This window comes from Ornithorhynchus anatinus, chromosome 6 (genome assembly GCF_004115215.2).
Source record: "Ornithorhynchus anatinus isolate Pmale09 chromosome 6, mOrnAna1.pri.v4, whole genome shotgun sequence".
Lineage (NCBI taxonomy): Eukaryota > Metazoa > Chordata > Mammalia > Monotremata > Ornithorhynchidae > Ornithorhynchus > Ornithorhynchus anatinus.
Genome location: NC_041733.1, coordinates 11,588,453 through 11,658,839, shown reverse-complemented (window position 1 = coordinate 11,658,839; position 70,387 = coordinate 11,588,453). Strand labels below are relative to the sequence as shown.

Here is a 70,387-nt window from a genome sequence, read left to right as displayed (position 1 = left end):
ACCTTGGCCAAGTCACTTAACTTCTCTGTGCCTCAGTTACCTCATCTGTAAAATGGGGATTAAGACTGTGAGCCAAATGTGGGATGTGGACTGTGTTCAAACTGATTAGCTTCTATCTCTCCCAGTACTTAGTACAGTGCCTGACACACAGTAAGCACTTAACAAATACTATAAAAAATTAACTAGCGATAACATAAAAAGGTAGTCACTCTGCTGTGATTGACTAATGGCCAGTTCCTTTGGCACTGAATTAATCCCAGAGATGGGGCCAGTGCTGTTTCAACCTCAAACAAAGCAAATAGCCCGAATTTTAGGGAGTTGAGAGCCCCACAGGATATCCCAAGATCGGCTAACCATTAAACGCCAAGGCTCCCTTCCCCTCAGAGGCCAAGCACGGTGGCACCTTTCTTCTCTGACGGGGACTCCTGCCAATGTGGCTTCACCTGCTTGGGCGGACATAGCCTGTCACCTGCTGTCTTTCAGCCTGAGCACCTCCAACTGGGAGATGGATCTGTGTGGGAACTTCGTAGGCAAATATCCTGGATATCAGATTCAATAGTGACAGGTCAAATTAGGGCTGATTTGCATAGGCTTATCAAGCTAATTACTCCTACAGCTCCAAGAACTTGGAAATCATCAAATTCTAATGCAGCTGGAATACTAACAGTCTGTTGCTATGAAACTCAGTGTATAATTTAGCCTGAATGTCATTAATCGATTGACTAGGAGGTTAATTTTCAGTTAGTCAACCGAGGCATGCGGTTTTCATCGCAGGCGCTGGGGTGGCCTCCGAGCACAGGTGTGTGGACAATGCGTGTGTGGATATAGGGAGACCGAGGGAGTGGCCCTGACCAAGTTATCTCCATATTTACATTTTCCAGATACCACTGGGATCTCTTCCACTTCTTCTGTCACGTCAGGCAGAGATGGGTTTCCTGGGTTCTCAGCATTGGCAGGAGGCTGCAAGTAGCACGTGGACTGTGTTCCAGGCTCCTGGTGACAGGAGGCCCAGAAGTGTCCCTGTTAATGCTTCTGAATCTAGGGCTCCTTCTAAAGTTGCACTTAGGTGTTAAAGGCTCTTAACCCACTTTGGTGATAATGACTCTGGGGAGGGTTCCCGGCTGACCGCCTGGGTCAGTTCTTTCCAGACAAAGGAAGACAAGTCTTCTTCCTTTGAACTGGTAGGGCTCTACCAACACCCCATACTAAGTGGAAGGAACTGGGGGATTTGGGGTGGAGTGGGGGCGGGGGGGTTCCTCCAGTATCCACTTTTCCAGTTTCCCATATGAGCCATGTGTCAGGCTAACCCTTCAGCAAAGGAGGTGGCCCTGCACTCAAATGGATGAGATCAGCTTGCCTTGCATCAGTGAATGCTCACACCAGGTGAAAAATGACTGCCTATTTCCAAAATGGGGATGAGGATGCAGTGGGAAATTGCATGGGGGTGAGAGAATGGTGGTTGATACAAGGAGGATGAGGGGCTTAGGAAAAGAAAGGAAAATAGTGGAGACAAAGAAATCACTGGTTTTCCAATCTCTGGGTGTCCTTAGCTCCTCAGATCACTCAGGGTGAGAATCAAATCTAGTATACCCCCAGCATCTAGGGGCTCTCCTTGGGGGACAGGGGAGAGTCACTCAGTCAATCTATCATGTTCATTGAGTGCTCACTCTGTGCAGAGCACTGCACTAAGCACTTGAGCAATTGATTGATTGAACACAAGGAAGGGGCTAAGTCCCTTAGTGCTTAGGTGACTCAGATATGTTGAAGTGGCTGTGGGTGGGGATAGGAAGATGACTGATAAATCGGGAAGGCTTCCTGGAGGAAATATGATGATGTGGGATAATGGCGAAGGGGGAGATGTTGAAGAATATGAAAGCTTGGGTTTGCTGTCAGTATGCAACTTCCTTCCCCCTGCCCTACCCGCCCCCCCACCCCCAGACATACCCAGTTCCCTATATTCATCCCTGGCTTCTGGATGGAAGTTTAAGCAAAAGGAGAGCAATGGGAGACATCACAATTCAAGATCTTTTGACCCTAGATGCAGATTTCAGCCTGAGCCCCTTCCACTCCACCTGGGTGATCTGGTTCCAGGGAAAACCCTGGGACCAGATGGGTGGGGGTTGTCTCTTCCCATCTTCAAAGTCCTACTGAGAGCTCACCGCCTCCAGGAGACCTTCTCAGACTGAGCCCTCTCTTTCCCTCTGCCCCTCCTTCCCTCACCATTTCCCCTACTCCCTCCTTCTGCTCTACCCCCTTCCCCACCACACAGCTCTCGTGTATATTTGTATATATTATTTATTACTCTATTAATGATGTGTATATATCTATGATTCTATTTAATTATTTTGATGGTATTGATGCCTGACTACTTGTTTTGTTTTGCTGTCTGTTTCCCCTTTTTAGACTGTGAGCCCATTGTTAGGCAGGGATTGTCTCTGTTGCCGAATTGTACATTCCAAGCACTCAGTACAGTGCTCTGTACACAGTAAGTGCTCAATAAATACAATTGAATGAATGAATGGACAGGGAACTGGGAAAATACACCTCCCCCAAAACTTTGCTGTCACTCATAGGTTGCAGATTCAAGTCCAACTCTGATCACTCATCTGTACAGCAGTAAGCCCCATGGGGACCGCCTTTCCCTAGCCATCTGGACACCTGGGTGGCCATGCGTTCTGAGCAGGGAGCTCTGGGGCTTCTGGTATGGCACAGCTTGGGGCTCTGGGCCTGGGGCTTCTGCCTCTTGCAGAGGAGGTCTCCTTCAAGCCTGGTTGGGAGGGGTAGGCAATGCTTGGAGTTGTCCTGGCTGCAGAGCCAGGGAGCTTGTTGCCCTGGCTGCCAATGTTTCTCCTCCCCAACAGGCAGCCTAGAGAAATCTAAAACCTCCATCTGTACGTTGGCAATGACATCTGCCCCCATGGTACTTGAATAAAGGTGGCACCTGCAGCTGCTGCTGCCCTGAGGTCCAGAGCCAAGTAGTGTGGGGGAAGGGGGGACCAGAACTATTCCCCAGGAGCCAGGGCCGGATCTCTTCATTATCACCGTGTTCTGGCCCAGCTGGAACAGCTGGGTAGGGATAGAGGGGCAGGATGGATCTTGGGGCCAGTGGCTCTGTAAAGACAGAGTATTGACCTCTGGCCCCCACCCTCTTTTTCCAAAGCCACTGCCTTCCCCTCCCAGGTCCCTATAAAGACAAATGTCACTTCCAAGCCACAGAACTCGGAGGCAGGAGCTGAGGTGGAGGGAGCCTGGCCTGGGAAAATATAAATGCCTGTTGCCGTACATAGACCAGACAGGGGCAGACCAGCTGAAAATCAGGCCTTTCGATATAAAGCCAAATGAATGGGCAGCCTATGCCTCAGCTTCTGACCCGGGGAAAGGGTTGGGGGGGACGGGATGACGAGTTCAGATCCTCAGGGTGAGAGAAAGTAGTTCTGGGTTCATAAAACTGAACAAGGGTGGGTGGGCGATACTCCACTGGGGAACTAGCAGGGGGTATCAGGTGGGATCCCGGACAATGCCTCAGTCACTGAAATATTGCAACTCCTCAAATCGAGGGAGCTACCAAGGCCATCTCTAGCCAGGTGACACAAAGTGAGTCACTTTTCAGCAGAGCCATACCTTAATGGGTTCACAGCTGAAACAAATTACCACCATAATAACCTCTTTGGTTTCTGGTAGTTCTGCCAATAATATTTTTAAAGCACTATGCTCAGTAGGGAAAGCGCCACAGAGTTATTAGACATGATCCCTGCCCACGAGTGATTTACAGTCTAGTAGGAAAGATAGACACTATTGTCAAGCACTGTTCTAAGCACTGGGATAGATACAAGTTAAGCAGGTTGGACACAGTCTCTGTCTCACAGTCTGATTTAGGAGGGAGTAGGGTTTAATCCCCATTTTTCAGTTGTGGAAACTGAGGCACAGAGAAGTTAATGACCTGCCCAAGCTCATACAGCAGACACATGTCAGATTTAGGATTAGAACCCAGGTCTTCTACCTCCAAGTCCATGCTCTTTGCATTCGACCGCACTGCTTTTCCACCCTCCCTGTTCATAGAGCCCCATAAATTCACCAAATCCTGTCCCCACCACTCCCAAGTCCCGGTGAGAGCCTATCCCAAGGGTTCTCATCACGTGACACTTCAGAGGACTCTGGATGGACCTCTGCCTCCCCGACCCTTGCCCTAAGGAGAAAGGATGGGGGAATTCCTTGCTTACTAATTTGGTTGTTGTATTTCTTGACTGTAAAGGGTTTTTTGCTTCCACTCCAGCATACAGTCTCACAAGGAAAAGAGCAGATACAATAGTTCCCTAAACTCTAAGCTCGTTGTCGGCAGGGAACATGTCTACCAAATGTTATCTTGTACTCTCCCAAAGGCTTAGAACAGTGCTCTGCACACAGTAAATGCTCAATAAATACAGTCGATGGGTTGTGGGTAGAGAAAGTACCTACCAACTCTATTAGTATGTGCTCTCCCCAGTGCACAGTGTAGGACTCTGCACACAGTAAGCACTCAATGAAAGTGATTGATTGATTGATGGGGTACCTGTAAACCCAAGAAACCAAACCTGTCAGATTGAACAGCCATTCCAGCTGTGCAGAATCAACCCCTAAATGCTAATCCTAGGCAGTTACTAGGTAACTGGAGCCAAGCTGGGGAACCGGTTGCCTTCCTGAAGGAGTGGGTTGGGCTTGGTTGTGAGGACGGGGAGAAGAACTGGGCCGGGGGCTAGAGAGGGGTGGAGGTGGGAGGCGGAGCAGGTGCCGAAACTCGGAGGCAGGAGACAATAAAACCCAAGGGATGGAGGGTGTGTTTGTTGGAGGAGAAAGGGTAAGTGGGTTGTAGAAGCAGAGAGGGCCTGATTCCCAACTAGATGAGCTGGGAAACAACGCTTAGCTTTCTCTCTTTCTTCAATCTCATTCCGCTAAGGGTACAGACCTCCCCAGCTGTACCTGGAAGCACGGAGGTCAGACAGACGGGTGGGTCGGTTGGGGGACTGACTGCAAACCTGTCCGTTCATCCGGGAAGCTTGGTCTGGGCAACTCATACCATTTTAGGCAAAGGGAGGCTCGGACAGGACTCTGGAGGGGAAGGTTGGGTGGCCTTGTTTCCCAGCTCAGCTAGGCTGGGCTGGCCGGTCTGAGGCTGAGCCAGGTGGCTTTATCTTTAAGATTCCAGTCACAGTGGGCACTGGGCTGCCGAGGCTCCAGTGTGCGCTCTCTCTCCCTCTTCCAGACGCCGCCATCCACCCTGGGCTCCGCTAGAGCCAGAGAGGGTCCGGGCAGCCCCTCTGTCAGGCCCAGCCACCCCAAAGTCGCTCGTAAGTAGCCAGTGGCTTCGGGTCCCATTCGGCCCCTCCTTTCCAGTCGATTGATTGATCAGCCGGTGGGGAGGAGGTGGGAGAGGGGTCGATCGTCTATGGCCCAGGGAGATGAGGCCCCAAGACTCAGGGCGAGGCCGGAGGGGGCGGTGAATTTTCGGGCCAGGTCGGGGTTGTGGAGGGTGTCCTACCCGGGGCATTGTACTCTCCCAAGCACTTGGTATAGTGCTCTGCACATAGTAAGTGCTCAGTAAATATCACTGATTCGCCAGGATCAGTGGCGAAGCAGCACGGCCTAGTGGATAGAGCATGGACCTGGGAGTCAGAAGGACCTGGGTTCTAGTCCCGGCTTTGCCACTTGTCCACTGTGTGACCTTGGGTAAGTCACTTCACTTCTCCTGTGCCTCCATTATCTCGTCTGTAAAGTGGGGATTAAGATTGTGAGCCCCATATGGGATAGGGACTGTATCCAACTTGATTATTTTGTACCTACCCCGATGCTTAGAACAATGCCTAGCGCATACTAAGCACCTAACGAATGCTATAAAAAGCAGGGGTTTAGGGGTGAAAGTTTTGTAAGGCCTCTTTGTTCACAAAACTAGGGTGCAAATCCTGTTATTTCTCTCCCACTTCCTGAGTTCATCTCCCCTGCAGTGCTGCCTAATGAAAGAGCTTGGTCCTGGGAGTTGGGAGACCTAGGTTCTTCTAATCCTGACTCTGCCACTTGTCTGCTGTGTGATTTTGGGCAAGTCACTTCACTCCTCTGAGTCTCAGTTCCCTCATCTGCAAAATGGGGATTTAATGCCCATTCTCCCTCCTACTCTGAGGCCCACGTGGGACCTGATTACTTTGTATCTACCCCAGCACTTAGTACAGTGCTTGGAAGATAGTAATCCCAGCTCTGCCATGTGCTGTGTGTCCGTGGGCAAGTCATTTCACTTCTCTGTGCCCCAGTTGCCTCATCTGTAAAATGGGGATTGAGATTGTGAGCAACACATAGGACAGAGACTGTGTCCAACCTGAATTGCTTGTATCAACCCCAGTGCTTAGTACAGTGCCTGGCGCATAGTAAGTGCTTAATGATTACCACAGTAATAATAATTATTATCCTCATAACAAATACGTTGTTACGACGATGACAATGAAAACAGAGATTCTGTGTTCCTAGAAACTTGGCTTCCCATTGGGTTGACTCTGCGGCGCCCCGCTCCCCTCTTTCGTCTTCGGGCACTGACCCCAGTCTTGTAGGCCATCGTGAACAGGCCACGTCCAAGGGTTCCCAGCTCCGGGCCCCGGGCTCCCGCCCCCTCACCAGGTTTGTGCGGGGGCTACCTTTCACTCCTGTCTGAGAGCTTAGAAAGCCTTGACCACGGGACACCTGACTGAGAGGAGATTAAGTGCCAGCGCCTGCCCAGGAAAATGAATTTGCATGAATGAGAAAATATTGCCAGGGAATATGCAAACACATGCAAATAGACTCCTTTTCTTAGAGATGCTACCAAATGAATCAGCCTGGATGCCATCCAGCTCCAGCACACACAGCCAGGCAAGCGCACCCACAAACACACCTGCACCGTCCTGGATGCACATGACCCATCCTTTTACCTATGAGCCCCTGCCCTGGCCACAGGATTGGGGGAACATAATTGTGAGGACCCCCAATTGTGAGGACCCACAGGGACCTCTGACCTCGCTTGTGACTAAGGTTGTGTCCTGAGTCCTTACTTCTGCTCCCCATTTGGTTTAGTGCCTCCCTCTAGGTCTCTAACCTACAGGGCAGGTTGCGCTTGGGATGGGAGGGATGGGGAGAAGCGGGAGAAATTACCTTGACAGAAATACAGCCAGATTGTCTCTCTCCTCCAAAAGGCCCCAGAAAAATAACTTCAATTATAAGAAACCCCTGCATCCTCCATCTCTTGCCCCCCCCACCCCCGGCCCCACCTCACCCTCGCTTCTCTCCTTCTACAACCCAGCCATCATACTTCTTTTCTCTAGTGCTAACCTTCTCACTGTGCTCCAATTTTGCCCGTCTCCCCGCCGACTTCTGGCCCACATCCTGCCTCTGGCCTGGAGCACCCTAACTCCTCACATCCGACTATTACTCTCCCCCGCCCTTCAAAGCCTTATTGAAGGCACATCGCCTCCAAGAGGGCTTCCCAGACTGTCCCACTTTTCCTCATCTCCCACTCCCTTCTGCATCACCCTGACTTGCTCCCTTTGCTCTTCTCCCCACCTCCCAGCCCCACAGCACTTATGTATTTATCTGTAACTTTATTTATTTGTATTGATGCCTGTCTTCCCCGTTTCTAGACTGTGAGCTCATTGTGGGCAGGGAATGTCACTGTTTATTATTGTATCGTATTTTCCCGAGCACTTAGTACAGTGCTCTGCCCACAGTAAGTGCTTAAAAAATATGATTGAATGTATGAATCCTCACACTTTTGTTCCTCCTTCAGCTCATAGGGGTGGGGTCACCAAATAAACTCCCTGGGTTACATAGTGGGTCCAATCAGTGGTATTTACTGAGTGCTAACTGTGTGCAGAGCACCGTACTAAGTGACTGAGAGTCTTGATAAATGCATTCTATCTCTTCTTTGTAGCTGCAGCCAGGCTTAATGCTTATTTATTTATATTGATGCTATTGATGCCTGTCTACTTGCTGTCTGTCTCCCCCCTTCTAGATTGTGAGCCGGTAGTTGGGTAGGGATTGTCTCTATTTGTACTTTCTAAGTGTACTTTCTAAGTACTTTCTAAGTACAGTGTTCTGCACACAGTAAGTGCTTAAATATGATCGAATGAATGGAAAAAGCACATGACTGAGAATCAGGAGACCTCGTTCTAATCCCAGCTCTACCAAGTGCCTGCTGTGTAAACTTGAGGGGGTCACAAACCAGTGTCTGGCCTCCAAGGGGCACAATGGGATGCTTGGAGGAACCATGTGGATGCTGTCTCCTTTATTATCAATTAATCCATGGTATTTTTTTGATAAATTGAATGAATTTATTGAGCCTTTACTGTATGCTGAGCACTCTATTGGGAGCTTGAGAGAGTACAATACAGTAGAGTTGGTAGACCCGTTCCCTGGGACCATCGAACATTAAGGATCTATCTCCTGTCCTCCCTCCCTCATAAAACTGTAAGGTCCTTTTGGGACAGGGATTGGGCCAGATCTGATTATCTTGTACTTAGGTCACTATTCTTATACTCTACTATACTTAGTCTATTATTTCCCCTATTCCTAATCTATTTTCACATCTGTCTCCCCTTAGAGATGGTAAATTCCTTATAGGCAGGGATTACATCTACCAACTCTGTTTTGTTGAACTTTCTGTACTTGCTGTTCAAGCACTTAGTACAATCCTCTGTAAAAAGGGAGTGCTCATAAAAACCACTGATTGATTGAATTCCTCTACCTCAGTACTTGGTACAATGCTTGGTGCCTAATAAGCACTTAACCAATACCACAATTATTATTATTATACCTACGGTGTCATTTACCCTCTTGTGTCCATCACACCTGGATTCTCCAACTCCCCAACCCCTCACCCTGCAACTGCTTCTGGAAACACATCGCGCCTCATGCCCCAGGCACAGAGAGAGAGAAGGAGAGCAGCCACCAGATGGGATGGTGGGAGGAAAGATGGCTGGGGTGATCTTGCCGGAAGGGTCAGAAGAGAGATGGGCACGATGCCCACAGATGACACAGGCGGAAAAGAGGGTGTCTCTTCTGTGGCCATCGCTGCTCCTTTCAAGCTGCCTGTTTTGGGATGGGCATGACCCCAGCTTCAGACAGAATGGTCAAGTCTGTGTGTAACAGGGAAGGGGATGGGCAGCTCAACAGTGAAATCCATCTCTCCTGCTCGGGGGCAGGGAGGTGGGGAGCCAGAGGAATGTCCTCGCAGGGCCTTCCCAGCCCAGGAGGAAGTGCTATGAGGCAGGGAGGGTGGGTGCCCACTGAGGAGGTTGCAAGGAGGATCTGTGGAGGCACCGGGTGGGTGGGGAAAGGGGCTGGGAAGAAGGGGCTGTGTTGGACTAGCTAGTGAATTGAAGAAAGGATGGACAGGGTCATCGCAAGGCCCTGGAAAGGAAGGATTTAAGCTCTGGGGAAGAGTGGTTACCCCAGCTTAGTGCCAGCTTCTCTGAAGACCCCAGCTGCCTCCATGGTTGGCTGCTGGCAGTCAGGGCTGGGTGCCTGGGGCCCCAGGGAGCCCGTCACTGAGCATCATACAGTAGGGCAGGGATCAGAGGAAACCTAGGGAAGCTTCCCTGGGGTCTGGAGGAGAGAAGAGGAAGCTGTTGGCAAGGGCTGTGGTTCAGACCGAACCAGCAGTACAGCATCCAAATGTCACCTCTGATTTGAGGTGGGCTGCCTCCTCTTGGGGCTTAGGGGTCCCACTCGGGCGGAAAAGGGAGGCTAGTCACCGGAGGGGCAGGGCTTCCTCCTGGCAGCAGGCCCTGCTGAGAGCCGATGGCCAATATGGCTGGCAAAATGGCTATCTGGGCTGCTTGCAGGTCTTGCCCTCTCCCTTCCTCCTGCTCTCCTCACCCCCGCCCAGGATAGGGGTGAGTGAGGGACTTCTCTCACACCCAAAGTACAGTGGGTGTAGAAACACTCTGATTTCTGGGACATCCTAAACTTTCTGGGTAATTTTGCCACAGCTTCTCTGAAAACCTGCTCTCTTAATGAAGAAATTGAGAGCTGACAGGAGGCAGGGTCTCCCAGATCTCTCGGGAGCTTCCAGATGCTCCCCAGCTCAAGATGCCAAGACCCTAGAACTCTCCCTCGGGTTTCAAGCAACCCCTGCTCTGCCCGCTGCTGGCAAAGACGCCGGGGAACTGGGACTGACTGGCTGTGGCTGACTGTGGCCGGGGTGAGTGTCTATCCATCACTGATATTTATTAAGTTCTTACTCTGTGCAGACCACTGTACTAAGCACTTAGGAGAGTCCTCTTCACCCATAGCAGTGGCTTTCCCCTCCATCATGACCCCCACTAGAGCCAGGTGTTGCAGTTGGGGCTGATGCCCTCTGTCCCCCCACCCCATGATTGACAGCTGGCCTGTCTACCCAGCGATTTGCCTTCTGTTCTCTTCTGCACCAGAAGGCCAGTTCACTTCTACTTCTTAATGGCCACCATCTGTGCGGCTCCCCAGTGTCCTCATCTGCCTTCTCACAGGGTGTAGGAAAAGGGAGCTAGATAACACCACTCTGGCAGATCACCTTCCACCCAACTCCTAAGATCCCACCTCATCCAAAAGTCTTTCCCGGTCAACTCTGCACCCAGCAACAAAACAACACAATAACTGCTCCTCATCCTTATACATCTTCTTAGATATACAAGTACATTTATACTTGTGTGTGTTTCAACTGAATGTTCAATTTATTTATTTTGATTTCAGTATGTTGGAATATTTCTATGTTTGTCTTCCTCATTAGAATGTAGGTGCCTTGGGCGCAGGGGGATGGGTTTTGTTCTTCTGTTATACTTCCCAAATGCTTAGATCAGTGCATTGTATCCAGTAGGTGATAATCATAGTAAGATACAGCACAATCCCTGTTCCACATGGGGATGATGATGACGATGATAATAATAATAATAGTATTTGTTAATAATATTGGTATTTGTTAAGCGCTTATTATGTGCCAAGCAGTTATCTAAGCGCTGGGGTAGATACAAGGTAATCAGGTTGTCCCACGTGGGCCTCAGTCTTCATCTCCATTTTAAAGATGAGGTAACTGAGACACAGAGAAGTTAAGTGACTTGCCTAAGGTTGCCCAAGGTCACCCAGCTGACAAGTGGCAGAGCCGGGGTTAGAACCCATGACCTCCGACTCCCAAGCCCGTGCTCTTTCCGCTTAGCCACGCTGCTTCTCTAAGTGCTTAGAGCATAATAATACCAGCATTATTATTATTAGAATGGGCTGAGCACTGTACTAAGTGCTTGGGTATCTAGATCTTAGGTTAGACACAATCTCTGTCTCTTGTGGGGTTCACAGTCTAAGGGACAGAGAAAAGAGGTATCGAATCCCCATTTTACAATTGAGGAACCTGAGGCGTAGAGAAGTGCAGTGGATTCCTGGTGCTTGCATTGAAGACGTGAGCTGTGGTGGCTGAAGGGGAGAAATAGACCCCTCCCATCAGAGGTTCCATCTCTTCTCCCCAAACGTGCGTGGTGTAACTAAATCATTCGGTCAAGGGTATTTATTGAGCACTTACTATATGCAGAGCACTGAACTAAGCACTTGGGAGAGTACAATACAACAGAGTTAGCAGGCAGGTGCCCTCCCCATAACTAGCTTACAGTCTAGAGGGAGCTTGAAGCAGGATGGAGAAAATTCATCCCATCAGGAAGGGGGATCTGTAAAGATTTTTTTCCCCCTTCCCTGAAGAGCTCTGGGCTGCAACCCCGCCTGACGGGCTTTGACACTCTCCGGCCTGGACCCCCAGCAGGTCTGGGCCACAGACCTGCTCTTCCCCCCGGCAAGGGCTGGGGATACTGAGCCAGGAGCAGAGAAGACTGTAGGCTCCTGGTGGGCAGAGAACACCTATGTTGTACTCTCCTAATTGCTTAGTGCAATACCTGCACATAGTAAGCACTCAGTAAATAAAAATGATAATAGTGGTATTTCTTAAGCACAGTGACTGACTGGCCAGATGTCTTCGGATAGTCAGAACTGCCCTCCCTTCTTCTCCCTCAGCCCCACTTATTTTTGGCGAAGAACTTACTCTGTGAGCCTAGCGGGACCGGGATGAACTCCACCTGATTCTGTGGGGCGTAGGGCTCGACACATAGTAAGCACTTAATAAATGCCTTCATTATTATGTGCCAAGCACTGAGCTGAGCGCCGGGCTCATTTCAAAATAATCAGACCAAAGTCCATGTTCCACCCAGAACTCACAGTCTAAGAAGTAGAGAGCGCTAGGATCTCATCCCCATTTTATAGACGAGGAACCGGAGGCCCCGAGAGGTTAAGTGACTTGCCCTAGGTCACACCGCAGGCAAGTGGCAGAGCTGGGATCAGAATTTGGGACTCCTGACTGCTGGATCATGCTCTGTTAACTAGGCAGTGTAGCCTCCCAAACCCGTGCCAAGAGTCTGCCCTGCAGAACTGTGTTTGGCAAAGGCCGGCAGGGGAGGCGGGCTGGCAGATCTCCAGGGCCGCAGTCCTGGCCGGGGTCATGACTGCAACTGCCCAAGACAGATCTTTGCCTTGTGGATTTTTCTTGTCTTCCTCCTGAATTCTTTCCACTGTGGACAGGTTCCATTTCTCCAGCTTCCCCGACCCTCCCAGCCCCACCCCGACTTTTCTTCCCCTGCTGTGAAAAGCAATGTAGCCTAAGTGGAAAGGGCTCAGGTCGGGAGTCAGAGGACTTGGGTTTTAATCCCGATTCCACCATTTGTCTGCTGTGTGACCTTGAGCAAGTCACTCAATTTATTGGTGTCTCTGCTTCCTCATCTGAAAAATGAAACTCACTATGTGTTCTCCCTCTTACCTAGACTCTGAGCCCCATGTGGACAGGGATTGGGTCTGACCCGATGAACTTGTATCTGCGCCAGTGCTTAGTACAGTTCTTGGCACATAGCAAGCACTTACCATGTACCACAATTATTATTATTCCATGAGGGTTGAGGCACCTATGGCTAGAGACTTGTTTTGGACTCACCAAGCAGCATGGCTTAGTGGCAAGAACCTGGGCTTGCGAGTCGGAGGTCGTGGGTTCTAATCCCGGCTCCGTGACTTGTCTGCTGTGTGACCTTGGGCAAGTCACTTAACATCTCTGAGCCTCAGCTACCTCATCTGTAAAATGGGGATGAAGACTGTGAGCCCCACCTGGGACAACCTGATTACCTTGCATCAATAGTGCTTGGCACAAAGTAAATGCTTAACAAATACCATTATTATTATGTAATCATGCCTCAGTTTCCCCACCTGAAAAATGGGCAAAATCATTGCTTTTGACCCACCACTTCCCTGATTCTTTCCTTTGTCTCATTAGTCTCTTATCCCACCCCCACCCTGTTCCCCTGCTCTCCCTATACTCCCCTTTGAGTCTCTACCATCCCGCCCCATCTGGCAGACCTGCCATCTTTTCTCACTCTCTTCCCAACTGGCCCTTTGGGGTCCTGCTCTGTGTTGGCCCCTCTTGGCCTTCTGTCAACTTCCAGCCTCCATCTGCCTCTGCCTCCGCAGCACCACCCGGGGGTGGGAGTATAGCTGTCCCCATGAGTTGATTTGAATGACCTGTGGGCTCCTCTGAGCTCCCGTGAACATTTCATAGTTGCTGCCACCAGGTACAGCGGGCAGCCTGGAATCGCCCCTGTTCTGACACCCCACGTGGCAGCATCTCCCGATGGCATCGGCCCCCGTTTCCAGGGTTCAGGCTCCAGCAACAAGTCGGCTGGCAGGATGCCCATGTCTGATAGACAGGACGATGTGCTTCCCCAGGGGTGTTGGCACTGACTGCCCTCTTGGGTGCCCAGGGGTGGCGTTGGCTTTGAACTCTCCCAGGGCAGGTAGAGTTGGACGCAGGACTGGGGGAAGAGTGGCCCTCCTCCCCTCTGCTCACGTGTCCCAGCCCTGCCCCGGCTCCCCTGGTCCCGCTGTCTGGGTTCTGCCATCTGTGCCGATCGTTCAGACAACAGGAAGCACAGAATCCAGACAGTGTCTGCGCCTAAGGACATTTCTCTCCCGATCTGACAGAGGAGAACGGAAAGGGCCCAGAGTAGTGAGCCGGGAGGGCAGGTCCTGAAGATGGAGGAAACATAGAACCATAGGCTCTTATGAGCCTCCAGAGGTCATTTAGTCCATCCTCCTGCCTCAAGGAAGAGTGGTAAATTCCCTTCTTCTAGGGAGCAGAATGTTGGCATGGCTCCATAGCAACCCATTCATTCTGGGGCTCCCATTCCATGGTCCCACATGTGGTCCCCCACCCCCAACCTCTGCAGAATTCTTCGAGTGGACCCAGATGCCCACAGAAATCCAGAGCACAGCAGGATAGGCAGCCATACCAGACGAAGCCCTTCTCCAACCACGCCAAGGCCCCAGGCTGCAGCTGAGATGGAAATAATCCTCAGGATAGAGGCAAACTGGTGCTCCAGGCTGAGCTTGGGACAAGCTCTTCTCTCCCTCTCTTGCTTCCAGGAATTGTCTCTACAGAGGCCTCTTTTTTTAAAAAAAAAAGGATATTTGTTAAGTGCTTACTAGGTGTCAAGCACTGGTCTAAGCATTGGGATAGATACAAAACAATCAGGTAGAACTCAGTCCCTGTTCCCTAGGGGGCTCATTGTCTAAGAAGTAGGGAGAACAGGTATTGACTCCCCATTTAACAGTAGATGAAACTGAGTCACAGAGAAGTTAAGTGATCTGCCCAAGGTCACCCAGCAGGGAAGTGGCAGAGCTGGGATTACAAACCAGGTCCTCTGACTCCTGCGTCCATACTCTTTCTAGTAGGCCACACTGCCTCTGGGAGTGAGGGGAGCCTTCTCCCTTATCTTTGAATCCAGACCGCTCCCCTACGTCAAGTAAGAGCTTGAGAGAAGTGGGTCGGATGGGGTACCAACCAATCAATTAATGGCACTTATTGAACATATTTTCTTTTTTCCTTTTTTCTTTTGTAGTATTCGCTAAGCGCTTACCATGTGTCACAAACCAGGCTAGGCCCTGGGGTAGATACAAGGTAATGAGATTGGTCTCTGTTCCCCATGGGACCCACCCCCATTTTACAGATGAAGAAACTGAGGCGAAGAGAAGTTGAATGGCTTGCCCAAGGTCACGCACACCAGACAAGTGGCCGAGACAAGATTAGAACCCAGGTCTCCTGATCCCCAGTTATGTGCTCTTTCTACTGGACCGCAGTATTAAGTGCTTGGGAGAGTAGCCCATCTCAGCACCTGGTCCCGCTGTCTTCCTCTACGTTCGTTCTGGCTGTGTCTGCCCCAAACCCCAATCCCACCACATATCCCCCACCCCTGTGCAGTGTTCACAGACCCACAGCCCTGTGGAGCGGGGCCCAGGGGAGACCCGGACACATATGGGTGCTGACCCAACTCCAGGAACTTGGGAGGGCCCTGGTCCAGCCTCAGTCCCGTGAGCAGGAGAGCGGAGAAGCGACAGCTGGATGGCTCCCATACTGTGCCCCCGCCAGCTGGTGAGTCCCCGGCTCCCAGCATCCTTCTGCGGCAAACAGCGGGCCGCCCAAAACCGATGATGCCCGGTCACCAGTCCCAGCCTCCTGTGGGCCAGCGCAGCCCAGCCGACCCCGAGGCCGCGTCTCAATCAGGAGACTAAAATCCAGAGCGGTGTGGTCTGGCCCCTTGGCAAGCAAGGAAGCCTGAACACAGAGAGAGACTCTGCAAGATGTTGAGCGCAGGCTGGGGCCACCGAGACAGCCACCCCTCGGACCTGAGGAGAATATTTCCAACTTTCTGGCAGGTCTGTCTCATCCTTCCAGACGGCCCCACGCCATGATTTAGGCCTTGTCCCCGGGCTCTGGTGACATTCATCTCTGACAAGGAGAGGCAGAGACAGTTTAGGAACAACAGGTGTGCTTTCCATGCTCTCTCTCTTCCTGCTAACGACGGCAGTAGGGCTTCTCTCCAGCCAAAAGGGAAACAACTGAGAAGGAGAAATCCCAAGCTGCTTTCTGGGACATCCCGGGAGGAGGAAAGGGGTGGGTCCCTCCGATTCAGTTCTGCTCTTTCCCTCTGAAAGCCTGGAGGCCGGGAAGGAGTGAAGGGGGATGTGGGACGGGGTTCAGCTGAGGGGCTGCATGGGACAGGGACAGACAGCAGCCTCAGGAAGTCAGTTGGAGCCTTCTGCACTTCCAAGTCATTCTCTACATCTTGAAGTACTTATGTCATAGTTTATCAGCCGATCCATCCAATAATGATATTTATTGAGCTCTTATTGTGTGTACAGCATTGTACTGAGCGCAATTCAATTACTCAAAGACTAACTCTGGTCCATCTCCCTTTTCCCTCCTTCTTCCTTCCTGTTAGAACAGTGTCCGGCGCTTAGAACAGTGCACTTAACAAATCCCATCATTATTATGATTTGACTGTCCCCCTCCATTTCTACCCACATTAGACTGTAAAGTTCTTGAAGGCCAAGATCTCGTCTGCTACTCTGATGTCCGTAGACACAAGAAGAGGCATGGCTTAGTGGAAAGAGCATGGGCCTAGCAGTCAGAGGACTTGAATTCTAATCCCAGCCCCATCATCTGGTTGCAGTGTGACCCGGGACAAGTTAGTTAACTTCTCGGGGCCTCAGTTTCCTTATCTGTTAAACAGGAATTCAATACCTGTTCTCCCTCCTTCTTATACCGGGAACCTTGTATGTTAGGCACTGTGGCTAACCTGATTATCTTATATGTCCCCAGGGCTTGGACATATAATAAGCACTTGAGAGATGCCATAATTATTATTATTGTTCTTTCCCAAGCACTCAGTACAGTGCTCTGCACAGAATACTCAGTCATTACTGTTGATTAATTATTGATTGTCTCCTAGAGTATAAGATTATAATAATAATAATTATGGCAATTGTTAGGTGCTTACTGTGTGCCAGGCACTGTACTAAGCGCTGAGGTGGATACAAGCAAATTGGGTTGGACACAGTCCCTGTCCCACGTGGGGGCTCAAAGTCGCTCAAGGTCGCTGAGGCACAGAGAAATTAAGTGACTTGCCCTAGGTCACACAGGATTGTGAGCAGGGAACATATCGGCCAACATTATTGTATTGTACTTTCCCAGTGCTTCGTACAGTGGTCTGCACATAGTAAGTGCTCAATAAATACCACTGATTGATTGGAGGATCATATGATTAGAGAAGCAGTGTGGCCTAGTGGATAGAGCACGGGCCTGGGAGTCACAAGGACTTGGGTTCTAATCCTAGCTCTGCCACTTGTCTGCAGTGTGACCTCGGCCAAGTCACTTGACTTCTCTGTGCCTCAGTTCCCTCATATGTAAAATGGGGATTAAGATTGTGAGCCTCATGTGGGGCAGAGACTGTGTCCAACTCGATTAGCTTATATCTACCCCAGAGCTCGGTACAGTGCCTGGGAATCAATCAGCGGTATTGTACTAAGCACCTGGGAGAGTACAATACAACAGAATTAGAAGACCACTTTCCTTGCCCATAATGAGCTTACAGTCTAGAGACGAGCTTACAGATTGGGACATAGTAAGCCCTTAATAAATACCCCCCTACACACATACAAAAAAAAAGATCCTGCAAAGACAGGGTCATTCCCATTTCCCCTTTTACCTACTGGAGTCTGGGTCCAGTTTGAGGCTCGGGGAGTTCCTGCAGCCAAGCAGCAAGCCTCCGGCTCCAGGGAGCCAGATCCCAACAGTGAGGAGCGGGGTCCGGGAGGCCCAAAGGAGCCTCGGTTATTCAATCAATTGTACTTATTGAGCACTTACTGTGTACAGAGAACTAACGCTTGGGAGAATACAATATAACAGGGTTGGTAAATACATTCCCTGCCCACACTGAGTTTACGGTCTAGAGGGGGAGAGATGTTTTACCCGAGTAGCAGCTGTTTGCTAGCTCCTCCCCCGCCCCACCTCCTGGCTGCATTATGGACTTCTGAGAAACTCCACTCACTCCTCAGTCGAGTCCAGGGGCTCCAATTTGGAGGTCCGCAGAGAGATGGGTCCTTACTTAACGTTGGGGGTCTGCAGGAAGGAGGGGGCTGGGAAAGGATGGGGAAGGAGAGATGGAAGAGGAAAGGCCAAAGGCAAGACTAGATGTGCATCCAACACACTGTCTCTGAAAGATTCCGTCTACATTTTCGTTTTCCTGCCTGTGAGCACCAGAGGGAAAAACATCTCTTCTGAAGCAATCTGTCCTCCATTCAACTCGACTGGCCTCTCGCCACATCCTGCCTAGCAACAGTTGTGAGGCAAGATGGACTCCGCTGTCTCCGGCTCTGGCGGTGACCTTTGGGCAAGTCAGCCTGGCGAGGAAGGGAACCTGCAGGGAGAGGGGGAGGGGGCAAAGGTTTCAGGGTCGGGGCCTGGGGGTCCGGCCAGGTGAAGCTGGAAAGCAGGAGGGCTGGGCTGCCATTGGCTGCGGCTGGAGAACCTAGGTTGGGGTCGACAGCTAAGTCGAGGCCCGCCATCTTTGTCTGGGACTTGGAATTCTACACTTTCAGGTGCCAATCGTGTCTCCTAATTCTCTTGTATTCCCCCAGATGCTCGACACATAGTAGTAGATAATAAATAAATATGGTTAATGGATTGATTGATTGAGCTAATTGGTCAACAGGTATTTTCCGTCTGCCCCGTGGGGCCTGGCATTATACTAGCCCGGGCAGCTCTGCACACTGGTCTCATGGGCATGCCTGTCTCACCCACTAACCCCTGTTCTCCAGTGCAGTTCCCTCCTTCATCTCACCCATCCCACAACCCTTCCCTCTATCCCATGGGGGGAACAGAGACTCTCAAGACAGAGGGAGGCAGGACTAATGCCCAAAATGCCCATCGCCTCTCCTTTCTCACCTCCCAACCAAGTCTGTCCCTTACTTTGTAGCTTGTTCTGGTGGACAAGCTTAAGGGCTCTGCCCTAGACCTCCCCGGGCCTCAGTTTCCTCCTCTGTAAAATGGGGATAATAACATCTACCCCTCCCTACTGCACAGGATGGGTTCTCAGGAGGATAAATGTGATCATGGAGGAGAAAGCATTTTGGAACAATAATGGAGCTATGGAAATTCCCGCCAATATGACCCTGCTCGCCCTCAGCCACCTCCTCCTCCCCTCTTTAGGTCATCTTCACCTTCTACCCACCCTCTTTCTCCACGACTCGTGGATCCCTTGCTCTCCAGCCAGAGCTCCAGGAGTGTTTCTGGGATGGCATCTACCAGGGACCCACAGCATCATCTTTCTTTGTCCTTTCCTTTCTCTCCTTTCCTCTTAGTGTTGGAAGTGAGGAAGAGCCAGATGAAATGCTTCCCAACAGTCTCTGCTCTATCTCACCAGTGGCTGCTTGCCTGGCAATTGGTCTTTGCTTCTTAGGCACGGGCCAGTTCCATATTTGGGGCAAATGTCAACCAAATGTTCAGGCTGCAAGATCAGCACCCATCTCGGAGCCACACAAAAAGCTGTCTGGGGTCAGGAGAGCCGCGTTCTAATCCCAGCTCTGCCACGGGCCAGCTGTGTGACCTTGGGCAAGGCGCTGCACTTGTGTGAGCCTCAATTTCCTCATCTAAAAATGGAGATTCAATAGACTGTGAACCCCAGGTGGGACCGTTTCTGATCTGAAGTGCTTTGGCACTTAGTAAGGACTTCCTAAATATCGTCACTATAATCAATTAAATGAAGCCCTGAACCTTCCCAAACAGTTATTCTTCCTCTCTCCTTCCCCCTCTCTCCCAACCCCACTGCACCCACCCCTAGGGGCCTCCCCAACCCCTAAGGCTCTTCTTGCTGTTTACAGTCCTGGTCTGGAAGGCCTCTGTGGGCAAATAGCAGCACTGCCCTGGGAACCAAACCTCAGGGAGAGTCCTGAGAAGGCCTCTCTCAATTGAGATATCATGTGTGAGTTGCGCACACACACAGAAATGTGCACCGAGACATACAGAGACACGTACTCGAACACGCGTACGCAAAAAGATGCACGGGACCACATGTATTCAAACATGCACAGATACATGCACAGAGATGCATGTGTGTGCGGACGCAGACACACACACACACATACACACACTGATTGGCAGCAGATTCAGGTATTATCTTCCTCCCTGGCTCCTGCCCCTGCCTAGTGGCCTCTGATCAATCGCTCTCTGGCACAGACCCCCGAGGCCAGAAATTCACAGCCACCGAGGCCCAGATTGAGGAATCGATCCATCTTTAAAGGGAACGAAAGCCCGCTCTCACCCCAGGAGAGAAGACGTAATAAGCCACGGAAGCTGAGTTGCCATCATCCATCCCTCCACTTTCCTTCGGCATCATTCACAGGTCTCGAGACGCTTTTCAAATTTAGTGTGAACCAAATCACAGACAAGGGAGGCCACAGCTCCCGGGAGGATAGAGGTGCCGTCCCACTGGGCTCGAAAGGAGCCCCGGAGGCCACTGGAGGATGGAAACCCACCCAGAATAGGCTTAAGCGGATGGGCACAGGGCCTGCCGGGAGAGGGGAGGCCAGAGAGAGGGGGGTGAGTTGTGAGCAAAACCTTGACCTAGGGCCCTGTACCCTGACTCCCTTAGGGCTTAAGGCATTAAGGTCTGAAAAATGCAATGTGGCCTTGGGGGAAGACGGTGCACCATCCAAGGGGAAGAGTCATATCCAGCCAGTGACCTCCTCCGGTGTTCCACTCTTTGTCAATCGTCCTACCTCTGGAACTCCCATTAGAATAGAAGCACCTTGTGGGTAGGCAACAGATCTCAGACTTCTGGTTTATTTTCCCACGCACTTAGAAAAGCATATTGCACCCAGTGGGCCTCTGAACTCTTCCCGGAGCCCACAGGGTTTCGATGGGAAAGCCATCCCTTTGTCCGGGAGACTGCAGGCAGCGGTCTGAGCCCGGGTGCACCACAAAGGGAACTCCGGAACAGGGTCAGGAAGAAGGTTGCTCAATATCCAGTAGGGACAGTCTATCAATCAATCAGTCATCGGTATTTATTGAGCATTTATGATGTGCAGAGCACTACTAAGTGCTTGGAAGAGTATAACGCAACAGAGTTGGAAGACGCTTTCCCTGCCCACAGTGAGCTTATAGTCTAGGCAGAAGCAGAAAGTCCATCATGCTGCACTCTCCCCTACTCCAGGTGAGGAGGGAATCCTGGCAAAAACCCCAGCCCTTTTTCCCTTTTGGGGACTTCCAGTTGAGAAACCATCTGACTTCCAGCCTCACCTGTAGTGGACAGGGCACGGGCCTGGGAGTCAAAGCGCCTGGGTTGTAATCCCGACTCCATCACTTGTCTGCTGTGTGACCTTGGGCAAGTCATTTAACTTCTCTGTGCTGTTACCTCAACTGTAAAATGAGGATTAATACTGTGAGTCCGATGTGGGAACATGGACTGTATCCAACTTGATTAGCTTACTGTATCTAACCCAATGCTTAACCGAGTGCCTGGCACAGAGTAAGCGCTTAACAGATACCTTTAAAAAAAACCTGTCCTGCCAATGACAGTGGCTTATTTCTATCCCGTTGCTTTGTGGGGAGAGCTCTCGTGCCCAGAAATGAATAATGTACACTAGAGGTGGGGCACGAGGGCCTCTTGTACCCTCTAGGGAGGGTTCTGCCGGGGAGGGTGGCACAGAAGCCCAGATACCAACTCCCTCTGATCTCTGGATTCAGGGGAACTCCCTCCACAGAATGGCTTCTCTCTGGCCTGAAGATGGTGAGAGAGAAGGAACTTGATTTAGGAAGACCCATGAGACAACCTGCAAGGACCCCATAAGGTAGATCCCCACAGGGCCTCGGTTTTCCCCATCGGTCAAGTGGGGCTGTAACATTGAGTCACTGGAGGGCAAAAGAGGTTGAGCAAGGGAAACAGCAGGGCAAGGACCAAAGTCGTCTTCTGCTATTCATTTCCCAAGACCCAGTCGGTCCCCTCTACTCCTTCTTTCCTTCCTCTGCCGCTCCACCGGGGACAGCCATGTGATGCAGGAGGAGCGCGGGGATGATATGGAATGTGGCCAGCTGCCGTCCGACCTTCTGCGACAGGTGACGATCGAGCGCGACCCTTTCCACGGCTTTGGCTTTGTGGCTGGCAGCGAGAGGCCAGTCGTGGTGCGATCTGTGACCCCAGGTAGGCGCTCCCTGATGCCCCTTGGGGCCGGGGTCAGAGCCGGGGCTCCCGAGGGTCCTCGGGGGCGGTCAACCAGGACAGTCCCACGGAGCCTGGCCTTCTGCCAACTCTACATGGGAGAAGAGATGACTGGTCCCCCTGGAGCTCTCAGGGTCCCCGGCTAGGAGTACTGGGTCAGAATTCCCCCAACACCCACCTCCCTCCCAGGAGTATCTGGGATGATCTTAGCCAATGGGACAGGAGGGCAGGGACCGTGGAGGTCATCTAGTCCTTTCTGCTGCCCCCTCCCCAAGGCTGCATAGCCTGTACCACCAAACCTGCCAGATCCTCTTTTCATCACCTGTTCCAGCCCCGCTTGGCCCGACGACTGACTGCTGCGTTAAGATGATCGTGGAAGGGATGGGGAAGGAGCTGTTTAACTCAGATCCTCTGGGTTCTTTCCCAAGGGGAAGGAGTCAGATTAGGGTTCCGGTAGCTTGGGCTCATGGAAGGCTGGTGTCACTCCCTAGAAGAAAGTGCAGCCTCTCCTGTTCACCCTGGGCATGTACATGCCTGTCTCCCCCTAAAACACACACACACACACGCAAAACACACACCCTCCTCACCCATCTCAGCCAGAGCTGTACCCCATGATGACCAGGACTAAGGTGTGAAGGCCAGCTGGTGAAGGGGCTGCTGGTGAGCCCCACCCCATCCTCTGTCCAGTTCCCGGGCCTGTTTCCTTTGGATTGGAAGGTTAAAGAAGTTCTGGCTCTCCCTACACCCCCTCTTCGGGTCCATCTCTCCTCCCCATTGTTCCTGGTGCCTGACCTTGGCTTACTCTCCTTCACCCCCTTAATATGGGGTAGGAGGCGGAGGGTTGGGAGGAGCTGAACACTGCTCTCAACCCTCCCTTCAGCCCTCGCCCCATCCTGAGAAGAGCCCACGCCAGCCCCCAGCCCCAGCCCCAGCCCCAGCCCCAGCCCCTCAATCCTTGGCAGGAGGCCCCTCTGAAGACAAGCTCCTGCCTGGGGACCAGATTGTTGCCATCAACGAGGAGGACGTGAGCGAAGCACCAAGGGAGAGGTTCATCGAGCTGGTCAGGTAATGGGACCCCCCCCGGCCTCAGGGTCCCCAGATGTAAACTCCCCAGGTCCCCCAGGCCCAGACCCCCTCAAGCTCAGGCTGCCACCTGTGGCAGCAGGGGCAGGCACTGGGAGGAATGGGGAGCACTTAGTCCCAGACAGCCCCCGCTGCTTCACATTTTTCAGCCAGTCGGACAGAGGTCTGACCAGTCAGCAGAATGTACTGAGCGCCTACTCTGGGCAGAGTACTCAATCAGTGGATCGATCAGTGGTGTTTATTGAGCGCTTTCTGCGTGCAGAGCCATTAGTCTATCAGTGGTGTTTTCGGAGCATTTAATGTGTGCAGAACACTGTACTAAGCACTTGGGAGAGTACAATACAACAGAGTTTGTAGACATCGCCTGCTCCCAAGGAGCTGACAGTCTAGTGGGGAGACTGGCATTAAAAGAAATGAAAGAAAGTGGAAAACTACGAGTATAAAGCTTGGTACATAAGCCCTGTGGGGAGAAGGTGAGTGGGGTGAGCCCCCCACATGCCCAGAGGGTACAGGCTCAAATGTACAGGTGACAGAGTAGGGAGGAAAATGGAGATGGAGGGTGAGGACGGGATGTCTCTGGTTCAGCTCTGCAACTCAGCTGAGTGAGTTGCCAGTGAAACGCCAACAAGGCAGAGAGGAAAAGGGCCCAGGGGAAGTTCAATGTTTGCCAATTGGCCTGGAACGGGCACACAGGAAACTTTGGCGCGAGGCGAGTCCGAGCCTCTGGCCGGTGGAGCCAGGGAGGGAGCTGGCCAGCTGGCCCCTGCCAAAGGCTCCTTCTCCTTTCCCGCAACAGCCTAGAGGGCGGGGGACAACCTCGGAGGCACCACCCTGCTCTCAGCACGCAACGGGAGCCACCGGGGCCTGCTGCTTGGCGGAGCCCCGGAAGACAAATCATCATGATAATAATAATAATGTTGGTATTTGTTAAGCGCTTACTATGTGCAGAGCACTGTTCTAAGCGCTGGGGTAGACAAATCAGGATGGTCAGTCGAGTGCCTCTGATCCCAGGGTTCTCAGAACAATCCCTCTGACGGACCCAAACAACGCCCCCTCTCAACGACAACCCATTCCTCTCCACCCCCAAATAAAAGAAGGAATCTTGGGAGCTGGATTTTCATCACCTCTCTGTTACGATCACGACGATGAGTATGGTACTTGTTAAGCGCTTACTATGTGTCAGGCACTGTTCTAAACTCTGGGGTAGATACAAGTTAATCAGGTTGGACAGTCGCCGTCCCACATGGGGTTCACCGTCTATGTAGGAGGGAGGACAGGTTTCGAAGCCCCATTTTACAGCTGAGGAAACTGAGGCACAGAGAAGTTAAGTGACTTGCCCAAGGTCACACAGCAGGCAATTGGCAGAGCCGAGATTAGAACCCAGTCCCTCTGACTCCCTGGCCCAAGATCTTTCCACTAGGCCAAACTGTGTCTTACAATCTGTGCTTTGATTTTCCCCACTTAACTAACAGGAGAGGGAGAGGATGAATACAACTGAGAGGGGAACGAATATCACCAGCAGCCGCCCCTTGGCAGGATTTTCTGGATGATCAGTCAATCAATCACACTTAACCGCTTGGTAGGGTGCGTCACACCCAGTAAACGCTCAGTAAATATGATTGATTGATTGATTAAGTGCATACGGTGGGCAGAGTATTGTACCGAGAGCCTGAGAGAGTACAGTAGATTTAGTAAATATGAACCCTGCCCTGAAGGAGTTTACAATCTAGTGGGGGAGACGGACACTAAAATAAATGACCAGTAAGGGAAGTGCAGAGAAGAATGCTAGGTACCTAAGTGCACTGGGCGTGGAGGTAGGGTGACGAATGAGATCGTGGCTATGAAGAATACTAAACTCCTTGGAAGGAAGTTGCTGGAATGCTAGGCAAGTAGGAGTCTCTGGGTATTCACCTTTTCCCCCAAACCTCAAGGAGTTGGGGTGCCTCTGAGTCTGACCGCCATCACCCCTTCTCCTTCCAAGGTTTCTTCCCTACGCTTTTTCAAGGGACTCCCCTGCGGTGGGGTCTGGGTCAATGGAGAAGAGAAATAGTGGAGGAAAGAGTCGGGAAATGGCTGCCTCAGGCGTAAGCTACTGTGGAGCTCCCAGAAAGTGCTAATGACTACCCCCATTAAGGGCGGCAGGGATGCATTTTTAACCTTGAAATACCTCCCCCCACCCGCCCCGGCTCCTGGAAAGCAGAGTCAATTTATATGCAAATACTCTAGATCCTTCTCACTACCTCTTACCTGGAGGAGAGGGCAGGGCCAGGGGCAGGGCCAGGGCCAGGGCCAGGGCCAGGGTCAGGGTCAGGGTCAGGGTGCCCTGTGTGCGGTGTGACTGTCTCCTCCGCTTCTCTTCTCCGTAGGAACGCTCCGGAATACATTGTCCTCACTGTCCTGCAAACCCACCAGGTGAGCTGCTTACTCGGCCTTCTGCTCGCTCATCCGCCCACCCGCCCGCTTCTCCCTTGACTTCCTGAGCCGTGGCATGCGGGGAGGGAACTCGGTAGAAGTGGACAGTGGAAGCGAGGGATGACCCAGGTCTGGAAATCGAGGTAAAGATCACCCTCTGCCTCTCCTACTCCGTTCAAGCTTTCAGGCGGAGATGTGATCATGTAGCCAGAATGGAAAAGCGACCGGTCCATCAATCAGTCAATCGCTGGTATTTATTGAGTACTGACTGCGTGCAGAGCACTTTACTGAGAGCTCAGGAGAGTACAAGACGATAGAGCTGGTAGACACAATCCCCGTCCTCGAGGAACTGGCAATCTAGAAGTAGAGACAGGTGCTGAAATTCATTCCGGGTAGGGGAAGGGAGAGGACTTTGGAAAGTGAGAAGAGAAGAAGCAGGATATAGGGATAGAGCAGTCAGAAGGACATGGGTTCTAACCCCGGCTCCACCACTTGTCTGCTGTTTGACTCTGGGCAAGTCACTTTACTTCTCTGTGCCTCGGTGACTTCATCTGTAAAATGGGGATCGAGAGTGTGAGCCCCACTTGGGACAGGGACTGTGTCCAACCCACTTCGACTGTATCCTCCCCAGTGCTCGGGACAGTTCCTGGCACATAGTAAGCACTTTTTAAATGCCATTATTATTACGGTGTTTTATTATTATTAAAGCGTGGAAGGGAGGATGGGGGATGATGAAGAGGGTTAGGAGGGATCTGGAAAGACATCATCAGCCTGAATTTTGAGCTCTGCAGGGGTTCTGAGAAGGGAGAAATAGGTCTGGAGTCTGCCCAGAGGCAAGGTGAAGATTAGGTGTGAAAGAGCGAATCAGGGGTTTGACACCCTCCTATCAACCAATCGGTGGTATTTATTGATCAGTAACTCAGGTGTAGAGAGCGCTGTCCTAAACTCTTAGAAGAGTGAAATGCAAGTGTTTGGTAGACATATTCCTGGCCCAAATAGAATTTACAGTCTAGAGGGAGAGGCAGACATTAATATAAATGAATAAATTTCAAATTTGTATGTAAGTGCTGTGGGGCTGAGGGTATTATCAATCAATCAAGGGTATTTACTGAGTGCTTGTTATGTACAGAGCCTTGTTCTAAGCACTTGGGAGAGTACCATACAACAGAAGTAGCAGACCTGTTCTCTGCCCATAATGAGTTTACAGTTTAGAGGGGGAAATGGACATTAATATGAATAAATATGTAATTTATCATAAATAATTTAAATAGCTATATATAAGTGCTGTGGGGTTGATGGTGGGGAGAATATCCAATGTCAAATATCAAACGCTTAAAGAAGCAGCATGGCTTAGAAGAAGCATGGCTTGGAGCCCGAGGAGGTGGGTTCTAATCCCGGCTCTGCCATTTTCTGCTGTGTGACCTCGGGCAAGTCGCTTCACTTCTCTGTGCCTCAGTTCCCTCGTCTGTAAAATGGGGATTAGAAACTGAGTCCCACGTGGGACAACCTGATTATTTTGTATCATCCCCAGTGCTTAGAACAGTGCTTGGCACATAGTAAGCACTTAACAATTACCGTCATCATTATTATTACGGATCCAAGTGCATAGGTGATGCAGAAGGGAAAGAGAGTCGTGGAAGGCCTCTTTGAGATGTGGTTTTAATAGGACTTTAAAGGTGGGGAAAGTGGTGATCTTACATGGGGGGAGGAGGGAAGTCTAGGCAAGCGAGACGGGGTGGGAAAGGGATCTGTGGCAAGGTAGATGAGAACAAGACACAGTCAGCAAGCCGGCATTAAAGAAGTGTAGTGTGTGGGCTGGGCTGTAGTAGATCAGAGAGGTAAAATAGGAGGGGGCGAGCTGATTGAGCGCTTTAAAGCCAATGGTAAGGAGTTTCTGTTCCATGTGGAGGTGGATGAGCAATCACTGGAGGTTCTTGAGGAGTGGGGAAAAATGGACTGAACTTTTTTTTTTAGAAAAATGGTCCGGCCAGCAGAATAAAGTTTGGACTGGAGTGGGAAGAGACGAAGAGGCAGGAGGCTGAGAAGTCAGCGAGGATGCAGGTGCAACAGTCGAGGCAGGATAAAGACAGGGTCCTGTGATCCCGAAGCTCTGAGAGGTGAATCTGCTGTGGCTGATTGGTGGAAGCAGATTTAAATGGGCTGCTCAGGTCCTCCTTCCCATTTTATAGATGGGAGGATTAATCATAATAAAAGCGGCACATCCTGTGCTCAGATGTGGGTAGGGCTCGTCCTGGGGTGAGCTCAAGGAGTGTTCGGTGCAAGCAAGGTACACTCTGAGAAACAAGGGGCAGAAAGACATTGTCCCAAGCCTCCCAGCCTAACCACACTTATGAACAAATCGGTAATTTATTTATATTAATGTGTGTCTCCCCCTCTAATAATAATAATAATGCTGGTATTTGTTAAGCGCTATGTGCCGAGCACTGTTCTAAGTGCTGGGGTAGATACAGGGCCATCAGGTTGTCCCACGTGAGGCTCACAGTTAATCCCCATTTTACAGACGAGGTCACTGAGGCACAGAGAAGTGAAGTGACTTGCCCACAGTCAAACAGCTGACAAGTGGCAGAGCCGAAATTCAAACCCATGACCTCTGACTCCCAAGCTCAGGCTCTTTCCACTGAGCCACGCTGCTTCTCTGAACCTCACTGGGCAGGGAATGTGTCTGTTTATTATTGTATTTTGCCCTCCCAAGTGCTTAGTACAGTGCTTTGCACACAATAAGTGTTCAATAAATGTGATCGACTGAATGACAAGTTCAGAGCCCTAGCCAGCTGAGAGTTATCTTACTGGAGCTGGAGGATGAGAGATTCCCAAACAAACCAAGGGAAACCCTTCTTCCTCACCCAGCAGGGGCTAGCATATGGAATCTGTCAGCCAGGAAATTAGAAGGTAATAGGTTCAGAAGTGCTCTGAATCAGTTGATTCAATCATTCGTTCAATCATATTTTTCGAGCGCTTACCATGTGCATAGCACTGTACTAAGGTGTTTGGAAAGTACAATTCAGCAACAAATAAAGACAGTCCCTGTCCACAGCGGGCTAGTGATCCAAAATGGGTCAGTAGAAGAGAAAGTCACGGATGGAGAGGGAAAATGGTTAGGCAGGTCCAAGTGTTTGGAAAGAGTTAACTAGGTTCGGGGACCCGGGCAAATAGTGTGGCCTAGCAGACAGAGCACGGTCCTGGGAATTAGAATCTGTCCTAGTTCTAATAATAATAATAAGACTGTGACACTGGAGCTCGGATATCTCCAGCAGGACGTAACTGGGAGAAGCATGGCGTAGTGGATAGAGCACAGGCCTGAGAGTCAGAAGGACGTGGGTTCTAATCCCAGCTCTGGACTTGTCTGCTGTATGCCCCTGGGCAAGTCACTTCACTTCTCTGGGCCTCAGTTACCTCATCTGTAAAATGGGGATTCAGACTGTGAGCTTCATGTGGGACAGAGACTGTGTCCAACCTGATTAGCTTGTATCTACCCCAGTGCTTAGAACAGTGCCTAGAACATCGTAAGCGCTTAACAAATAATAATGATGGTATTTGTTCAGTGCTTACTATGTGCCAAGCACTGTTTCAGTTGCTAGGGTAGATCCAAGGTAATCAGGTTGTCCCACCTGGAGCTCACTGTCTGAATCCCCATTTAACAGTTGAGGTAACTGAGGCACAGAGAAGTGAAGTGACTTGCCCAAAGTCACACAGCTGACCAGTGACAGAGCGGGGATTAGAGCCCGTGACCTCTGACTCCCAAGCCCATGCTCTTTCCACTAAGCCACGCCGCTTTTATTATGATTAATCCTCCCATCTATAAAATGGGAATGAGATGAAGTTCTCTTAGACGATGAACCCGGTGTGGGACAGGGGCTTTGTCCCTGATTACATTTTATCTTCCTCCAGAGCTTAGCACGGTGCTTAGCACGCTGCTTGGCGCAGAGTAAATGCTTAACAAATACCTTGATTGTTATGATTACTGTTATTACTGCTACTATTTAGGGGGATTGTGAGATCAATGAGATGCTGACCAAGAGGATTTTGAGATTCCCTTTGAACCATCTGTGGGGCTGGAAGGTCTTGTGTTTAGTCTCTGTTTATTCTCTTGGAGGTATTAGTGTCTATCCCCCGTTCTAGACTGTATGTTCATTGTGGGCAGGGAGCATGTCTACCAATACTGTTGTATCTTGCTTTCCCAAACACCTAGCACAGTGCTCTGCGCCTAATAAGAACTCATGGCCTATGAGAAGCTGCATGACCTAGTGGATAGAGCATGGGCCTGAGAGTCAGAAGAACCTGGGTTCTAATCCTGTTTCTACCTCTTGTCTTCTGTGTGGCCTTGGACAAGTCACTTAACTTCTCTGTGCCTCAGTCACCGCATCTGTAAAATGGGGATTAAGACTGTGAGTCCCATATGGGGCACGGACTACGTCCAACCTGACTAGCATGCGTCTACTCCGATGCTTATTGCAGTGCCTGGTACATAGAAAGCGCTTAACAAATACCATTAAAAATAAATAAGTAAATACCTTGGATGATGATGATGAGTTTCTTCACGAGGGGTCACCGGGGGACTGACTCTAGGGCAGGGACTTTGGAAACACTGAGCTGGAGTCGTGACAGTGTTTAGCAGGCATTTACCGAGAGCAGAGCACTAAATTCAGCTCTTGGGAAAAAGCAACAAAAACAAAAGGGAAGCAGCGTGGCTTAGTGGAAAGAGCCTGGGCTCGGGAGTCAGAGGACATGGGTTCTAATCCCGGCTCCGCCACCTGTCTGCCGTGTGACCTTGGGCGAGCCACTTAACTTCTCTGGGCCTCAGTTACTCATCTGGAAAATGGGGATTAAGACTGTGAGCCCTACGTGGGACAACCTGATTACCTTGTATCTCCCCCAGCGCTTAGAACAGTGCTTGGCACATAGTAAGCGCTTAACAAATACCATCATCATCATCATCATCAACATCAAAAGGAACCGCCCTCATTGGCTCTGGCCCACATCCTGCCTCTAGCCCGGAATTCCCTCCCTCCTCATATCCAACAGACAGCGACTCTCCCCTCCTCCAAAGCCTTGTTGAAGGTACATCTCCTCCAAGAGGCCTTCCCTGACTAAGCCCTCCTTTCCTCTTCTCCCACTCCCTTCTGCATCACCCTGACTCGCTCCCTTTTTTCATTACCCCCTCCCAGCCCCACAGCACTTCATATTATTCATATTAATGTCTGTATCCCCCTCTAGACTGTGAGCTTGTTGTGGTCAGGGAATGTTCATTCAATAGTATTTATTGAGCGCTTACTATGTGCAGAGCACTGTACTAAGCGCTTGGGATGAACAAGTCGGCAACAGATAGAGACAGTCCCTGCCGTTTGACGGGCTTACAGTCTAATCGGGGGAGACGGACAGACAAGAACAATGGCACTAAACAGCGTCAAGGGGAAGAACATCTCGTAAAAACAATGGCAACTAAATAGAATCAAGGCGATGTACAATTCATTAACAAAATAAATAGGGTAACGAAGATATATACAGTTGAGCGGACGGGTACAGTGCTGTGGGGATGGGAAGGGAGAGGTGGAGGAGCAGAGGGAAAAGGGGAAAATGAGGCTTTAGCTGCGGAGAGGTAAAGGGGGGATGGCAGAGGGAGTAGAGGGGGAAGAGGAGCTCAGTCTGGGAAGGCCTCTTGGAGGAGGTGATTTTTAAGTAAGGTTTTGAAGAGGGAAAGAGAATCAGTTTGGCGGAGGTGAGGAGGGAGGGCGTTCCAGGACCGCGGGAGGACGTGACCCAGGGGTCGACGGCGGGATAGGCGAGACCGAGGGACGGCGAGGAGGTGGGCGGCAGAGGAGCGGAGCGTGCGGGGTGGGCGGTAGAAAGAGAGAAGGGAGGAGAGGTAGGAAGGGGCAAGGTGATGGAGAGCCTTGAAGCCTAGAGTGAGGAGTTTTTGTTTGGAGCGGAGGTCGATAGGCAACCACTGGAGTTGTTTAAGAAGGGGAGTGACATGCCCAGATCGTTTCTGCAGGAAGATGAGCCGGGCAGCGGAGTGAAGAATAGACCGGAGCGGGGCGAGAGAGGAGGAAGGGAGGTCAGAGAGAAGTGTCTGTTGATTGTTATATTGTACTTCTCCAAGTGCTTGGTACAGTGCTCTGCACACAGTAAACGCTCAATAACTACGACTGACTGACTGACTGACTGAATGAATGAATGAATGAAAGGGGCGGTTGAACTGTTAAAGTTTGCCAGGCCACTGTTAGTACTGTTTTAGTTCTCCATTCTAAGTTTCTCTCCATCCCTCCGGGGGCACAGCGCAGAGACCAAGTACCGCACCAAAGCTCCAAAATGCATTGTTTGGGAACCCCAGAGTGGCGGCCAAAGAGCACAGCCACTGCCTCCGTCCCCCAGGGGCTGGAGTTAGTTAATGAATCAATCGATCGGTCATATTTATTGAGCACTTACTGTGTGTTATAAGTGCTTATAACAGACACCTTCCCTTCCCACAGTGAGCTTCCAGTCTGGAGGGGGAAGCAGACATTAATATGAATAAATTAATTACAGATATGTACATAAGTGCTGTGGGGCTGGGTGGGGGGGATGAATAAAGGGCGCAAGTCAGGGCGACGCAGAAGGGAGTGGGAGAAGAGGAAAGGGAGGCTTAGTCAGGAAAGACCTCTTGGTGGAGATGTGCCTTCAGTAAGACTTTGCAGGTGGGGAGAGTAGTTGTCTGTCAGCTATGAAGAGGGAGGGCGTTCCAGGTCAGAGACAGGATGTGGATGAGAGATCAATGCCAAGATAGACAAGATCGAGTTTCTCTGATTAGGTTGGCATAAGAGGAGCCAAGCGTGGGGGCTGGGTTGTAGAAGGGGAGTAGCAAGGTAAGATAGGAAGGGGCAAGGTGATTGAGTGCTTTAAAGCTGATGGTAAGGGGTTTCTGTGCAGTGCAGAGGTGGATGGGCCACCACTGGAGGTTCTCGCAGAGTGGGGAAACATGGCCTGAATGTTTTTGTAGAAAAATAATCCGGGCAGCATATTGAAGTGTAGACTGGGGTGGGGAAAGACAGGAGGCAGGGAGGTCAGCAAGGAGGTTGATAGAGTAATCAAGGCGGGATAGGATAAGTGCTTGGGTTAACGTGGCAGCAGTTTGGATGGATGGAATCTGGTTTGGGTATTCCCTCCAGCTGTAATTTCCCTCTTCTGTGCCCGGTGAGAATTCCCCTGCCCTGCCGCTCTGTCCCCCCAGCACCAGCCAACCTGAGTGAGTGGGGCAGAGATGGGCAGACAACCTGTGCCACAAGGAGAATTCTAACCAATCTCTGTGTTGTTTTTCAGTCACCCAAATCTGCCTTCATCAGCGCTGCCAAGAAGGCCAAGCTGAGGTCCAATCCCGTCAAAGTCCGGTTTTCCGAGCAGGTCACCGTGGGCCGGACAGACCCAGTAAGTCCCGCCTTTGCCCTGGCCCTCGAGGGCATTCCCTCCGTGCCTTCAACCTGTTCCTTCTGAGTTGTCTCTGCTCCTTCCGAAGGAGATGGGAAGCTTGGGGTTCTCAGGGAGAGTTTGGTCTTCGTGGGTTTCAGGGGGACCGTTTCCTCAGTCTGGGGACATCTTGGGTTTTGTTCTGGCAAGTGAGAACCCCTCCCCAACTTCCAGGTCTGCAAACCTGTGGCTTGGGAGAGGCAGACCACGACCATTATGTCTGCTTGGGGGCCTGCCAGGCCCCGTAGCTGTGAGGAAAACTAGCCCACCACGGGAGTCCTGGGCTGGCTCGCTTCCGCCTGAGGCCAGGGAAACAGGTAGCCATCGGCCCCACCCCACCTCTCCATGGTCTAGTCTTCACTCTCTGGGCCCAGTCCTGCCCCTGTTTCTCAATGTGGACAGCCCATCCCCATTGTGCTGGACTCCTGGATCCTGTCCGGTGGCAGTGGAAGGTGCTGGAGTCCTTGCCCGAAGACTTGAGGGAAGCCAGCCACAAGATCACCAGAGGATCCTGACCGTGTGCATCAGCATGACATCACTGCGGTGGCCCCAGCTGGCGGGGAGCCGGAGGGAATTCTGGCCCAGCTGGGTCAGACCAGTGGGTAGGAAGCCAGGTCTGCCCACCCCAGGCCAGTGTCTGACACAAACGGGCAAGTGGCACACATGGGGCATCCCCACACCTCACCACAGTACGAGCCTCTGCAGACAGGTTGCTCTCTGCCCTCTCTAGGCTGGTGATGAAGGGCAGGGGCCACAGGCTGCCTGAGTCTCTCCCTCTCTCTCCCTCTTCTCTTCCTCTGTCTGTCACTTTCTCTGTTTCTATCTCTGCCTCAGTCTCTACTTCTGTCTGTTTGTCTTCTCCCTCTGTCTCTATCTTTATTTCTCTCTGTCTGTCTCACTTTCTGTGTTTCTGTCTCTATCTCTTTCTCCCTATGTGTCTCTCTCTCACTCTATATTTCTGTCTGTTTCTAGGTCTCTGTCACTGCCTCTGTTTCTCCCTGTCTGTCTCCCTCACTCTCTGTATCCTGTCTGTCTCTCTGCCCCTACCCCCACCCCACTTTCTCCATTTCTATCTCAGTCTCTCTCTGTTGTTCACAATCTCTGGGGGAGCCTTTCGGTGGCAGTGCCCAGGCCTGTGTTCGAGACAGAAGAGGCAGACTTCTCCCATCCCTTGTCAGCCTGGGCACTGTTCCGCTTTCTGATTCCCTCCCCCAGAACACATGGATGAGGTCCCGGCCTGGACCTGGTCCCCTCCTGATAATCTCGCTCGGTGCCATGAACATTCTCCCTTGATGTTCTAAAGGCCCTAATGAACCCTCCCTTCTGGGTCAAATGAATCAGGAGATGCTTTTGCCAGCTCTATTTTTAAGCAAAATCAATTAGACCATTATCGGAGGTCCAGGCGGTTCCCTGACCAGGATTCACTTGCCTGGAGTCTCCCTCGTGGGTACAGAAGTGCCCCTTGCAAAACCCAAGATGCCTGGAGGGAGGAAAAGGGGCCGTGGTAGGTCTGGGCCAGCAGTCTCTTCAGGTTGGGAGGAGGAGAGATTCTTGGACTTCCACACCCTGCATATGTTCCCAGAACTCCCTTTTTCTTCCAGGGGATTATCCATTAAGTGTGTAGGGTTAGAGAGCCTGAGGGGGACAGAATTTCCACTGACCTGCTCTTTCTGTGTCTCCCCATCTCGTCATCATCACCCCTCTCCCACTCCCTCCTTCTCCTTCTCCATATCTCCTGGTGCCTGCTCTCCCTGCTTCCCACCCTGCCCCCTCCTCTCCCTGCCACTGGCCCTTGCCCTCCTTTCAATCTTCAACTCCACCTGCGGCCGCCCACTCCCCCCGCCCACCCGTCCCGGCTCTCTGGGGAGACTTTCGCAGGACATGCTGAAGAAGGAGTCTCTCCTCCTCATTCCCAACGTCCTCAAGGTTTTCCTGGAGAATGGACAGATCAAGTCCTTCACGTTTGACAGCCGAACCACGGTCAAGGTGAGGGGTTCCTTCCCCTCCAATCCGGGCTGGCTTCAGTCCCTGACCCTCTATTCCCATTCTCAGGTGGTGGCTTGGGGCTGACACAGGACAGCGGGGGGAGGGGGGAGAGCTCATGTAAGTTAGGGGTTCACAAAAGTCTGCACAGGAGTATTGAGTCTGACCATCTGTGTGTGTGTGTGTGTGTGTGTGTGTGTGTGTGTGTGTGATGTATGCATACTTCTGTGTATGTATGGGAATTTACGTGCAAACAGGTTTAGAGATGAGTCTGCATGTTGGGAAGGCACTGATGAACATTTATTTTCCTTCTTTTCTCCTTATCTTCCTTTTCTTGGCGAGGAATCCACTGCTCCCCCCTTCCCCATTATAGTTTCCGAAATGTGTCCTCTCCAGCAAACACGGCAACAGCGCCCCCGGCCCGCTCCGTCTCCATTTAGCTCCTGGCTTTGGCTCTGGCTGGGGCTTGGAGGAGAGAAAGCAGGCAATCGTTCCTTGTCAGATTGTCAGGAACCTTGAAGCGGGGAGCCCCTGGGTAGGTTGGCAGTTCAGAGTGGGGGTCATTAGGCTCGTTCATCTAGTTAGGAATCACTGGCTTTGGTCTACTTGGGCCCAGGAGGCCAAATGGAAAACACAAAGCCGTCTGTCTGCCCCTCGCTTGGAGGCTTCACCTGGGTCTCCCAGAGGAACGAGCTTTCACCCAAAACGTTTGGTTTGCTAAAAGACCCAGGGCCTCCCTTCAATCAAATGAAGGGACTATTGGCTGTCGCTGCCTGCTCTGGGAACCTGCTTGCCATCTACCTTGAAGCCAAAACGACCATTGACATCCCAGGACCTGCCTCTAGCACAGTATCTTGGGGCATCTGGGTGTTGTCCCCTCTCCTCCGGGACTGGCTTCCAGGAACCCAGCCCTTAGCCGGCTCCTCAGCAGGCTCCGGAGCAGAGACCTCTGGGGGTTGATGCAGGGCTGGCTTTAGTCATTTGGGCACCCTGAGACAGGGAAGACTTCACCCTTCCCTCCTATTCAGTTCAACATCATTGGGTTTGGCTGCCTGGGAACATGCAGCGGGGTGTGATGCATCAGATCAAGGTCCATTCGAACCCCAGAACACAGAGAGTTTCTCCAAGGGGACCAGTGGCATCCCCCAACCCTACTGCCTTACTCTAAGACTATTGCATTCCCCTCCCAGGGGAACACAGGCACTACTTCTAGTAGACAAAGTAAAAGCATTTATTAAGGATTTACTAGGTTCAAAACACTCTACTAAGTGCTGGGAAAGATGAGTTGTAGACATGGTCGCTGGCCCCCCAAAGGACTCACAATCTGGGAAGGAGATGGAGGGTGGAGAGGGAAGAAAGGTGAACAAACATATGAAAGTAATGGGCGACAATAGACACCAAAGGAGCAGCAGCTTCACAGCTCAGACCAACCGTCCCGGAACCCACAGCTGGGACCGTGATGGTGCCTTATCAGTGTTTTAAAAATTGAATTGCAGAAGCTCACTTTGCTTCTGTTTTGATCCTTCCTGGGCTAGAGCAGGGGCTTCTTAGGAGCAGATAATTCAGCCCAGATCCCCTCTGTACCTATCTGTCTCCCTCTCTCTTTCCTTCTGGCTCTGTCTCTGTTGGTCTCCCTCTCTCCCCCCACCTCCCCCAGCCTATCTCTCTCTCCCCAACTCTGGTTCTGGTCCACTCCCTTCCTTTGGCTCAACGTGTCCCTTCCCCTCATTGGCTACCCCTGGATGGACCACTGTGTCTCCCCCTTCTCGGTAGGACGTGATGGTGACTCTGCAGGACCGCCTCTCCCTGAGGCACATTGAGCACTTTGCCCTGGTGCTGGAGTACTCCGGCCCAGAGGAGAGCCAAAAGTTCCTGCTACTCCAGGACAAGCAGCCCCTGGCCCACGTAAGCCTCGCCCGCGGCCGGCCTCTGCGCTTCCTCAATCGGTCAAGCAGGCGATGCTATTTTTTGAGCATTTCCTGTGGAAAGAGCTCTGTAGTATGCACTTGGGAGAATTCAATTCAATGGAGTTGGTAGATGTGGTCCCTGCCCTCCAGAAGCTTACAATCCAGTTGGGGAGGTAGACATTAAAATACAGTAAAAATGGGGAAAATGGCAGGGTATATGTACATAAGTGCTGTGGCGCTGGAGAGTGGTCTATCAAAGTTCTTAAAGGATACAGACCTAAGGGCGTAGTAGGTCACTTCAGACAGGAAAATGAGAGGTTATTTAATAATAATAATAATTTGTTAAGCGCTTACTATTTGCAAAGCCCTGTTCTAAGCGCTGTGGGGGGATGCAAGGTGATCAGGTTGTCCATGTGGGGCTCACAGTCTTAATCCCCATTTTACAGATGAGGTTACCGAGGCACAGAGAAGTTAAGTGACTTGCCCAAAGTCACACAGTTGACAGGTGGCAGAGCCGGAATTAGAACCCATGACCTCTGACTCCCAAGCCCGTGCTCTTTCCACTGAGCCATGCTGCTTCTCTATTTGGGGAAGGTGTCTTGAAAGAGACTGATTTTTGCAGGCCGACTCTGTTTCTCATCCCTCTATCCCGTAGCCAGTCAGGTCGGGAGCTTAATCAGTGTTGAGCACTATCGAAAGGCCTTAGGTGAGCACTGTTTAACCACTCTTGAACTGTGAGCTCCTTGCTCCACCCTGGTGAAGTCACAGAAAGTACAAGACACAGTCCCAGTTCTTGCCTTCCAGGATTCAGAATCTCTTGGAGGAAGACAAAATTCCAAAAATATCTCAAACGTTTGGTTCGTATGAAGTGCTTATAGTACCAAGCACAATACGAGGAGCTGGAGTAAATACAAGATCAACAGGTTGGACACAGACCTTGGCCCACAAGGAGTTCATAGTCCAAGTGGGAGGGAGAACATTCTACAGATGAGAAAACTGAGGCACAGAAAAGTTAAGTGACCAGCCCAAGGTCACACAGCAGGCAAGTGGCAGAGCAGAGATTAGAACCCAGGTCCTCTGACTCCCAGGCCCATGCTCTATCAACTATACCACGATGCTTCTCTATGCACCAGACCACGCTGCTTCTGCCACTCTTTTAAACCACAGTGTTTAACTGATTTTAAACAACAAGCAGAGGTAAAAGAAAATCCTTGAGAGGATGGCAAGGAATGGAGAGCTGAGGTGCGTCTACTTATTTCTGAGGCTATGACAGTCCTGTCTGTTCTAATAATATTAATAATAATGATACAGTTGTACCAAGGACTGTGCTAAGAACTAGGATAGACACAATACAAACAGATCATATCCCCTCCCCCTTCTATATCTCACTCTCTCATTTGTTTTAAGAACCCCCACTTTCAGACCACACTCCACAACTCACACCTCGCTAGTCCGCCACTGGCCATCCTCTGCTGCCCTCTCGTCAATCTCACCTTTTCCCAGGTGGGGAAACTGAAGCTCTGAGGTGGGTGGGAGGACCCCCTGGGTCCCCAGGGAAGCAGGGGTAGGGGAAGAGTCGGGAAGAAAGTCCGGATGCCCAAGCTGGCCCAGGGCCTACTGAGTCTTTCTGCCCCCCGAAGGAGGCTTGGTCTTGCTAGGTGGAAGCTTGGTGGCGGCCCATTCATCAGACTCCGGCTTGTCCTAGCCCAGCTCAGGGCCGGGCTTGGTCAGCTGGGTCTGGGGAAGGCCAGTGGAAGAGGAGCTTGAAGAGCCAGATCTTGGCTCAACTTCAGCTTACAGGCTTGAGGGACATCTCCCTCTTGGACCGTGAGGCAGGGAGGCGTGGGAATGAGGACTGCTGGGAATTGCCACGGTTGTCCTCTCCCTCGGCACAGCACCAGACGCTGGGCGGGTCTGGGACACCTCAACAGCCAGCGGCCGGGTCACCTTGCCTGTGGTCCGCTGAAGCCTGGCCAGAGAACCCGGGTTCTAATCCCTGCTCTGTCACTGGACGGTTAATGTGACCTTGGGCAAGTCACTTAACTATACATTGTACTCTCCCTAAAGCTTTGTACAGTGCTTTGCACACAAAAAGAGTTAAATACCATTGGTTGATTAACTTACCTGAACCTCAGTTTCCTCATCTGTAAGATAGAGAGAAAATACCTCTTCACCCTTCCCCTTAGTCTGTGAGCTCCAGGTGGGAAAGGGACCCTATCTGATCTGATAATATTGTATCTACCCTAGGGCTTAGTACAGTGCTTGGTGTATAGTAAGTGCTTAACAAACACTATTATTATTGTTATTATTTTTATTACTATTACTGTTATTTCAGAGGGGTAGGGAGGCTTGGAAGGGGTTTCATTGGCATCCTTCCCAACTTCCCTCCCTCGCCCCTTCCAGACCTCCTGCCCTTCCTCTCAGAGCTGGAGGGAAAGTAAAGGTGACAGCCCTCCTGGCCTCCGACTCCTTTCCCTCCCCGGGCAGGGTTGTGTGGGCTCCTCCTCTGCGCTGCTCTGCGTCTCGCCCTCCCTCCCCCTGCCCCATCACTGCTCCATCCCCATGGCACAGGTGGTGCAGCGGACCCACTACCAGGGCATGAGATGCCTGTTCCGGGTGAGCTTCTTCCCCAAGGACCCCGTGGAGCTGCTGCGCCGGGACCCTGCTGCCTTCGAGTACCTCTACATCCAGGTAGGAGTCACTGGGGTCTCGTGTCCCCTGCCCCTCTCCTGCCCTACAACCCTTCCCCCACTCCAGGTCCCCACCACCCCAGGACTTCCACCCTAGTACCCAATCCCAACCCCTCACTCCTGCCCCAAAACCCAGCTTCCTGATTCAGCCCCCACCCCTGCCCTAGCTCCTGCCCCCAACTTTTGCCCCTGCACTCAGCCCCAGCTCCCTGCCACAGGCCCCTACCCTATCCCCTCACCTCTGCCCCCTGCTGCAACCCTCTCACAAACCTCCTGACCCTCCACTAGGAAGATTTTACAAGGGGGCAGGGGCAGAGGCTTAGATGTAGGTGATCCCCAGCCCTACCTTTTGCCTCCTGACGAGCCACAGTTTGGTTCCCCTGGTCCGGGCCGCAGTGGCCAAATTGTGGCTCCAGAGCCTCAGGCAGCCAACCCTCTGATCATCCGCTCATGTAGAAGCCCCAGAAGACCTTGCGGCTGGGTGGGAGCAGGTCTGGAGACACTGACCCCTCTGTCACCCGGAGAAGGAGTCCCAGATGGGGAGCTGGCCCCGGAGCCAGTCCTCTGACTCGCTGGCTAGGCCCACTCTGGTGTGCTCACACCAGGGCTGGGGTTGAGGGGTGTAGGGCACAGGCCCAGGGCAAGAAGAAGGGGATGGGAATATAGATGGGGAGTCTATGGTTGCCTCCCCCTCCCCACAGCTTGGACATCCACCGCACCCTGTCCTCGAGGCCCCCCCTCCCAGTCCATCCCCCTTCCGCTCAGGGGCTGGGGCAGTCACTCAGGGTTCCGTGCCTCTGGGCGCCTCTCTCCCTCTTCCTCCCCAGAGCCGGAACGACGTGATCCGAGAACGTTTTGGGACAGACCCCAAGCCGGAAACGCTGCTGGGCCTCTCCGCCCTCCACATCTACATCACCGTCTCAGCTACCAGGCCCAGCCAGAAGGTCTCTCTCAAGAACGTAGAGTGAGTGCGGTACCGGCCCTCCCACCCAGGCCCAGGATCCTGACTCCCCAGGACCCCCAGGGCAGCTGGGGAGCTGTGGAGGTGGGGAGAAGGAAAAGTGGTTATGTCTCTGGGAGGTGGAACCCCAGGTGAGGATGGCAGGAGCCGGGATGAGTTGGGCCCGGGGAAACGTGAGACTTCTTCAACGTATAAGGGGCCTGGGCCCTGACTCCACTTTTCCTATAAAAAGCAGAAGGTTCAGAGCAGGGGACACAAAGCAGACGATGCAGAGCAGGAGACACACGTCTCCCTCCCCCTACTGATTGCCTCTGCCTCCTGTCTATCTCTCACTCTTTCCCTCCTTCTCTTCTGCTTTCAGGAAGGAGTGGGGTCTGGAGCCCTTCCTGCCTCCCTCCCTCCTGCAGAGCATCAAAGAGAAACGGCTCCGGAAATCCCTCTCTCAGCAACTGCAGGCACACCAGGCCCAGGCTCCCAGCTGCGGGGGCCACAAGGTACCTGTGGCCTCCCCTACTCCCCCTGCCCCTCCCAGGGGGCCCCGGTCCACAGTGCAGAGGTCTGGGGAGCAGCGGAAATGAAATAAGAGCCGCCACAGGGGAGAGAGTTTGAACCGACACTCACCACTCCTGCCTCATCCCCGAGTGTGCTCCTCAAGCAACAGTAGGGGGGAGAACACCTTCAGAGAGACTGGGGTCAGTGTTCAGAGAAGATGCAAATCCTCCTGACCCACATGCAGGCTCCTTCTAGGAAGAAGGGATCTCCTTTCTCAAACTCCTTTGCACTCTGAGGACAAGTCTTTCCTTTCCCATGATTGTCCTCCCTCTCTGAGGACAAGACTTTCTTTTCTCATGATCCTTTGGTTCGACATCACAGGCTGTGTCCTCCCCACAGGCCTCAGCCACCCAGGCGAAGCTCCAATACCTGAGGACTCTGAACGAAGTCCCCACCTTTGCTGGAGTTCTGTTCAACACTGTGGGGCTGGTGAGTGCCGGGTGGGTGAAGAGAGGAAGGTGATGATATTGGGGTGGGGGTTTGGGAGCGGGGGGAGGGAGTGACAGTGGAGAGAAGAGAGAGAAGGAATCCAATGGGTTTTCCAAGCAGAGTTTCAAAGTTGATATACTGTGGAGACCGGTTATTGGAAACATCATATGGGGCTTCTGGGCTGGTGGCTTAGGAAACCACCCAGGCCTGGGGTTCTCCTAAAAGCCCTCGGAGCCCCCAAGACACCTCTAGGCTTGAAGCAGCGGGAAGGACGTGTGTGGAAGGGGAGCAGTAAGGAAAAAAGAGAGTTGGATGAAAGGGAAAAATAGAAAACAAGAAAACGGAGGAACAGCGACCTTTGAGATAGCACAGGGATACTAATAATAATCATAATGATAGTATTTGTCACTTACTTTGTGCCAAGCACTGGTCTAAGCGCTGGGGGAGATACAAGGTAATCGAGTTGTCTCACGTGTGCCTCACAGTCCTAATTAGTTGCCATTGTTTTTAGGAGATGTTCTTCCCCTTGACTCTGTTTATTGCCATTGTTCTTGTCTGTCCGTCTCCCCCGATCAGACCGTAAGCCCGTCAAACGGCAGGGACTGTCTCTATCTGTTGCCGACTTGTTCATCCCAAGCGCTTAGTACAGTGCTCTGCACATAGTAAGCGCTCAATAAATACTATTGAATGAATAATCCCAATTTACAGATGAAGTAACTGAAGCACCGAGAAGTTAAGTGACTTGCCCAAATTCACACAGCTGACAAGTGGCAGAGCCAGGATTAGAACCCATGACCTCTGTCTCCCAAGCCTGTGCTCTATCCACTGAGCCAAGGATGCTTAGAGAGTGTCTTAAACAAGTAGGATGGCCTCATGCATGCGACAGGGTGTCAGAAGGCCTGGGTTTCAATCCCAGTTCACCACTTGCCTTCTGGGTGATCTTAGACAAGTCATTTAATTTCTCTAAATCCCAGTTTCCTCGTCTGTAAAATGGAGATTAAATACCTGTTCTCTCTCCCCCTCAGACCTTGAACCCCATGTGGGACTGGGACAGTGTCCAATCCAGTTGTATTGTATCTACACGGCACTTAGTACAGTTTTGGGCACATAAATTCTATTTATATTGTTATTAATATATTATTAATATAATTATATAGAGTCTGTATTGTTTATAGTATTCTATAATGTGATATTATATTATTTTATTAGAGCATATAAAATGTACTAAAATCCCCAATTATAATTAATTAATAATAATATTAGGGATCTGAAAGTCCAAACATCTTAGAAGAGACTGACATCAGCCCGATGGGGGTGGGGGTAAAGAAAAGAGGTGCCAACTTTTCATTTTGAATATGGGGGTGAAAAGGGGCAGGAATTTAATAGGAGGGGGCGGATCAGGAAATCTGCCTGAGGGAGACGTGGGAGAGCAATGGTGGGTGTCCAGCTCCAAAACTTGACAGTGTGACCCGTGGCCTTATCCAGAGTGATTAGCAAATGCCCCAGCCTGAGCTGCAGCAATCATGGCTAGCAGCAACCTGAATTTCAGCACTGGCCCTCAGAGCGCAGGGAGAGAAAGCTTTCTCAGGGCTTATATGGATCTGTTCCATTTTTTTCTCTTCATGTCCTCCCTCCCTCCCTCCCTCCCTCCCTCCCTCCCTCCCTTCCTTCCTTCCTCCCTACCCCACAGCCTGGCCCTCTAAATTGAGCTAAATTGCTCCAGTCTGAAGCCTGCTTTTCCTTTTAGGTTGGGCTTCTGCAGAGCTGAATATTTCATGGGTCCATCGACTGGGTGATACATTTTTAAAGGGCCTCGGCTGTCTGCAAATTTCCTTGCGGGGCACGGGGAGGGGTTGGGGGTGTTCTGTGCTGATTGATCTCTGATGTCTTGCTGTCTGTGCAAAGAAGGGGTTGGGGCCAGGCGGGGGGGGAGGGGGGGTGGCAGGCAGGGGTAGAGATTGTGCCAGTTGAAAGTGGGGGATTTAATAGCAGAGGAAATCTCCAAACGCCTGAGCCACCAGGTCTCTGAGGATCTGAGGAAAGCACTTCAGGTGGTGGGAGGAGATTGGACAATGGAAAGTAGGAAGTGCTTAGTTAGTATTTATGGGAGCTGCCCAGAGCAGACCTCCATGCCTCCGCAGAGCAAACCCGGACCTGAAAGATCCCCTTGCCCCCGTCACCCTCACCACCCTGTGACCTACCTCCGCCCTGCAGGCCGACAGGGCCTAATCTCATCTCTCTTCCTCCTTTCCCGGCTCTCCCTACCCTTCATTTTCTGGGTTGGCGTCCTCTCACCGACCTCCAGGATGAGAAGCAGCCGGCCACCACGCTGCTGGTGGGGCCCCGACATGGCATCAGCCACGTCATTGACCTGAAGACCAACCTGACCACGGTGCTGTCCGAGTTCAGCAAGGTCAGCAAGATCCAGTTGTTTCGGGAGAACCAGGGTGTGGCCCGTGTGGAGACTAGCATCCTGGATGCCAAGGTAGGCCCTGGTGGGTCAGGGGGCTTCTGGCTCCCGTGGGCCCGGGGGAGGGAAGGAGGAGGGAGGGGGAGGCTTGCTGCCATTCTTCCTCTCACGAGTTGAAAGAGAGGAGCTGTAAGGAAGAAAACACGGGTGATGAGTTGTGGCGTGGGGAGCTCAGGCCCTGGGAGGAGCCCTCCTGAGGTGTGTGACCTTGGGCAGGTGGTCACTTAACTGCTTGGGGCCTCAGTTTCCTCATTTTGAAATGGAAATAAAATACCGTTCTCCCTCCCCCTAGACTATGAGCTCCTGTAGTACAGAGACTTGGACCGATGTGCTTATATTTTACCTACCCTAGTGCTTGGTATATAGTAAGTGCTTAACAAATATGATGTTTTAAAATTATTATTATTGTGATTATTATTATCGGTTCTGATTCACTGATGTCCTTCAGTAGCTTTTCTCTCAAGCTCTTAGCACTAAAGATAGGCACAAGACTGACAATGTCTATTCAGACCTAATTCACATCTGTTGATGAATAACTCTGTCTGAGGGAAGGGCTTCCTGGGCCAAGTATTTAGCTTCCAGGTGGTTTTCCAGCAGACATGGGGCTACTTCTGGAGAGGGGATGGTGGGCAGCAGAGCCAAACAGTGGTTTTAGGAGCTCGAGAAATGATCAGACCTAAAAAGACCTGGGTGGTCTCCTCTGTCCTCTCTCTCCCCATCCCTTCCCCCAGCACCCCAGGGCTTCAGAACCTAATGATAAAAATAATAATAGTAATAATGGTACTATTTGTTAAGCGCTCACTATGTGCCAAGCCCTGTGCTAAGTGCTGGTCCCACAGGGTGCTCACGGTCTAAGTAGGAGGGAGAACAGGTATTGAATCCCCATTTTGCAGATTAGGGAACTGAGGCACAGAGAAATTAAGTGACTCATCCCAGGTCACCCAGCAGGTAAGGGGCAGAACCGAGATTAGAACTCAGGTCCCCTGACTTTCAGGCCAGATTAAACCGCTTGTTTTTCGAAATGGGATAGCCCTTCTCTGGCCGAAGGCATTACTCTCTCAGGTTAGGCAAGCGTCTGCCTGAGGAGCAGAAGCAATAGGAGGGCTGACGCCATGCCAAATGCAACTGAATCAAAAGCCTCAGGATAATTGGCTTCATGTCTCCCAGCAGGGCTTTCCGCCAGCCTGCACTTAGCTGAGATCTAGATTCGACACAGGGAAACATAGGGGGAGAATGAATTGAACCGTCACCGGGCCGTTCCTGTTCCTGGAATCTGACTATCGATTTTGGAACCTCGAAGGGGCTCAGGAGTCCGAGTCCACGGTGTAATGGACGCAAATAAAAAGCCTTAGGTTGACCCAAGGTGTCCGTCCTTTCGATCTTTCCACTGATTGAAAGGCACAGCAGCCCCCTCCCCTTCCAAAATCCCGCGGGAAGGCGAGATGGGTGAGAGGCTCTCCCACAGCACCCCCATGAGATGCCCAACCGTGCCGTGCCCTGTCCAAGCCGTCAGTACGGTGCTTGGCATTCAGTAGGTACCACACTGCTCGATGGATCTCTGAGTTGGAGGCTGGAGCGGGACCAGCCCCTCCACTCCCTCCGTTCCCTCCCTCTGATGTCAAATGATCCCTACAGGGCTGTTAAAGCCTAGCCATTCTCCACCCCTGAGGGGGCTGCATTCCACTGGTGGAAGACCTGTTAAGCTCCCCTGCTGCACTTTGGGATTCAGAGCGATATCAAAGGCAAGGTGTTGTTATCACTGTTTCACAGGCAAGAGGAGAGAAGTGAGATGAGCTGATCTGGAAGCTGAGATCACAGGCAGCCAAATCTACTCTGTTGGTGCCACTGAGCCTTCCTCGGGGTTGGGCTCAGATCAGGGAACAGGTGTGGAGTACAAAGCCAGGGCTGTCTGCCTGGGCAAATTCGCCGCCAACTCCCTGCCAAGCTGAGCTGGCCTGGTGTTCCTGGTACCTTTCTCCTTTCTAAACCGCAGACAGGGCTGAAAGGAAGGCCCGGAATTGCCTTTGCTCCTGGGTGATTAGATGTTGATCTCTGGTCCAGACATGAATGGGAGGACAGCCGAGAAGGAAAGAGGGGGGAATGAAGGACTGAATGGTCAGTACCTTACCAGACTTGAAGACAGACCCCGATCCTGCTGCTGATGAGTAGTGGGGCATGGCCTGTATGCCTGAGCTGGTCAGACAAACCCCCAAGCACAGTTGTTGGAAAGATTTTCCAAACCCAGGGGCAGGCGGAGCTGCCAGGAACACAGAAGATCCCCCAGGAGGCTCGGGGCCGACTGCTGGAGCCCCACGGGGCCAGGCCAGCCCACAGCCCGTTGCCAGGAGCAAAAAGTACAGCTGACATCTCAGCTTGGCTTCTGGACCCAGGGAGGACATGCCACATTGGTTTTGTGCCAATCCCATGGAGGGGACACTCCCCAGCCTGCAGAGGTGGGAAGGCCAGAGCTCCAAAGCAATGCTGGGGGTTAGTAGTAATAGTATTTATTGAGCCCTTACTGTTCATTCAATAGTATTTATTGAGCGCTTACTATGTGCAGAGCACTGTACTAAGCGCTTGGGATGAACAAGTCGGCAACAGATAGAGACAGTCCCTGCCGTTTGACGGGCTTACAGTCTAATCGGGGGAGACGGACAGACAAGAACAATGGCACTAAACAGCGTCAAGGGGAAGAACATCTCGTAAAAACAATGGCAACTAAATAGAATCGAGGCGATGTACAATTCATTAACAAAATAAATAACAAAAAACAAAACAAAATAATAAAAAATTCATTAACAAAATAAATACTGTGTGCAGAGCACTGTTCTGTGCACTGGCAAAGAATACAGAGGAGGGAATATTGAGCACAAATGGGTGAAGGGGGTGCGCAGGGCTCTCCTCCTCCACTGCCTGGTCCCTTCCCCTGCTCCTCCTCCCTCTCAGCCAGTCAGCTTAGGCTCAACGGCATGGGGGCATTGTTTGGGAGGAGGAGAGGGTGAGGAAGCGATTGGGGGATGGAACCCAGCAGTCAATAATAATAATAATGTCGGTATCTGTTAAGCGCTTACTTTGTGCAGAGCACTGTTCTAAGCGCTGGGGTAGATACAGGGTAATCAGGTTGTGCCACATGAGGCTCACTGTCTTAATCCCCATTTTACAGATGAGGGAACTGAGACACAGAGAAGTTAAGTGACTTGCCCACAGTCACACAGCTGACAAGTGGCAGAGCTGGGACTCAAACCCATGACCTCTGGCTCCCGAGCCCGTGCTCTTTCCACTAAGCCATGCTGCTTCTCCAGTCCAGAGAAAGAAGTGTGAAAAATATCTATTCTAGAAATGGTCCTCCAAGAATCACCTTGCTCTTGCATTGCACAGAATCAATCCTTCCCCCTAGAGCCCAAGACGTTGGCTTACGACCGTCTTGAGGGTCTTCACATCCCCAGAGGGAGGAGAGGAGGAGGAAAATTATTCTCACTTTCCTGACAGACTCAGGCTTTTTCCCGGGCTACAACCACCCTGCCTCCCAAGGTCTGCACCCTCTCCTGCCTTAAGCCCCATCTCTTCTGTTTCCCACATGGCTCAGTGGAAAGAGCACGGGCTTTGGAGTCACAGGTCATGAGTTCGAATGCCAGCTCTGCCACTTGTCAGCTGTGTGACTGTGGGCAAGTCACTTAACTTCTCTGTGCCTCAGTTCCCTCATCTGTGAAATGGGGATGAAGACTGTGAGCCCCACGTGGGGCAACCTGATTCCCCTGTGTCTACCCCAGCGCTTAGAACAAATACCAACATTATTATTACCCTTCATGTCCTCCTTCTCTCCCTTCTCCCCAGCCTCTGGTGTTGCTGATGGAGTGGCCAGAAGCCACCAACTTCGCCTGCCTGATCGCCGGATACTGTCGTCTCCTGCTGGACTCCAAGAAGATGATCTTCTCCAAGCCCACCAGTCAGCCCCCCGTGCCCCCGGTGCCCCCAGTGATCAAGGCAGGTATGTTTCAGTCTTGTTCTCCATGGGCACCTGGCCCCTTCCTCCCGGCACCCCCAAGAGCAAGGTTCTTCCTGCTCCCCAGGAGCCGTCCCAACGGGGGCCTCTGCCTTTTGTCCATTCCTGCCCGGCAGGCGCGTGGGCTACCTTCCCAGCTGCCGAGATGGGGATGAGCACAGACACGAAAGGCCAGGCTCACGGGGACAGGCTCACCCGAACAGTTGTGGTCTGCAGGGGTTCTACCGTGCTGCTTCATCAAAATGTTCATCCGGACTCTCACCTGGTGCAGCTCATCTCCTGAACAAAGAGCACGCCAAAGGGGCGGCCGGTCCCATCGGTCAGAGCGGTCGGTCAATCGATCAATCATGTACTGAGTGCTTTCTGTGTGCAGAGTACTGTACTAAGAGCTAGGTGGAGTACAACATGATAATATAACAGACTCATTCCCTGCCCACAACAAACTTACCTTCTAGTGTGAAACAGAAGAACAGGACTCCAGGACTCTAGGCCTGCTAAGCGAGTTGTAACCAGTGCTGGAGAACAAGCTAACCAATGAAAAAGGCCTTCGGGCCCCACGGTCTTGGGGCCGGGCGCGGGGAGAGAGAGGCTTCGGCGGGTGCCACAAGCCACCAAAGTCAGCAGACGGCAGGGGCTGGGGGTGGGGCTATGTGGACCCTCCCCAGCTAGGACCTTCTCCACCATTAATCCTCCCGCCAAGTTTTGCTAATTAATCACCTCCTAGAACTTTCCTCTGGAGTTTAAACCACAAACCCAACCCCAGCCCCTTGCCCCCTCTACATTAATCCTCTCCCCACCCTCATGCACTGGGGGCTTCCTCATCAAGGAACACCACCCTCAGTTTAAATATGATGACAGTCTTCTGTCAGCAGGTCAGACTTGTGTCAGACTCCTCAGCGGGTGCAGAGAGGGAGCTTGAGGAAGATCAATCCCTGGAAGGGGAGGAGGAGGAAAGGGGAAGAATAGAAAGAAAGGGGACGTAAGACAAGAGGGGGAAGGGGAAAGGGAAGGGGGGTGAGGAGGAAGAAAAAGCAACAGGCTGAATGTCTCTGATCCAGATGTAATGGGACCGTTCAAAGAGGCTTTGGTTTAACCTGCAGCAAACAGGAATTGGGCTAGTCATGAGATAGAACTTCCTGATAGCAAACATAGGGGCTGTGGGAAAAAGCAGCTGAGGAAGGTGGTAAGCCCTTGAGAAGCAGTGTGGACTGGTGGACAGAGCACAGGCCTAGGAGTAAGAAGGACCTGAGTTCTAATGCTGGCTCTGTCATTTATTCATTCATTCATTCGTTCAGTCGTATTTATTGAGTGCTTACTGTGTGCGGAGCACTGTACTAAGAGCTTGGAAAGTACAATTCAGCAATAAAGAGAGACAGTCCCTGCCCACTACGGGCTTACAGTCTATCTACAGTGTGACCCTGGGCACGTCACTTAACTTCTCTGTACCCCAGCTACTTCATCTGTAGAATGGGAATTCAGACTGTGTGCCCTATGTGTGACCCATATTGGGTCTAACCTGATTAGCTTGTATCTACCCCAATGCTTAGTACAGTGCCTGGCACATAGTAAGTGCTTAACAAATAGCATTTTTTAAAAAAAGAGATCACATATATTTTGAACTTCCAGACCTGGGTTAAGGCCACCCCACTGGAACAGGAGGATGGACCAGTTGACCCCCCAGAGGGTCTTTTCCACTCTGATCCTAATCATCTCAGGCTGGCCAAACTCAGGCCAGTGGTATTACTGGGGATGTCTCTCCTGAGGGATGAGAGAATGAAAGATGCTAAACAAGCCAGGGAAGACTGAATCTGAACTGAGTTTTTTGGTTCTAATCAGTTTGGTCTGCAGCCTCTGCTGGCAAATTTCAGCATGGTTGGGTTTTATGTTCCTTCTGTTTGTAGCACCAAATGATACAAAGTCTCTTTTAATCAAAGACTCGTTTCTCTTCTTTTTCCCTAAGGGCAAATCTGTAAGTTCTTGAGAGCTGTCAGAGTGTAGTAGGGAGAGACAGCCCAGACCAGAGGAATATCGGAGCTGGGCTGCCTGGCTCCATGGGTGGTTCATGCAGCCCCAGCCTCGCCCGCTGAGTTCAACGAGCGTTCACACGGGGCCCTTTTACTTGTGGGCAAATAAATGGTCTTTCAGGAATTTGAGCTGGGGCTAAGGAGATGGGGCCTGGGAGCTAGGGCTAGGGAATAGGGACTGGGGGGCTGGGTCTAGAGAATAGGGGTTGAAGGCTCAGGGCTGGGGACTACAGTCAAATTCCTGGAAAAAATTGGTGCTAATATGTGGGTGGCCATATTTGAAATAATAATAATTGTGGTATTTGTTAAGCGCTTACTATGTGCCAGGCACTGTACTAAACATTGAGGTGGATACAAGCAAATCGGGCTGGACACAGTCCTTGTCCCATGTGGAGCTCACAGTTTCAGTCCCTATTTTACAGATGAGGGAACGGAGGCCCAGAGAAGTGAAGTGACTTGCCCAAGGTCACAGAGCAGACAAATGGAAGAACCAGGATTAGAACCCATGACCTTCGGACTCCCAGGTCCGTGCTCTATCCACTAGGCTACGCTGCTTCCAAAGATAACCGCACTGTCCGGGAATCGAACCAGGGCCTGCCACGTGGCAGGGGAGAATTCTACCACTGAACCACCAGTGCTGACCAATGACAGGATACTGCTGCTCTCCATCCTTCAGAGAGGGCAGTAAGGTCTTGGGAGGTTCTTCAGGTTATCCACAGCCTCTTTTCCCCTTTCCCCCACCATCCCACCTACTATCCTGAAACAGTAGCTCAGACTCTGCACCAGCTCCCAAAACACCCGCGTTAGCCCAGCTCCCAGAAGCCAGAGTTAGGTGCCCAGAACTAATCTCTGGAGCAGGCAAACCTTGGAAGAGATCTAGGGTGCTTTCTAGGACATCCACTGTCTCAAGTGTCTCTCCTCCAATTCTTTCCTTGACCCCCTCCAATCTAGCTTCCCTCCCTTCCACTCAACAGAAACCACCCTCTCTAAGGTCACCAGTGATCTCTTTCTTGACAAATTCAGTGGCTCCTGTTCTATCCTAATCCTCCTCAACCTCTCAGCTGCCTCTGACACTGTCTACCATCCCCTTCTCCTGGAAACATTAACCAACCTCGGCTTCACTAACACTGTCCTCTCCTAGTTCTCCTCCTAACTCTCTGGCTGCCCATTCTCAGTCTCTTTCACGGGTTACTCCTCTACCTCCCACTCTCCAGTGAGGGTCCCTCAAGGTTCTGTTCTGGGTCCCCTTCTATTCTCCATCTACAGCCACTCCCTTGCAGAACTCATTCGCTCCCATGGTTTCAACGCGTATGATTTCCGAATCATCTCTAGCCCTGATCTCTCTCCCTCTCTGCACTGTAGCATTTCCTCCTGCTTTCAAGACATCTTTTTCTTGGATGTCCTGCCCATCACCTCGCAGAACAACTTATCTTCACACCTAAACCCTGTCCTTCCACTGCCTTTCCCTTCACTGTAGACAGCACAACCATCCTTCCTGTTTCACAAGCCCGTAACCTTGGGATTATCTTTGATTCCTCTCTCATTCAACCCACATGTTCAATTTATCACTAAGTCCTGTCGGGTGGACCTCCACAACAACACTAAAATCCATCCTTTCCTCTCCATCCAAACAGCTACCATGTTAATCTAAGCACATATCCTATCTCGCCTTGATTACTGTATCAGCTTCCTTGCTGACCTTCCTGCCTCCTGTCTCTCCCTACTCCAGTCTACACTTCACTCTGCTGCCCAGATCGTTTTGCTACAGAAACATTCAGGCCATGTTTCCCCACTCCTCAAGAACCTCCAGTGGTTGCCCATCCACCCTTACCATTAGCTTTAAAGCACTCAATCCCCTTCACCTCATCTCACTGCTTTCCTATACTCCTACGCTCTCCTATACTCCTACACTCTCCTACCCAGCCCATACACTTTACTCCTCTAATGCCAATCTGCTCACTCTACTTTGATCTCGTCTATCTCGCTGCCGACCTCTTGCCCACATCCTGCTTCTGACCTGGAACGCCCTTCCTCTTCATTTCTCACAATCTCTCTCTCTACCTTCAAAGCCTTATTGAAGGCATATCTCCTCCAAGAGGCCTCCCTTGACTAAACCTCCTTTTTCCTTTTCTTTTGCTCCCTTCTGCCTCACCCTGACTTGCTCCCTTTATTCATCCCCCCCGAGCCCTACAGCACTTAATAATAATAATGATATTTGTTAAGCGCTTACTATGTGCAAAGCCCTGTTCTAAGCACTGAGGGGGCTACAAGGTGATCAGGTTGTCCCACATGGGGCTCACAGTCTTAATCCCAATTTTACAGATGAGGTAACTGAGGCACAGAGAAGTTGTCACTTGCCCAAAGTCACACAGCTGACCAGTGGCGGAGTCAGGATTAGAACCCATGACCTTTGACTCCCAGTGTCTATCTCCCCCGCTAGATTGTAAGCTTGCTTTGGGGCAGGGAATGTGTCTGTTATATTGTTACACTGTACTCTCCCAAATGCTTAGTACAGTGCTCTGCACACAGTAAGCGCTCAATAAATATGATTGACTGAGAGCTGCAGGCCAGGCTGGGCCGGGGGGCAGAGTGTCTTGGCATTGCACTTACCTTGGCTGGCAGTGGCCTCTGAGACAAAGTCTACTTTCTTCAGGGTGTTAGTCTTCAGAAAGAGTGAGGGAGGGGTGCTCCACAAAGACAGGACTATTGTGAGAGGCACAGGGAGATAGGCTTTGCCCCCCAGCACTTAATCAATCAACTGCATTGATTGAGGGTTTGCTGTGTGGAGCACTGTATTAAGTGCTTGGGAGAATACAAGAGAGTTAATAAACACAATCCCACCCTCAAGGGGCCCACAGTTTAGGGGATTACAGGTAGGAGGAAATAATCTGAGAGTGATTAGAGTATAAAAGATATGTCCAAAAGTGCATCTACTCATGTAAAAGCCAAGAGGACCAAGCACAGGAGGCTTTCTGAGTTGGAAGGTTAGAGGCTGGGTCAGCCTCCAAAGAGCAGAATGGCCACTCTCCCCCTTCATGGGGGCAGGCTGGAGAGCTAATTCTCACCTCAGTCAGTGGCCTGTGGCGAAATAATAATATAGTAAAACTGTGGTGTTGGTTAAGCACTTACTATATGCATGCACTGTACTAAATGCTGGGGTTGGCCAGTATAAGCTGCTCCAGCAGGCACATAGTTTAAGAGAGAGGAAAAAGGGAGTATTATATCCCAATTTTACAAATTAGGTAACTGATGAATAGAGAAGTTAAGGGACTTGCCCGAGGTCACACAACAGGGAAGTGGCAGAGTCAGGGTTAGAACCCAGGTCCTCTGGCTCCCAGGCTCTTTCCACTAGGTCATGCGTACTTCAGTGCAATCAATCAATCAGTGGTATTTATTGAGCACTTGCTGTGTGCAGAGCACCGGACTAAGCATTTGGGAGATACCATTGATTGGTTGACTGATGGGCGTTTGGGGAACTCCCACCAGTTGCTGCTGAGTCTTTAGAATCTCCCCCAGACCCAGCACGTAGAACAGTCGTTGACGCATAAGGGCTTAACAAATACCAGCATCGTTATTATTTTATTCTTCAAGGTCTGGGTTTTCCTCGCCAACAGCACCTCTGACCTGAGGGGATTAGTACCAGCTCCCCTCAGATCCTGCCAGGGCCAAACATCACTGGGCCCCCAGGGCCGTTGGGGTATCACGGGCAGCTTCTCGCTCTGTCAGGAAGGAGTGCTCCTCTCGGGGACTGGCAGCAAGGGAAAAGACCCCTGTCCCAGGTCTATCCCCTGGGACGGGCAGGTTGTCATGCAGAGAAGTGTGCTGAGGGAACCCAGCTCCCTCCCCTCCTCCAGCTGCTGTAGAAAGGGTCGGGGTTTTGGCACCTGGCATCTCCAGATGCTGCTATTCCCACTGCGGCTGCCGCTGAGCGGATAGGGCAGCACCGCGTGGCTGCCCGGCGGTCACCCTGACCTGTCCATTCTCTTTCGTTCTTAGATTACCTGCACGGGGCCCTCCGCCCCCCATCTGGGGGTCCTGGGGGGCAGAAGGAGAGCGGGCACGTGGGCGGCGGGGGCTCCAGCCCCAGGAAGCCGAGCCCCCAGGCCCCTTCACCGGCCAACTCTGAGCTGGTCAGTTTCTGCTACCTCCACATGCGGGAGCAGAGGAAGGAGAGGGAGAGCCGGACGGATGTCAACGAGAACCTGATCTTCTTTGAGGGGACGAGACCCCGTACCAAGTCGGACCCGACCCCCAAAAGCTCCGGGAGGGGCTGTGACAGGGCGACCTCCGGCCCCGACCCCGACGGGCCGGGCTGGGAGCCGTGGGCCAGCCGGGCCCGGGCCCACACCCTGGACAGCCACCTGTGCCCAGAGGCCCTGCACTTGTACTGCGAGTCCTGCAAGGCCGAGATCAAGAGCCGCCTGGTCTCCCGCCGGGGTCAGGGCGGCGGACGCGGGGGGCCCTCCCGCGACAACACGGTGGATCTGACCTCCCTCCCTCCCCCGGGCAGTGAGGAGGAGGATGAGGATGAGGGCGGCGAGGAGGAGGAGGAGGAGGACGAGAGCACGGCGCTGCTTCCCGCCCTGGCCGCCCCACCCCCGGGCTTCCGTGACAACAGCTCGGACGAGGACGACCCCAAGCGCCGGGCGGCCCAGGGCCGGGAGCCGGGCCGGCGCCTGCGGGATGAGATCCCGGTCACTCTGATCGACAGCGTGCAGACCCGGACGGTCCGGGATCACGCCCGGGAGCTGGACGACGCCCTGGTGTCAACCCTGCAGGCCCTGGAAGCCCTGGCAGCTTCGGAGGACTGCCCGCACCCTCCACCCCAGCAGACAGCAGGTAGTCGGTCCCCTGTTCCCCCCACGCGCCCCCCCCCCCCGCTGCTTCCTCCCCTTCCTCACCCTCTGGCAGAGTCCGGGGGCAAGTGCTGCAGCTAGCAGCACAGATCCTAGGGGTCCCCAGGGCTCGCTCATCTCCTCGTCGGTGGTCTCGGAGGCTACGGTTCGCCGGACCGGATCCGTCGATCCCTGGATACCCCAGATCGGAATGGGAACCGACAAATCTGGGCCCCCCGGGAGCTGCCTGCAGTAGACTAACCTCCCCGGGGCCAGGCCCAAAAGGTGGCATGTACCCGGCTGACATCCCCCTGGCACTCTCTAGGATCCCTACCGGGGGCATGGGGTCGCTCTGGCTCCATCCAAGAACAGTGGAAATTCCCCAGGCTGAAAGGTGGTGAATTAGGGGCTCAGCCAGAGGCTTCCAAAGCGGCATCACTGGGCCCCGTGAATCTCCCCAGTCCTCGGTTCCCTCTTAGGAATCCCCAGATCGCCAGGTCCAGGGAAAATAATCCAATCCCTGGAGTTGAGCCCCGGCCCAAAATCCAAGGCCTTGAGGGTCCCACTGGCAGATGAGTCAGCTTGAGATGCCAGACGGTCAGTAGAGATGCCAAGTCCCTGTCTGGCTGCAGGGTGGCAGGGGTTCGTGATAAGGTCAGTGGATCCTCCCACCTGTGGCTCCCACCAGATGAGGGACCTGCATCTACCCCCTTCTCCCTGAACTCATCCAGATGAATCAATTAATCAACAGTATTTACTGAGCTCTTACTGAGTGCCGAGCACTGTACCTAACACTCGGGAGAGTATAATGCAATGCAGTGGATAAACGCCATCCCTGCCTTCAAGGGGCTTAGAGCCTAGCTGAGACAGATAGACTGCGGATAGTCCTACTGACTGCTGTATTGTACTCTCCCAAGTGCTTAGTACAGCGCTCTGCACACAGTAAGCGCTCAATAAATGCCCTTGATTGATTAAAATACATCTCAAGTGGGGGAAACAACCACATGTGAAATATAGAACCTGGAGCTGAGGTGGGACGGGGGTGCGCGACTGGGAGGGCATCTCTCATCTTAGATGACAGTAACATTTGTTCAGTGCGTGAGCTAGATCAGCCTTTTTCCTCAGGGGCACCAGAGGTGTGCGTGACCCGGACTCTGCCTCCTCCCCACCCGTCCTCTCCAACCACCCCTGGAATGGTCCCCAGCATCCCCTCCTGCAGAACTCCCACTTCCCAGCTCCAGCAACCCCTCCCCTCCCAATCCTCCACCAGAGACCCAGCAGGGATTGGCTGGCCTGAGATGGCCCAGCAGTTGTGTGAAAACACGGGCCAGCGGAGAGACTTCTTGCAGGCAGGGCCCAAGCGAATGGTACTCCGGCTGGTTCACCTGATATTAAAGTGCCCTGAAATCCTCACTCTCTTCCCCTCTTCTGGGGCCTCCAAACCTAATCCCTGCCACTCCCCTTCCCAACTCCAGGCCTAGAGGAAGTAGCCCGTCTGAGCCACGGGTAGCCCTTGGTGTTCCCAATGGGAGCCCGCTCTCATAGATGGTCCTGTCTCCCCATCCCCCCTTCCCCTCATCCTTCCTTTCTCCTACCTTCCGGGACCCCCATCCTCCTGTCCTTTCTTCCCCATCCCTCCTTTCCCATCCTTCCTTTCTCCCACCTCCCCGGGCCCCCATCTTCCTGTCCTTCCTTCCCCCCCATCTCTCCTCCCCACCTCCCCATCCCTCTTTCCCCTTTCCCTCCTCTGCCCCCCACCAACCTACCCGTCCTTCCTCCCCTCACCCCATTTCTCCAGGTCTGATCGTTCTGGCCGCCATCACCCCCGAGTCATCGCTGGACTCTGGCCACGAAACCAACTCCTCGGAGCTGACGGATGTGTCGGAGATGATGTCGGCCATGAAACAGCACCAGAACGCGGCCTACTTCCTGGCCCAGCACATCAACAAGGAGGGTCTTCTGGCCCGGCGGGACCTACCCTTCCGCATCCAGAGCTGCGCGGCCCAGACCCTGCTCGCCTCCCCCTACCCGCTCGGCCACCAGGACCCCAGCCCGGCCCTCAAACCGGCCTTGCCCAAGGAGAGCCCCAGCCCGGCGGGCCACCGGAGACACGAGGAGCAGCAGCGGCGGGAGCAGCGTTACGCGCTGGCTTTGCAGCGCGTCCTCTCCCCGGGGCCACACCCTCCGCAAGAGGGGAAAGGTCCGGGTCACCCCATGTCTGCCCTGGGTCCGGAGCGGGGCTCGGGACCCCAGGAAGTGAAGCTGAGCCCCAAGCGGGTGCTGAGCCCCACGGGTCCGGCCGTCCCCCCGGCAGGCACGCAGCACTTTGCCCACAGCAGGGGCCTGCCATCCCCGGGGCTGGCCATGGCTAGCGCACCCAGGGACGAGAGAAGGCTGGGTTCTGGCGGCCCCCCCAAGACCGTCCAGGTGAAGGGGAGTCTGGGCCCGGTCGACCCCTCTGAGAACTTTCCCCAGCCCCCTCAGCAGCCTCCGCGACAGCCTCCGCAACAGTCTCCGCGGCGGCCTCCGCAACAGTCTCCGCGGCGGCCTCCGCAACAGTCTCCCCGGCAGCCTCCCCCGCAGCCTCCGCCGCAACCTCCACGGCAGCCTCCGGCCCAGCCTCCACGGCAGCCGCCGCCACAGCCTCCGCAACAGTCGCAGCAGCATCGTGCTCCCGAGGCTTCTCCAAGCCCCAAAGCCCCACTGGGCCTCCGGACGGATGGCGCTGTCCACCTCTCCCCGGGGGAGGATGGGCCGGCCTCCCTTCTCTGTCCACCGCAGTCTGGGGGCCGGGTCCTGGTCGGGAAGGGGACGGGCGGGGAGGGCGAGGGGAGGGCGGGGGTCGGCAGCCCCCGCCCCGCCCCGCAGAAGCCCGGGACCCCGGCGACCGAGCCGGGGGCCGTCGGGGAGGAGCCCCGGGCCTCCTGCCGGAGGGTGAGCACGATGCCCGGCCGGATGGCGCCGGAGAAGGCGCCCGACGGCCCCCGGCCAGACCCGGGGCCGGACCCGGGACCGGACCCGGCCAGGCCCAAGGGCCCCCGGGCGCCGTTCCGGCTGCGGAGCCTGTTCTCGGCCACGTTCCCGGCCCGACTGCGGAGAGAGACGGACGAGCGGCAGGCGCAGCTGCGGAAGGTGAAGCAGTATGAGCTGGAGTTCCTGGAGGAGCTGCTCAAGCCTCGAGGCCTGGAGGAACAGGCGGCCTCCCACCTCCTGCGCCCCGCCGGCCCGGGCCGCTGCACCTGCCAGCTGCGCTGCAGCCCGGTGCAGCAGGTGCCCGGCGTGTCCCGGGAGCAGCGGCGCAGCTGCGACTGCAAGAGGCTCTGCCGAGGGGGCAGGCCGCCGCAGCCTCCGCCGCAGCCTCCGCCGCAGCCCCCGCAGCCCGGTCCGCCAGAGGGGCGTGCGGGGCAGCCCGCCCGGGCCCGGAGCCTCGGCCGGCCCGGGGAGCGGGACCGGCCCGGGCGACAGGACCGGCGTGCCCGCTCCAGCAGCCCGGAGCCTCGGAGCCCGGAGTCCTGCCTGGCCACGTGCGCCCCACGCGGCGAGTGCGTGGCCGCCCCGCACTACCGGAAGCTGCTGCGCCGCTGCAGCCTCAGCGAGCCGGACCAGGGCGACCGGGCCTCCCTGACCTCCGACGTGTACCAGCAACCGCTGCCCCCCGAGGACGAGGACGGGGCCGTCCCGGGGCCCAAACCGCCCAGGGCCTCCCCGCTGCCGGACGAGGCCGGCGGCGAGCCGGGCCCCGGACAGCCGCCGGACGAGGCCCGGGAGGGCGATCGCTGCTGCTCCATCCGCGCCTGCTTCTCCTCCCGTAAGGGCGACGGGACCGACGACCCCGACGCCGTGGCCGGCGACGGGAAGGACGAGCCGGCCTTCGCCCTCCCCGCGCAGGTCCCGCCCGCCGGGCCGAGGGGCGACCGGGCGGGGCCCGGGGCCAGCCGGACCCTGCAGCCGTTGGCCGCCGCCACCTGCCGCAGCCCCGAGCCCGGACGCACGCAGGAGATCGACCTGAGGACGGCGACCCTGGAGAGCAGCCTGGCCAAGATCGGCGCCCTGCGGGGTCGCGCCTACGCCCTGCCCGACGGCTTCCGGGCCGCACAGCTGGACACCGGCGAGCTGCTGACCGTGCTGCGCCAGTGCGTGGCCGGGCCCGGGCCCCCGAGGGACCGGGCGCCGCACCGGGGCTCGCAGCTGGCCGCCTGCAAGCAGGACCTGGCCCTCAAGTTCAAGGAGTTCCGGGCCGCCTGCCGCCGGGTGGCCGCGGTGGACAAGAGCCCCACGCGGATGCTGGCGGCCATCACGGGCAGCTTCCAGGTGCTCAGCGGCCTGGTGGAGACCTTCGTCCGGCTGGTGCACGCCGTGCGGTCCGAGGCCCAACGCCAGGCCCTGCTGGCCAAGGTGGAGGAGGTGGCCAGGAACTACACTTCCCTGCTGCGGGCGGCCGAGGACTCCACCATCCGGACCCTGGGTCAGCAGCGCTTGGCCGCCGCGGGCCCCGCCCCGCCCGGCCACCCGCCACCCAGCCTCCCGCCTACTACGATGGGCTCGCTCACCCACTCCCTCAAGACCCTCATCAACAAGTAAACCCGCCGCCTCCCCTCTCTGGTCCTCGTATCCACACGGCCCCGGGCCACCCGTAGTCCATCCGCGGCTTCCCCCCGTCCCGCCGGTGCGGGGGACGTGAGTGGGGGGCGGACCAGGCGGGGGACCCCCGAAGCCTCTGCGGGCTGCCGCTGCCTTGCGGGTTCCCACCCGCTCCCACTGTGATCGGGGGCTTTCCCCCGGCCCCACCGGCGGCCCTCCGTCCGGCCGTCTGTCCGGCCCCAGCTCGTGCCCCGCGGGCCTCGCTCGGAGCTCAGGCTCCTCCGCCGACCCTTACCCACGTTGCCCCTTGTGAAGGAGGCTGGGGTGTAGCTGTGCCTTCCAGCTAAGTGGGCCCGCACCACGCCAATACCGGGAGGAGGAGGAGGAAATGTAGGGAGCAAAAGTCCCGAGTCGCCTTCTGAGGCAGAAGGAAGTGAGGCTAGCTTCTAGAAGGGTTTTCAGCCATTCGGGACTGACAGTCCCCAGTGACCTCGCTTGACCTCGCTTCCCCAGGCCTCGCCGATTCCCCTCCGAGCCTGGGCCGGAATTTACGGCCCCTTAGAGCAGCAGGTTCTTCCCTGTGCCCTGACCTGATCTGCTGAAGGCACTCGCTTGGAGGTCAGCATTTTAGACGCCCTCCCAGGGGCCTGAACGGACCAGCCCAGCTCAGCCCAGCCCGGCCCCCGTTTTCGCTTTAGCAGAAGGGAGGCAGCCCGTTCTGCCTCTTGGGCCCGGCACTGCCAGCCGGCCCGCCCGCCCAGAGACGAGTTATCCGGCCTTGGTTATAAAAATAATTATGGCATTTGTTAAGCGCTTACTATGTGCCAAGCACTGTTCTAAGCACTGGGGTAGATAAAAGGTAATCAGGTTGTCCTACCTGGGGCTCGCCTCGGTGTGGAGGTCATTTGCTGTGAACCCCCGGGGTGTCTGGGGAGCTGGGTCCCACGTCCAGTCATCCGTCCTCCCCCGCCGAGTGACCGGCTTTCTCCAAGAAGAAAACGAGCGCCTTAACTGGTGTGTCCCGGGCACCAGTCCCTCCCGCCCCCCGCCCCTATCCCTGGACAACCTAGTAGGGGTACCCTTCTTCGATCACTCCCCTGGTCCCCTATCCCCTCCCCAACCCCCGCCCCACACTTAGGGAAGGGGAGGAGCCCTCTTTTTCTCTTCCGTAGCCTTGGGATCGGGCCGGGTGCAGTCCCTGAGATTGGGGGCTGAGGTCCTTGGGTGGCCGCTCTCTTTTCCGGGCTCCAGGGATGGGTTCTCCAGCGCTCCAAGGGAACAGACTGTGAATTTCATCTCTTCTCACCCAGATCTCTTTGGCTTCCCAAGAGAAGCCCAGTGAGATCTCTGGCTCGTTCATGAGATTTGTGGGGTTGCGTTTCCCCCACCCCCGTCCTCCCTGCAATCACCACCTCCTGACCTCCTGTCCCGGGGCTGTTCCTGGCTGGGGTCCTTGGGACGGGGGAAGGCTGTGGGGAGGGGAGCCCCAGAATTGACCCTCTCCTTCTGCTCCCCGGGCTCCGTGGAGCAGAATGGACCCAGACAGCTGATGTAAAACCCACAGTGGAGCCCCTCACTGCAAGCCCCTGAAGGCCCAGCGCTGGCATTTCTGGCCCTGACAGTCCTCTTCCCCACTCCCCACTCATGCCCCCCCCCCCCATACATGCACCACCCCCCATCATGCCCCTGCTCCTTCTCATTCCTCCTCCTCCACTCCAGTGCTCCTCCTCCTCACTTTTTCTCATCCCAACTCCTGCCCCTCCTCCTCCTCCCCACTCATGCCCTTCCTCCTCTGACTCCTGCCTCTCCTCCCCATTCACACCTCCTCCTCCTCCTCTTCTATGCCCTTCTCCCCCTAGAAATGCCTCCTCCTCCTATCCTATGCCCCTCCCCACTCGTGCCCTCCCCACTTCCAACTCCTGTCTCTCCTCCCCTCGACTTCCCCCACCCTCCTCCTCTTCACCCATGTCCGCACCCCTCTGGCTCCCCCTTCTCCCCGCAGCTCACAGCCTACTGAAGAGGAAACATTTTTTAATGTCTGTATATAGTATATATATAAATAAAATATATAAATTCTATATATACAAATTTATGTCTTGTTTTACAACAAGAAAGATTAAATATATTAATCTTACTACCCCAACTTGCCCTTGGTGTCTCTTTTTGTTAACATGTTGTTTTGAGAGGAGTCCTGAAGACACTCCCCACAACCCCACCACCTCCCACACCTCTCCCAATCCTTCCCTTAGTGGTATTCACACTCAGTACAGTGCTCTGCACACAGTAAGCGTTCAATAAATATGAATGAATGAATGAATGAATGAATGAATGAATTCAGCATTTACTGGGTACAGAACCCTGGACAAAGTGCTTGGGGCAGTAAGATCAGTCAGTCAGTCAGTCAGTCAATCAGTAGGATTTGTTAATAATGTTGGTATTTGTTAAGCGCTTCCTATGTGCCGAGCACTGTTCTAAGCGCTGGGGTAGACACAGGGGAATCGGGTTGTCCCACGTGGGGCTCACAGTCTTAATCCCCATTTTACAGATGAGGTAACTGAGGCACCGAGAAGTTAAGTGACTTGCCCACAGTCACACAGCTGACAAGTGGCCAAGCAGGGATTCGAACCCATGACCTCTGACTCCAAAGCCCATGCTCTTTCCACTGAGCCACGCTGCTTCTCTTTGTTGAACATGTGCTGTGTGCAGAACATTGTACTAAGGACTTGGGAGAATACAATGCAACAGATTGAGTGAATACGCGATCCTACAAAGGGTAGAAAGCAACACCAGTTCTGAGTCGGGCTTGTGGTGCACCCAGCCAGTATTCTGTCCCTGAGAGTAGCCACCAGGTGTGACAGGGACGCCCTTGCTTCATCCTAATCCTTAGGGTTTGACAGTTAAACTTTCCTTTCGCCCAACTGCTTTGCCATGAACTGACCCAAATCCCGTTGGGGCCAGTCCGGCATCCGCTGATGTCTTTGGCCCACACAGGTCCCCGGGCTAACCTCTCTCTGCCTCAGGATTCCTGCAGGTGATCCTCTCTGCCCCCATCCCCTGAGAATCCAAGAATTCTAGGGCTGGGAGGAACCTGGAAGTGATCCGCTTTAGGCCCCAGCCTGAGGACTGTGCTCCCTTCCCTTGATGTCCAGGGAAGACCATCAGGGGGATTCCCTGGATGCCAGTGTCCAGGTGCACGAGGAGGACAGGAACTCCCTCCCTGAGGCCAGTTAACCCTCCGTCTCCAGGAGCTCCAGAAAGCTGGCAGGGCCAGGGCCAATCCAGCCGGTGTCCTCCCCAACAGGCCGCCGCACTGCTGGGCTGGGCTCTGCTGGGCTGGGGTCAGGGCAGAGGAGGTAGGTCAGAGGGTAGAGACATTCTAGGTCCCGGGAACAGGAACCAGTGACTTCTTTTGTCGGTCCACCATTGGATCCCGGTGGCGAGGGATGAGAGGTATACAGGGGGAACTCCGCTGTCACTTTTTGTTCTCTCTCTTTCTGAGTGCCTCTGTCCTCCCTCAGGCTGACCCCTGGGTTGAGGGCTTGGGGAGCAGGGAAGCTGTGGAGAGGACGGGAGCCGGGGGATGCCAGGCTCTGAACGGCGATGATAATAATAATTACGGTATTTGTTAAGTGCTATGTGCCAGGCACAGTACTAAGCACTTGGGGGAATACGAGCAAATCAGGTTGCACAGTCCCCTCTCCTACATTGAGTTCACAGTTTTAATCCCCATTTTACAGATGAGGTGATTAAGGCACAAAGAAGTGAAGTGACTTGCCCCAGGTCATACAGCTGACAAGCGGCAGAGCTCCGATTTAGACCTTCTGACTCACAGGGCTGTGCTCTATCCACTAGGCAATGCTGCTTCTCCGATGTTGGCCTGGGCAATGTTGTCCTGGGCACAGTGGCAAAGCTTCTTTCATTCATTCAGTCAGTCAGTCGTGTTTATTGAGCACTCACTATGTGCAGAGCACTGTACTAAGCGCTTGGAATGTACAGTTCGGCAACAGGTAGAGACAATCCCTGACCAACAACGGGCTCACGGGCTAAACGGGGAGTCTGGCCCCTGAGTCCGGAGGACAGAGGGGACTTTGCTGGAGGCGAGGGGTGGGTTGGATGGAGAAGAGAGAAGGGGCTTCGTTGGGGCAGGGGACTGTGGTGGAGGCAAGAAGGGTCTTTGTGGGAGGGGAGCAGAGAGGAAGAGAAGGGGGCTTCGATGGAGGGGAGTGGAGGGAGGAGGAGGAGAAGGGGCTTCGCCTGAGGGGAGAGGGAGGAGGAGGAGGAGAATGTCGGAGCCACCCACTGGGCAGTTTTCCCGCTGCCTCCAGGCGGGGTGTCCAAGGAGCTCCCAGGATGACATCTAGTGGATGGTCAGAGCCCGTTCGGGACAGGAAGCTCCTCCTTGCCCACAGGCCCTCCAGGACAAGGCCAACTCCACAAACATTCATTCAGTCAGTCAGTCAGTCATTCGATCGCATTAATTGGGTGCTTACTGTGTGCAGAGCACTGTACTAAGCGCTTGGAAAGTACAGTACAGCAATAGAGACAATCCCTGCCCACAACGAGCTCACAGTTACCCTCCCACGTCAAATCCACCAGTGACTCTCCCCCCTTCAAAGCCTAACTGAAGGCGCACCTCCTCCAAGAGGCCTTCCCAGACTAAGCCCCACGTTTCCTCAGCTCCCCCCACCTTCTGCTTCACCACGATTCGCTCCTTTTGTTCTCCCACTCTCTCCCCGCCCCACAGCACTTACGTATATATGTATACACCTATAATTCTATGTATATTTGTATAGTGCTTGGCACACAGTAAGCGCTTAACAAATACCATCATTATTACTATTATTATATACCTATAATTCTACTTATTTGTATTGATGCCTGTTCACTGAATTGATGTCTGTCTCCCCCTCCTCTGTACACTGTGAGCCCATTGTGGTCAGGGATTGTCTCCCTTTATTGCTAAAATGTACTTTCCAAGCACTTAGTACAGTGGTCAGTACAAAGTAAGCACTCGATAAATACGACTGAATAAATGAATGGAGGGGAGACAGACATCGATGTGGGTAAGGGGTCAGAAGCGAGATAGATGAGATCGAGGTACAGTGAGAAGGTTAGTATTAGAGGAGCAAAGTGTGCTGGTTGGGTTGAAGATTAGGGAGTTTAGGGAGGCGAGACAGGAGGAGGTGAGATGATTGAGTGCTTTAAAGCCAATGGTGAGGAGTTTCTGTTTGATGTGGAGGTGGATGGGCAACCAGACAGCCAGAGAGTCAAGAGCGAGGCTCAGTGAGTAGGCTGGTTGAGAGGAGGGGAGCATCCCTACCTGTCCTTATTTTTTCCAAGACTCTGTCCCCTCCCATGCCCTCCCTGCTGACCCTGCAGAGTCAATATTATGAGAAACCACCTTCAGATGGCCTCCTCAAACTGCTGAGACTAACTCATTGAGGATTTGCCCTTTGCCAACCAGAGTAGATGAGGCTGATCGTTAATTGAATTGTGCAGCCATTTAAGCTTAAGTAATGAACCTCGAAACACACCTCAGATGAGAAGAAGCTGGAAACCAGAATCCTGCACAGTAGGAATACTGCCTCCCCAGCACATCTCCACCAGACTCCCCTCTTCCCCCTTATCCTGCCACACTGGAGTCCCAAGCGATGAAAGAAAATGGGGTTAATCAGGCTCAAGACTTAGCTGGGCTGGGCTACTGGGGAAGGGCCAATTAATTAGTCATTCAGTGGTATTTACTGAGCACTTACTTTATACAGAGCATTGTATTAGGCTCCTGGGAAGCAGTGTGGCTTTAATACAATAGAGTTATTATAATAATAATTATCATTAGGGTATTTGTTAAGGACTTACTATGTGTCAGGCACTGTACTAAGCACCCGGATGGATACAAGCAAATCAGGTTGGACCCAATCTGTGTCCCACATGGGACGTGCAGTCTGAATTCCCATTTTACAGATGAGGTAACAGAGGGACAGAGAAGTTTAGTGCCTTGCCCAAGATCATACTGTAGACAAGTGACAGAGCCAGGATTGTAACCCAGATCCTTCTAACTCCCAGGTCTGTGCTCTATCCACTATACCCTGCTGCTTCCCTTGACATAATCCCTGCTCTCGAGATTCTTACAATCTAGTGGGAGAGAGAGATAAATAAATTGTAAGTAAGGGAAGCAACTAAACTTAAAGATGTACATTAGGTAGTTGGACTGGGGTGAGGATTTAAATGTTAAGGGGGTGGGACTAAAGGCATGGGTGAGGCAGTAGGGAGGAAAAAGCATGACAGGCAGCATGGCCTAGTGGACGAAGCATGGGCCTGGGAGTCGGAAGGACCTGAGTTCTAATCCTGCCTCCACCACTGGTTTGCTGTGTGACCTTGGACAAGTCATTTAACTTCTGTGTGCCTCAATTGCCTCATCTGTAAAATGTAAGACTGTGAGCCCCTGGGTGGGACGTAGACTGTGTACTGATTATCTCATATCTACCCCAGTGTTTAGTACAGTGCCTGGCACATAGTAAGTGGTACATAGAGACCCAGAGAGGATCAGTGAATTGCAGAAGGTCATTCAGCAGGCCAGCTGGGACTAAAACCCAGATCCCCAAACTCCCAGTCCAGTGCTATTCAATGGATCATAGTCTGCCCCAGACATGCTGTTTGACCTTAGAAAGTGGCTGCACCTCTCTGACTCATCTCTAAAATCAGGCTTAAAACCCCTTTTCCCCGGTGAATTTCAACAGTTACTGTGAAGAGAAGAAGGAGACTGCCAAGGATTGGGTCCTGGGAAAGTAGTTACCAGGACCAGGGCCAACCACCTCCTTATTTTAACCCATGAGGGCCACTGGCAAAGGGGAGGAGAAAGAAGAGAGAGGGAGGGAGAGAGAATCAGCTGCTTGGTCTTTGGTGGGGAGAGAAGAAGAGAGAGAGAGAGACTTCTCCATATCAGAGGGAGGATACCAGATGTGTCAAGAAAATGGTAGAAAGATGTCAACAGAAATTACCTCACGTACCACTTAGTGGCACAGGTCACCTTTCCCACCCTAGAGGAAACCCAAGACTCTATATTCATAATGATAATAATTGTGATATTTAATAATAATAATGATGGCATTTGTTAAGTGCTTACTATATGCAAAATACTGTTCTAAGCACTGGGGAGGATACTGGGTGATCAGGTTGTCCCACGTGGGGCTCACGGTCTTAAGGGTGAGGTGACTGAGGTACAGATCAGTTAAGTGACTTGCCCAAAGTCACACAGCTGACAAGCGGCTGAACCGGGATTTGAACCCATGACCTCTAACTCCCAAGCTCGTGCTCTTTCCACTGAGCCACGCTGCTTCTCAGCATCTGCTAAGCGCTTACTGTGTGTCACACACTGTACTAAGCACTGGGGCAGATGCACGATAATCCGACAGGACACAGTCCCAGTCCCTCAGTCAGCTCAGTCTAAGTGAAAGGATGAAGAGATATTGACTCCCTTGCTTTACAGATGAGGAAACTGAGGCACAGAGAAACAAAGTGGCTTGCCTTCTAGACTGAAAGCTTGCCTTTTAGACTGTAAGCTCACTGTGGGCAGGTAATGTGTCTTTTTTCATTGTTGTACTGTACTCTCCCAAGCGCTTAGTAGAGTGTTCCTCAATAAATATGATTAAATGAATGAATGAAAAAAGTATCACACAGCAGGCAACTGGCTGAGCTGGAATTAGAACCCAGGTCCTCTGACTCCCAGCCCAGGCTCTTTCCACTAGGTTGTGCTGCTTCTCTACTTCTACTCATTTAGTTCTATCTAGACTGTAAGCTTGTTGTGGGCAGGGAATGTGATTGCTTATTGTTATATTGTATGCTCCCAGGCACTTAGTACAGTGCTCTCCACATAGTAAACGCTCGATAAATACGATTTACTGACTGTCTAGTTGGCATAGGAAGCCAGCATTGACTCCACAGAGCTGAGTGACCTTTACTCACCCACTCTCAGGGACCATAGACATGATATACCCTTCTCTCAGGTGCTGCTCTGTTTACGATCCAGGAGGCCGAGATTCACCTGCAGCAAAGCTCCGGGAATCCGCCTGATACTTTCTCATATTTAACGTTCGGGTCCTCCCTGCATCAACCCAAATTAACATTCATGGTTCGGTAATTAAACACAGAGAACGCCCCAGCTAATAACCGTAAAACACGGGGACAGCTCACCAGGCAGAATGTGCCCTGCTGTTCTCATTTAATTGTTTGACTTCTTCTGCCATCAGGAAGAAGGCAGGGGGGCGATGCTAAGATTTGTTTTTTTGGTAGTCTGTTGGTTTTTTTTAATGGTATTTGTTAAGCGATTACTATGTGATTACTATGCGATTACTATTTAAGCATTGGAGTATATACAAGTTAATCAGGTCTGACACAGTCTCTGTCCCTCATGGGGCTCAGAGTCTCAATATTAGGGAGAACAGGTTTTGAATCCCCATTTTACAGTTGAAGAAACTGAGGCACAGAGAAGTTAAGTGACTTGCCCAAGGTCACAAAGCAGGTGAATGGCAGAGCTGGGTTTAGAACACCGGTCCTCTGACTCCCCACAGAATGTGTTCAATCCCCAGAAAATTTATCTGTCTCGAGAGGCTGTTCTGGTCACAGAGGGGGATGGAACCCAGATACCCAAACTCCCAGTCCATTGTTATTCAATGGGTCAGAGTCTTCCCCAGACATGCTGTGTGACCCTGGAAAAGTAGATGCACACATCTGGTCTTCCTCTGTCTCCTGTCCCAGCCAGAACTCACAATTCTCTACTCCTGTCTAATCCTCCTCGATTTCTCAGCTGCCTTCAACACTGTCAACCACCCCCTTCTGGAAACACTATCCAACCATGGTTTCACTGACACTGTCCTCTCTTGGTTCTCCTCCTAACTCTCTGGGTGCTCATTCTCAACCTCTTTCATGGGCTCCTCCTCTGCCTCCCACCCCTTAATTGTGAGAGGTCCCTCAAGGCTCAGTTCTGTATCCCTTCTATTCTCCATCTGTACTCACTCCCTTGGAAAACTCATTTGCTCTCTTGGCTTCAACTATTATCGCTAAGCAGAAGATTCCCAAATCTACACCTCCAGCCCTGATCTCTCTCCTCTACAGTCTCGTGTTTCTTTCTGCTTTCAGTACATCTCTACTTGGATAGCTTGCCTGAACCTCAAATTTAACATGTCTAAAATGGAACTCCTTACATTCCCACCCCTACTCTGTCCTCCCTATGACTTTCCCATCACTGTAGAAGGCACCACCCTGCCTCACACGCCCTTAACCTTGGCGTTATCCTCGACTAGTTTTTCTCATTCAACCCACATATTCAGTCTGTCACCAACTTGTGTCAGTTCAACCTTCACAACATCATTAAAATCTGCCCTTCCTCCCCATCCGAACTACTATCATTTATTACTACCATGATAATCTGAGTATTTATCCTATCCTGCCTTGATTCCTGCATCAGCCTCCTTGATGACCTCCCTGCCTCCTATAATAGTAATGATAGTATTTGTTAGGCACTTACTACATGCCAAGCACTGTTCTAAGCACTGAGGTAGATTCAAGGTTAGCAGATTGTCCCACGTGGGTTTCACAGTCTTAACCCCCATTTTACAAATGAGGTAACTCAGGCACAGAGAAGTGAAGTTACCAAGACCTGCCAGTTTCACCTCTACAATATCGCCAAGATCCGCCCTTTCCTCTCCACCCAAACGGCTACCTTACTATTACGGGCTCTCGTTATATCCCGGCTAGACTACTGTGTCAGCCTTCTCTCTGACCTCCCTTCCTCCTCTCTCGCCCCGCTCCGGTCTATTCTTCACTCCGCTGCCCGGCTCATCTTCCCGCAGAAACGATCTGGGCATGTCACTCCCCTTCTTAAACAACTCCAGTGGTTGCCTATCGACCTCCGCTCCAAACCAAAACTCCTCACTCTAGGCTTCGAGGCTCTCCATCACCTTGCCCCTTCCTACCTCTCCTCCCTTCTCTCTTTCTACCGCCCACCCCGCACGCTCCGCTCCTCTGCCGCCCACCTCCTCACCGTCCCTCGGTCTCGCCTATCCCGCCGTCGACCCCTGGGTCACGTCCTCCCGCGGTCCTGGAACGCCCTCCCTCCTCACCTCCGCCAAACTGATTCTCTTTCCCTCTTCAAAACCTTACTTAAAAATCACCTCCTCCAAGAGGCCTTCCCAGACTGAGCTCCTCTTCCCCCTCTACTCCCTCTGCCATCCCCCCTTTACCTCTCCGCAGCTAAAGCCTCATTTTCCCCTTTTCCCTCTGCTCCTCCACCTCTCCCTTCCCATCCCCACAGCACTGTACTCGTCCGCTCAACTGTATATATTTTCGTGACCCTATTTATTTTGTTAATGAATTGTACATCGCCTTGATTCTATTTAGTTGCCATCGGTTTTTACGAGATGTTCTTCCCCTTGACGCTGTTTAGTGCCATTGTTCTCGTCTGTCCGTCTCCCCCGATTAGACTGTAAGCCCGTCAAACGGCAGGGACTGTCTCTATCTGTTGCCGACTTGTTCATCCCAAGCGCTTAGTACAGTGCTCTGCACATAGTAAGCGCTCAATAAATACTATTGAATGAATTGAATGAATAAATACTATTGAATGAACTTGCCCAAAGTCACACAGCCGGGATTAGAACCCACGACCTCTGACTCCCAAAACCATGCTCTTTCCGGTAAGCCACGCTGCTTCTCCAATCTTCTTCTCCTATGTATCCTCTCTTCAGTCAATACTTCACTCTACTTTCATTTTTCTACAAAACCATTCAATGTTTCCCCAGTCCTCAAGAACCTCCAGTGGTTTTCCATCCACTTCCGCATCAAACAGAAACTCCTTTTCATCAGGTTTAAAGCACTCAAACAACTTGCCCCCTCTTACCTTACCTC

General features: G+C 52.8%; 1 protein-coding gene across 3 annotated transcripts; it reads left to right on the top strand.

Annotated features, from left to right (window-relative positions):
• Positions 1 to 21,928: 21,928 nt before the first annotated feature.
• FRMPD3 (FERM and PDZ domain containing 3) lies at positions 21,929 to 61,230 on the top strand. 3 transcript variants are annotated; one of them, XM_029068040.2, is made up of 14 exons: positions 21,929 to 21,994; positions 23,060 to 23,162; positions 25,547 to 25,592; positions 32,910 to 33,014; positions 34,932 to 35,039; positions 36,810 to 36,941; positions 39,515 to 39,634; positions 40,461 to 40,597; positions 40,956 to 41,088; positions 41,486 to 41,575; positions 43,881 to 44,060; positions 47,880 to 48,033; positions 54,069 to 54,911; positions 56,706 to 61,230. In XM_029068040.2, exons 1-14 carry the CDS (start codon positions 21,961 to 21,963, stop codon positions 59,486 to 59,488), a joined length of 4,968 nt encoding a protein of 1,655 aa, XP_028923873.1. In that variant the 5' UTR covers positions 21,929 to 21,960; the 3' UTR covers positions 59,489 to 61,230. The 3 variants fall into 3 exon arrangements, with proteins under 3 accessions (XP_028923873.1, XP_028923872.1, XP_028923875.1); XM_029068039.2 differs by having other exon boundaries at positions 21,929 to 22,079; XM_029068042.2 differs by lacking the exons at positions 21,929 to 21,994; positions 23,060 to 23,162; positions 25,547 to 25,592 and having other exon boundaries at positions 32,927 to 33,014; positions 34,922 to 35,039.
• The last annotated feature ends 9,157 nt before the right edge of the window (positions 61,231 to 70,387 follow it).

What these genes read in the sequence shown, in the direction of transcription:
- FRMPD3 (XM_029068039.2), top strand. Translation starts at nt 21,932, where the DNA reads ATGCAGGAGGAGCGCGGGGATGATATGGAATGTGGCCAGCTGCCGTCC. An exon ending in CCGTGGGCCGGACAGACCCA is followed by an intron (nt 33,015 to 34,931) that starts GTAAGTCCCGCC and finishes AGACTTTCGCAG; the next exon opens with GACATGCTGAAGAAGGAGTC. An exon ending in TGTTCAACACTGTGGGGCTG is followed by an intron (nt 41,576 to 43,880) that starts GTGAGTGCCGGG and finishes ACCGACCTCCAG; the next exon opens with GATGAGAAGCAGCCGGCCAC.